At 41.9% G+C, this 64,853-nt stretch overlaps 1 protein-coding gene across 3 annotated transcripts; it reads right to left on the bottom strand.

Annotated features, from left to right (window-relative positions):
• Positions 1-12,952: 12,952 nt before the first annotated feature.
• On the bottom strand, positions 12,953-48,410 carry LOC116392198 (cyclin-K-like). 3 transcript variants are annotated; one of them, XM_031863410.1, is made up of 5 exons: positions 48,269-48,410; positions 38,770-38,863; positions 32,710-32,811; positions 27,428-27,614; positions 15,490-15,539 (listed from the first exon to the last, which is right to left on the bottom strand). In XM_031863410.1, exons 1-4 carry the CDS (start codon positions 48,406-48,408, stop codon positions 27,471-27,473), a joined length of 480 nt encoding a protein of 159 aa, XP_031719270.1. In that variant the 5' UTR covers positions 48,409-48,410; the 3' UTR covers positions 15,490-15,539; positions 27,428-27,470. The 3 variants fall into 3 exon arrangements, with proteins under 3 accessions (XP_031719269.1, XP_031719271.1, XP_031719270.1); XM_031863409.1 differs by lacking the exon at positions 27,428-27,614 and having other exon boundaries at positions 12,953-15,539; XM_031863411.1 differs by lacking the exons at positions 27,428-27,614; positions 32,710-32,811 and having other exon boundaries at positions 12,953-15,539.
• Positions 48,411-64,853: the final 16,443 nt, after the last annotated feature.

The raw sequence follows: 64,853 nt of genomic DNA on the forward strand, positions 1-64,853 counted from the left end.
GTTGTTTTGAACCTCCCGTTGTTTTGAATTCAACACCATGTTTTCTTCTGATGTGCATAAATCCTCATATACAGACTAACTAAAGCTACCTGGAGAATTGAAACCAGTATCTATCTGCATGTTTCAGCCACTTTTGTTCGTCCTTTTGCTCTTGTACCCTTTGAAACCGTACAGTATGGTAATGGTAGGCCCTGGACCAAAGGCCTGTAAAGGCTGAGAAGGAATGGACTGAGTTTAGACTTGTAGACACTTCTGATCAACGTAAAGATTAGGCTGGATAGTCATCATCCACCATAAAATCACACGACAAGCAACAATAGAAACATAAATCTGCAGTTCTACACAGGTTGTTTGTCTGACTCTGCTGGTGCTGCAGCACCTGTTAGTGGTTATACCTGTGTTTGATGGAGCAGCCAAGGACCATTAACTTGACATGATGACTATATAGAGTGGTACCTGCTTCACCTTCGGGTCAGATGACATTCTTTATTTATCAGATAAAGCAGCCTCAGTCAGCTCGTCGATTAAATCACACGACCTTACTTCCTCTGACCCTGCTTGTCACACAGTAAGGCCACAGTGTGACCAGCCGCTTACCGGTGTCACCACCTCCCACTGACCCGGGCTCATCCTCTAACCAGCTCACGCTGGTGGAGATGCCGTGCATGAAAATATTTCCTAAAAGATGTGACAAATAAAAGAACATCATTTTATTACTGTTCAACCTGGTGAGTTATTATTTCAAGAAGAGCTTCTGGTTGTCTTATCTTGGCACAAACTTGTTGGGACAGATTGCCTGGCTCTATCAACACCCCTAAAGTTCCTCGATTAACACTTTATCTTATCTTGTTAGTTTAAGGCTAGTTTCCAGTCTTTATGCTAAGCTAAGCTAATCTCTTGTGGGTTTCAGCCTTATAATTAAAAGGTACAGTGCAAAGCATTATGGGGGCTCTTTTAGCAGAAATGGAATACAATATTCATAACTATGTTTTTATTGATGCATAATCACCTGAAACTAAGAATTGTTGTGTTTTTATTAGCTTAGAATGAACCCGTCCTATCTACAAAGGGTGCAGGTCCTCTTCAAGGTGGTGGTGCTACCGTGTTGCACCACCATGTTTCTACAGTAGCCCAGAACGGACAAACCAAACACTGGCACTGAAAAGGATTTCTCATGTTTTTACATACCTGAAAGCCACCGTAGCTCCGCAACATATTTGTAAAACTGCGGTAATGTAAGCCGTTGAGTGCTAAACTGTGGTACCGCCAACTCCACAACTGGCGACAGTCTGTGTATGTACTGTATGTATGCACTATGTTATTTTTGCATTTTTTAACAGCATATTTTTTGTATTGTTGAAGACAAATTTCCTTCGGGACAATAAAGTCTATCTTATCTTATCTAACGTAGTGTTATTATGGTTAGGATGGCCTCTGATGGGGGTAAATGGCGTTACCACGGTTTTGCACTCTGCTGCTCTTGTCTTGGTAAGGGAGTAGTGAGCAGAGGGTTAATCAGTTGATTGCAATCTGCAACCACACCGCTAAATGCCGCCAAATCTTACATACTGTTTCAAGGGACAAGGTGGTAAACAAATAATAGTTTATTTATTTTCAAAACCATTAGCATGCATTTCATCATTGGCCGTTACTCTGCCTTTCTTTATGTAATGTCTGTTCTCCTGATTAGCTCCACTTGTACAACCTAGAAACTGGTGCTTTGTTTAAGGGCACCTTGATGGAAGCTTTTAGAGGAGCTGGGATGAGAGGGATCAGCGTTTCTCATCCCAGACCTGTATTTTCTATCTATCTATATAAGTCAAGCTCGCAGTCAGAAGTCAGGCTAACCTCTAGGCTGGTGCTGCTCACATCCCCATCTCAAGGAGATACCCCCTTAAATGGCTAATAAGCACAATTCAAGAGCAGTAACATTACATAACTAAATAAGGTGTGGAAAGAATTGCACCGTGACAAGGCTTTGTTCATGGAAATTATCTGCAGTTGGATAATAGTACTTTTATTCATTTTAATGATAGAGCTTTGCCTTCTTATAAGCAGATTTTCACTGGGCCTTAGATAAGTTAATTGAAATATAGTGCTGTGGTGATAGGGGAGCTCAGAGTTGAAAAATAACCGTTGTTAGACTTTTGTCAATTTGTGCAGGTTTACAACTAAGTCTTGTGAGGGGTGAAAATCTGCAATGTGTCTTTTATTTTCTATTACTGTAAGTTCTCGGATAAGAAACGGTCACGGTGAATGACTTGTGACAGATGCTTTAATGGAATACTCTAAATATGCTTCTTCCTATTGGCCTCTGTGAGTCAAAGTAACTAAACCGAAACCTGCATTATGAAATCTAACTTTAGTTTTAAAATCCACGTGTTCAAGCTGATAAACACTTTTAATAGATTGAATCAACTGAGCCAAATGTCTTGATCAAGACATAAATGCCCCTGATATGTATATATATATATATATATATATATATATATATATATATACATATATATAGATAGATAGATTATTCACTACTTTTTAACAAGTTCCTGATAGTCAAATTTTTGAGATTTAGATGAACTTTTCTTTTTTAATGTCACCTTCAGATGGAGCCATCAGAGTTTAACTTTGATGAAAGCCTTCTGTGGAATTGTCAGCTGGAGCCGGAGCTCCTGCCGAGTTTACACAGGGTGGCTGAGATTGGACTTCAGAGCACTGAGGAAAAAAAGATGAGCGACACAGATGGTTTCATCTGATCTGTGTGGTTTTTAAATTTCTTCTCCAGCACAGTTGCTCTCTGTGTCTTTTCAGGTCCGAAAGCCAGCAGCCGGTGCAGCACAATGGACGTAATCAAAGAAAGTCTCGATTGAAAACATTTTTCCTCCACTGGGCTTCCTGCATATACTGTCATATGCTGCCGCACTACATGAAAGGCAGCCAATCACCCACTACATCGGTGTAAATGCCGCAGTGGAAAGTTTGAGAAATATCTCTTTATAAACACCCACAAGACATTTAATCATGCAAATTGCTCAAATCAACAACTGTGACAGTAAAGTGGGCAATACAGATAAAGAAAGGTTGTCAGAAAAAGACTGAATATTATTCGAAAAAGCAGCTGTGACAACAACAGCTGCAGCAATGTCACAACTCAAACGATAGTGGTGTGACTGGTGTGCCAAAAAAAAGAGGAAATAAATCCCAATTGATAAAAGACGTTCACGAAATGCTATGCTTAAATTCACATAAACATCATAAGCCTTTATCTGAAGCTATAATTCAGAGTGACTTCGGTACGAGTTAAAGGAGTGAATTAGTTTGAAATGTCTCCATCTCTAACATCCCCAGCAGCAAAGAATAAGAAGGGTCAAAGGTCACAGTCACACTGATAATAGAGGTAACAAAGTATTACTGTGATCATGAATAATCACTCTAGTTTGTTGTGCCGCTTCCAAATTCACACACACGCACACACACACAGCTTCAATCCTTTGAAGTGTAATGTATGGAAATTACTGTCGGCACGATAGCATGCAGCAGCCTCCCAGTCCACACGCTTATCTCGGACTGTGTTTTGTTTATCTGCCTCCTCACCGTCGCTCTCCATTTATCAGCTGCTCTGGCATTCCCGTTAAAGCATCGCCGTGGCTTGTCTCTTGGACAGTGATGGACACAGGTGGTCAGAGAAAGTGTCCACATGGCTGAGACCAGAGCACTGTCCTGGGGCTCTGGTAGTGGCCTTGAAGGCTTATCATCTCTCCACAGAAGTGCTCTTTCATGCTTTTGATCTCGTGTAAATTAGTTTCTGTGGCTTTTCTGTTAAAGCAATTCTCCTCCCCGCACCTGTCCCCAAAAAAATCCCAATGGTGATGTGTATGATCGGAAACTTATGGGAGTGTCATTTCTGCTACCCTCCTGTCTGTGGCTGTGAACTTGATTAGCAATCTGAAGGAGGGTATTTCATGAGATAAAAAACCAGCAGGACCACTTTTAAGGAAACAACAGTGGAGGGAAATAAAATGAACTCGTTACCTGACCTCACAACACTGAAACAGAGCTGCCATCAAGATGTCACAACCAACCACTATTTTAGATTTGAAAATGAATTCATTTAAAATATATAATTTGAATTATAAATAACTGTATTATAAACCTATTTGACAAAAACAGTGTCATCCAGAGCTCACAGTACAATGCTATCATAATATAAAAACAATATAAAGTAAAGCTACAGCTTTATACAAAAAGGCTGAGCTATAAATGTGTCTTTAAGAGCCATACATGATTCAAAATGGTTCGCTGTTTCATAAAGCACTTGTCTTCTTTGTCCACTCTTCCTACCAGGAATAAGTGGCCTCTCTAGTAAAGTGGCAGCACAAAAAATGCTCTACTTTATTGCACCGTGGGTGGCAGTTTGAATCTTTTAAGAAATCAGTGAAGTAGTTTTATCCTGTAGAGTCCAAGGAACTTTTAGTGCGAACCAACATGAATTAATGTTGTTTTCCAAACATCTTCAGCAACGTCTTCAGCATCTTGGATGCTCTCTAGATTTCACAAGTTGTGAAATTGAAAAAAGCATCGAACACACTTTTTACTTTATTTATGTGGTAATTGTCACTGAATTATGTTACATAGTCTTCAAATTGTGTAAAATAATAATCAAGTTTTGTTAGGTTTTTATTAGTGAATTTGTACCTCTACACTAATGCAATATTAAAACAAGTCATCTATTGGTTATCTGTAGTAGCAATACTTAAATAAGGTATCAAGACAGTAATGGCCACACTACCGGTACCAAGTCCCTGAGTTAGGGACAAAACATGATTGGTGACTCATGTTGGATTACATTCTGGGCACACAAACATTTATGCATACGCTCTTTGCTTTTCAATCACCTCATTAGTTCAGAGCATCCACACAATAAACATTTGCTATTCTCCACAAAGTGCGGTCTTGCGTTTTAAAAAGCAGGTAAGCAATTAACAGAAAATAGTGACGTACCTGTGGTTTTGACAGGATTTGTTTTGAAACTGGGATGCTTTTGCTATACTGTCCATATTGAGTTTAGTGAAAAAGAAGAAATCCCAAAAACTTTGACAGACTGAAACGATTCCCTCAAAGCGATTTGTAATTCAGTCAGTGATGAGAAGAGATAATTAAATCCATTACTGTCTGTGGCTGTAATGAAAAGCAGATTTCTTTTTTTAAAGATCCCTATGCATTGTGTGCCTCATTGTGTTTTATTGCACGGTTAAACAAAGGCTCTGTGTGATCCTCGGGAGTGACTTTAATTTCTCGATGATGAGTCCTTGCTGACGTGAAACAGAGGCTGGATATTTCACTGCTCTGCTTCTGTGCTTCCTCCCTCCAGGCTAAAAATGTTATATCCTATTTATTACGTGGCTTGTCATATCATATGAACTGCCAGACTAGAGGATCACTTCTAAATAATATGAATCCTTTTGCAAAACTTCCGTCACAGTATCAATAAACTTCAGCCAAAGTCGGCCGACCGGAGCTGCTCTCCCAACAAGAAGTGATTAGGAAGAGGGAAAAAGGGGATTTACTATAGGGATCGGGTATGATGTATAGCAGGAGGGATAATGCTTATTGGTTGTGGCCACTGTGAGTTAAGGGCCCATACCCCTCTGCTGAGGAGTGTCACATGGAATTTGTTTCCATTTGTGCAAGGCAGCGAATCAGTCAATTTCATCTCTGGCTCCCTTTTCTCTTCTATGCATCCCAATGAGGTTAACACAATATCAAAATACGGCAGAGAGCTGATGGGAAAAAGAACGAGCGCAATGCCCATCCGAGCGGCTGCCTGCACCGCCTGTCCCCGTTTCCTACATCCTCAGACGAGCTGCACCGCCTGTCCCCGTTTCCTACATCCTCAGACGAGCTGCATCGATTGCGACCGCTAAAGTTTTTGGTAAAAGCAGAAACGCATCTACAGTACGACCCATTAGCAGTCCACACACACACACGCACACACACACACATACAGAGCAAAACAGATGCATTTAATATGCTTGTCTGAAAGGTCAAGTGTTCAAAGGAAATTGCCCCGTCCAACTTATTGGAGAATGTAATGAGATGGAATTGTTTGTGCACCCGCTAAACACTTGTCGCAATTGATGCTTTCTCCCAGCTTATTCTAATATGTAACCGGAAATGAGAAATCACTTCAGGTGCCTTTAATATGCTTCCAGTCACCACCGTCTTTGATTTTGGGCGTCACAGACATGTTGCAGGTGTGCTGATAATTCCCATACAGCATGCCGGAGCTTAGCTTCGCCCGTTGCTATGCCACCCCGTGTGGTAACCAGGGAGCTTGTTAGCGAGCCCAGCTACAGGAGGTGGACAATAGGAGGAACTTGTTCAATATTACACAATACAATACAATGGGTCTGCAATATCCAGTCTTTGTGAGGCTTATAATGTGTCATAGAGGTGTTGCATCAGCTCTACGGTGCAGCTATTTCTCAGGTAAGCGTGGGATTTCATTGTATCAAGTTACATTACGTTGTACAGAAACTGAAAAAAATAAATAAAAAAATGAACCATTGTTACAGTGGTGGAATGTTACTACATTTACTTAAGTACTGCGTTTGACTACTTTTACTCGAGTAAAGGATTTTAATACTTCTTCCACCACTGCTTTTTTATTTTTTTATTTCCAAATGTTTAGTAAGCCCACATACTGGCAACTGTACTCTGACCATGTGACGGTTTAAGTGTGTAGTACAAATGACTCTCTGCGAGTGCAAGTGAGTGGTGTGTGTGTGTGTGTGTTTAGAGTAAAGGTTAGTGGTGGGTAGTTGGGCATACCAAACATCTAACTATACCACTAGAAACCACCACTCACACCCCATCTCCTCCTTACACTTCTAGTTTTTAAACCTTAAAGGGGAAGGGCAATCATTTTACACATAATAGTCGGCCTTGAAGATTACTAGTGCATATGTTAGAGACGTTGTATAAAGCCCTTTGTGGCTTCAGAAGGTGATGCGTGAAGTCTGATACATTGCCTCATGTGCTGTCACTTGTGTAGTTGAGTGTAGTTACAATTTTAAGTCAAGCTTAAAGACCCATCTTTTATTTTTCGCTGTTCTGTCTGACTTTAATCAAGTTTCTTCTTAACTTATTTCTAACATCCTCTTACTGGTTTCCAATCTGTTTTTTAATCTTCTTATTTCCTTGTTACTTTTCTTTTATTGTTTTATTGTATTACATTATGCATTATTGCCCTTTATGCAGCTTTTTACGTATTTAATTGTGTATTCCTGTATACACAGGCAGATCCTATCTCATCTGCCTCTACCGGAAAGCACTCTGGGTAAAACTCCTTTTGTTTTTAAATGTGCGATATAAATAAACTGACTAGTTAGACAGAAGCAAGCTCCCCAGACCTCTGTAGCCCGCTCCTAATCGCTGTTTGAGACAAGCAGCTTGAGGCTACATTAGCTGCTACTAGCATGGCCTACCCGGATCTCCCAACGGACCTGTCTGCCGTTGCATTGCATTGTGGGTAATGTAGACACCAGGTTTCAACAAGAAAGAAGTTATATCTGAGGCTGTGGTTTGTGCTGTTGTATCAGATTGCATAGTATTGTACATTTGTTCCTGTTATTGGGTCCAATCATTACTTTGAAGAATCAAGCCATCTGCATTGGTTACACCTCAAGCTGCTGGGGAGTTCGAAATCACAGTTTGTATTCACCGTAGACCTTTGTCTGTCACATAAAACAGCTAATCCACACGCAATGTTCTGATGTCATATACTGTAATTGGTATCGCTGACGTCTGTGTTACTGAAATGTCTGTTACACAGATATTAGAAAGACAAAGCAAATTAGGGAAGAGCAGAAGAGCAGAAGAGTAGCAGAGCGACGCATTACATCACAGTGACACAGAGGATTTGTTCCAGGAGACTTCACCCAATCCAATCAAGTGGGCTTTTCTGGATGAGTTCTCAAGCGATCCTTGCATCTCTCAGGAAAAAGCACTCAAGTTCACCTGTCCTGCAGTAATGAGGAAATGAGCTTTTCTTCTTTGTAACAAGCAGGATATTCTGTACTTTTCGCTGCCCACACAGACAGACAACAGCAGCACCGAAGGGTTTTAGGTGAGAGGTCATCTTGTTATGTCATCTTGTCATCTCACTATTCGTTGTGAGAGATTTCTTTTTAATAAGTTGGCTGTGCATGTACGGCGCCCTTTGCAGAGATCCCTCAACTCCAGCACACTAAATCACACAAAGTTTAAATTCCAGATGCGGACACTTCACACTGCAGATACTTCACAAGATATTATCCCGACGGACGGACGGACGGGGACAAACAAACATGTGAGTGACTCATTTGAAGCTTTGTGTGTCTGTTTCTGTGTAACTGTTAATTACAAAACCTGATCCAGACAAGCCTGAAGGTCAGATATTGTGTGTGTGTGTGTGTGTGTGTGTGTGTGTGTGTGTGTGTACAACAACATGTCTTCCTGATTATAGAGTAATTTGCAAGGAGTGGACACAGCAACACAATCATAATCAACCATGCAGGCTGGTACAGTAACCTACCAATGCTATTCCTGACAGTCCTAATGCTTGGCAGTATGGTCATTTTTAAGGCTGTAAATAGCATTGAACTGTATCGTACAGATGGTCATTTTATGCTGTCCACTCTGCAGGAATATATCACTAATTGTAACGTATTTCTTTCTGCCAAACATCTCCCATATATGAGAAAAGAGATGTGTAGCTTGTTGGTAAGGTGAGAGAAAATAAATAATTATTTAATCAATGGAAGCTATAGCAATGTGTTTTTCTGACTCTTGGGAGAGTGAGGCATTGACCTTTAATTGCAGCCCTCAGTGCATTCAAAACCTTTTTTTTTTTGGCCTAAACACGCCAGAGCAGAAAACGCCTCTATGTGTCATTCTAGAAGGCATTGAGGAACAACGTCTGGTGCTTGATGGCTCTTGTCTCCATAATTCTTCCGTCTGTGATAACTTGTACTACAGCAACAGACAATCATGCACACCACCTTGCCGTAACTGTGTATTTGTTAGCGGCAGGAGGCAGTCCTCATGTTGTTTTGGTTCCATCCTGCACACTTTGCTCCACACTGTGACGAGCAACACATCGAATAACACATCTAACTTGCAGCGGTCTCATTCTTCTGCTAATATTATGAGCTGTGAAAATAAAAAAATAAAAAAAACAAGGTGTAAATATTCAACACTTTGGAGACATATGGTCGGGATCTGTAGTCAATGGAAACTGCTTTTTGTAAAGGTAACCAGCAGATGCAGTGTTCTGCTCAGAGACTCTGGTACCGTTTTATTTTGATCAGCCGTGTAGGTGTTACTGACAGAGCACTTCTGCTGACTCTCTGACTCTCTGAATTTCCTGCAGAAGGATTTCACTTGTTATAAAACTGCCTTGGCACTCACAACTCATGGCCATATATGATATTCTGCTATATCAGTTACGGTAAGTATCCCCTCGAGATTGATTGTTTGAATACATTTTCCCTTTAGCTTCTCCCGAAGGCTATACATTTTCAAAAAACACATTTTCTCCTTATGCAACAAACAGTGTTCAGTTTTACTGCAACAAAAAGTTTTGCAAGTTTCAAAGAATGCTATCCTGAGCTAGACTGATTTAGGATGGGATAACACTGGTGAGTCCAGCTATAATATACAGTATGTGAAAATATGGTGGTGCTTAGGACAAACATCTACCAAATAATATTATTCATGCACATAATACTGCTAAATAATCTAATATGAACACAGCCGCAAATTGAATAACGCCTAACAATCGAAAAATGAAATAACTGAATGTATTTAGACCTGGATCATCAAATGAAATGCTGTTCCATTATTCAGCGTTGTACTGATAGTGGTAATAGATTATCAGTTAAAGATTTCAATATGTCAATCGTCCCTTCATTGTCTAATGGCTATATTACATTAAAGGCACAATGTGTGGGATTTTGCTGCATCTAGCGGTGTGATTGCAGATTGCAATCAACCGAATACTCCTCCACTGACTCCTCCCTTTCCAGGACTGCGGTATCGTGAGCCGCAGAGCGCATATCTGTGGTAGCTAAGCAGCAACCTGGTGCTGTGAAATGAAGCAAACGCCTAAGTGCCAAAAACTGCAAAAACTTTATACAACTCACCCATTTAAGTTATATTAAGGCTTAAAAGTATGCATAATTAAGGGTGGGGCCACTTTGACTGACAGGTTGGTGCCCTCTTGCCACTAGCTGCATGCTCTGCTTGGTCATCCAAGTGCCGGCCATTTTTGGGTGAGCAAAGAGGTAGGCTGTGTCGTCACTGTCAAGATGGCGGCAGCCCGAGGCAACCGATTTGAGATTCACGACTCTTTAGAAACCTATGGGTGACGTCACAGAGACTACCAGCATATTTCATATTCTAATGCAGTAACGCCGTCAACCTCGCTAGAAGGCCATCCTTACCATAATAACGCGACTAAAGCAGCAAGGGAAGTCAGACGGCGGCTGGCAGTAACACAGTTTTACACTCTGTGGCCCACGTTACCACAGATTGACAAGCGTGTTGTCAAACTGATGACTTCAGGTAACGTAAAAAAACAAAAGGCTCTCACTAGAGCCAGTGTTTGGTTTGTCCATACGAGGCTACTGTAGAAACACAGCAGACTCCTTACTGAGGACATGCTCCCTATGTAGATATGAAGTGCTCAACTTTTCTTAGTTTCAGGTGATTATACACTGACGAAAACACAGTTCTGAACATTATATCACATATCTGATAATAGATCCCCCAGATGCTACACACTGGCCCTTTGAGTGCCTTTTCTATGTTGTAGCCCATTTATATGTTCTTCAAATCGTAAACATCACATTATTGCTGAAGCATCCTTTTTTCGTTGATTCATTCCTTTCAGGCAGCCATTGATTAATAACAATTGTATTCTGAAGGACATTCTTATATTGGAGCACACTAGTCCGGCTCTTCACAGTGAAACTGTAGCGGCACAAGTAGGGCTAGATAAATAAGTGTAGCATATTAGGGCTAAACTGCTTCCTTAAACATACTACTTAGTCATAATAACATGCACACTAAGAGGCCTGCTGCCTATGGCCAAGAAACCATCCACATTAGAAGAAAGTAGCCTGTTTCGTTCAGCAATTTGTAGACCAAGAGTTTACCCAATGCCCCAAAACAAAGGTGGGCTGGGATTTTGGTAAGATGGTCATAGTTGCAACCGGAGGCCACGTTACATCCTCGGAGGCAGAAAAGCCATTTGGATTACACACTACAGAAATGGCTGAAAAAATATCAAGAAAATTCTCCTGAGCGTCCCACACGTTCAAATTGAAATCGATTTATCACAATTTGAACCACAAGGTCTAAAAGCCACCACAAGTCTCATCAAGAACCGCATATATTATTCTAGTGCCATTCATGTGTGCAGGGAGTCAGCCAGAGAGAGACGCTAATACCCATGCATTATGGGTACCAAAGGCAAGAAGCAGCAGGGCTTTTCTAAAACTCTTCTTTTTAGAAATCAGCTTTCAGTGGTATAAAAAGGCTGAAATGTTTGAATACACTATCCATTATAAAATGCATCTTTTGGCAATTGTTTGTGTGTGTGAACATGACTTAATATAAAAGGATGTTTTATATAGAAGGATCTATAGATAGACTTGTTTTTTTTTATGTGTGAATTCTTCAACATGCAGCTCTTCAACATTGCTGTAGGCTACACACTCTCTGGCAGCCCGACTAGATCTCCTCCAACTTCGGCCAACAACCACTGGGTTCAGCTGATTACACTGTTGTTGTAATGACTTCAAATAGTATGGATTAGATATGACTGATTTAGTGATTAGGTGTAAATAAGCAGCATGTTAACAGAAATAATTAGTAATGAAGTGAATGTTGGCTAGCTAGTATAACTCCAGCAGGTACATATTTTTTTCTATGAAGGTAAATATGTAGTATATATTAACTTAAATCATATCCATATTACATTTGCATTGACTTGTATTATTGCTTAAAAACTGCACCAAACAGTATTTCATATTGACAACAGTTCAAATATCACACGACTAAAGGAGCAAGGGAAGTCAGACGGCGGCTGGAGGTAACACAGTTTTACACACTGCGGCTCACGTTACCACAATTTCACAAGCGTGTTGTAAAACTGTGGACTTCCGGTACATAAAAAAAAGCAAAAGGCTCTCACTAGAGCCAGTGTTTGGTTTGTCCATACGAGGCTACTGTAGAAACACAGCATACCAAATATTGAGGCCCTGCTCCCTATGTAAATATGAAGGGTGCCCAAATATTATGCAGTTTGCTGCAGCAGAATGTGATATTAGCTGTGGACAGACACAAATGTGCATACTCACTCATGGAGGCATGCAGTGACACGCGTGAGCGATCGCATTGTTCTCCTAGCAAAGAAATATCACCAACTTCACTCTTCCCCTTAATCCTAGTGAGGTTATTAGCCCATTGTAGCTCGTTGTCTTTGGTTCTCCAGCCCAATAACTCTCATCTACCTCATTTCCAGCAGCTGACACACAGAGTTAGCAACTAGCTGGGGAACATAGTGGAGCATTTAGCAACTAAAGAGCAAGACATTTCCCACAGTGGTTGGTGGAGTCCTAAACAAAGCTTAAGTGAGAGTGAACATTGGACTTACATTCATCTTGTGGACAGAAACACAACTCCAAATGAATGTTTTTTGCTCTGTGTCTGCTGGATGTGTATAGGCAACTGTTTGCTAACATGTTAGCCATATCAACTTTAAGGTGACATTTTTAATGTTGTGTTTTTAGCTTGTTCTGCTGCCCCCAAGTGGCCATAAAAGAAATAAATGACTGCAGCTTTAAACAAAGTATGAGACATGTACAAATGCGTTGACAATAGAAATACAACAACTATAACATGGGTTGTTTGTGAAGTTTAATGTTAAACTGCATGACTTGATTTTTTTCACACATCAGATACATTGTTAATATTTACATCAAACAAATAAAAAAAAACATCTTTTCATTATCTCAGCAAAAAAAAAACAGCTCATTACCCTAATACTTATTCAGGTATTATCCTTTGACAAATATACAATAAATGTCAAAAAGAAATGTGCTGTAGGTCTTTATATATGCTTATGTTTAAAAAAATAAAAACTAAATGTTACAGTCTTACAAAACAAGGGTGAAAACAAACATGGCAATTATCATCAGGACACTAGAAGTAATGACATGTGACTGAAAACATAAGGATTCAACAGTGAAAATGAATACATGTAAATGCTATTGTCAGCATCCTTTTTAGCAAGTAGTAGCACTTACACATAATAATAATGATAATAATAATTATGAAAAGGAAGGATTTCATGAATAGTAAATGTGTCACAAAAAGACAAAGTAGTGTTTTCAGTGTTTTATCACACAGCAGGTACAGCAATATCAAACTCCTTCAGCGGGTTGAACCAGAGACCACTGCTTAAACTAAATGCTAGCACACATATCGAGCCATCGCAAGACAACAAGGTGAGCACGGGAGAAAGTCTCACAAGTTTTACTCTATCCCATTAACCACCATTAAGAGTAAACACTAAATAACCTTCAACACCTCAAGGATTTTTTTTTTTTTCACATTGAGCACAAACACAAAGTATTTTCTTTCCATTATTTTTTTTTTCCAAACCTACATTTGACATGGCAAAAAAAAGAAGTGAACTTTCAGTTTATGCAAATTTGCTGTGTCTAGAGGGCTGGTGTGTAGGAGGCAGTATCCAGAAATTGGCTCATCAAGCACATTAGCTTATATATGGTTCGAAATGAACAGTCACAGTGTAACATGGACTCTGAAAATAAGTGCAGTGCTATCGTATATAACTAAGCATTCTATAAAAAAATACAGTAGCAAGCTTTTCTCTTCAGTGTTTCTTCGACTGATTTGAAACTCTTCAGGCTATATTAGTACAAATCATATTCAAAAAGATATTTGTTTTAACGTGTGGGCTGTCCTTGGAAAAAGTTTTCCCTTTAGGTACGAGTAGACCTATGTTAACTGTTTTCTTTTCTTTCCCCAGGACAACCCAAGTATGTGATTGTCTTCGCCTATTGCACCTGCATTAAGAACAACTCCTGTCGGTTGATAACTCTTCACAAACAGGAAGGGCCGACAACGCAAAGGACCTCAAACCAACCTCCGTGAGGAACTCAGGTCGTCACATACAGATATGGAAAAATACAGCATATGGCAAACGAATGATGTAAACTGGGAAAGTGTAGCACGTTGCCAATCAACTATATTTATTTCCCATCGAACAAGGTAGTTTTCATGTAAACGCTGGCGTGAGAGCAAACGGACAAAAAATGAATGAAACTATATGTCTTTGGCAACTACTGTTATCTGATAATAATAATAATAATAATAATAATACCTTGGATGGATGGATAATAATACATGGAGAAATAGAAGAAAGTAGATACTGTTTGATCTCAAGCCCTTTTTTTCTTCATAGCTAATGAGGATAACATTCGCTTCCAAAAGTCCGAAATATCCAGTCAAAATCCATAACAGCAAAGCCATTATGAAAAGTAATGGAGGATTCAGTTGAGACTGCCAATTCACATCTTCACGTAACAACCCTGTCATTAATTGTCATTAAAGGGGTCCATGTCATTATAGATTGATAATTAGCTTTACAAATCAAATGGAATTTGTTTGTTTTTTTCACCAGAACACACTCGATCACACATACAGTACATGACTTTCAAAGAAGCAAGCATATGATTGACAGACAAACAGAAAACAAACAAAAGAAGCACGTTGCTATAAAAGGTCACTACCACTGTGGGAAATGTAAAAAAATAAAAATAAATAAGAAAGACAAAAAAAAAAAAATGCATTCTGAGTGATACAATGTTCTGTACACTGTTTAGACGATTAGCAAAAAAGCAAAATATCCAAAAGGTGAGGAAGCAATCAGAAACAAACAGGATGAGTGGGCACTCGAGAGGGGAGAAGGGTGGTGGGAGAGGGCAGTTGGTGGTTTAGCTAACATCACACAGGTGAGTGGGTTCCTACAGACAGCCTCAGTGGAGCAAGCGGTGCACAATACACTGGGGGATTCAGAGCTAGAAATTATTTTCACGCGTTTTAAGCTTTCAGAACACACAGAAGCGAGGTGGGAGTGGATGCACATCCGTTCAGTGGAGCTTCGTTCCCCATGAAGCGTTTGCGGCACTATCACGCCGCCTCTTGCAGACCCGGGAGTTGCACGTGTTGTGTCACACGGATTGCTCCTTGGGGAACGTGAACGGGGCTCCGGGGCCGGGGGCGGGGAAGCTCGTGTTGGAGTACGTGGGCTCGTTGGGTGGGTGCTGCGCGTAGGGGTGCTGAGGCAAGAAAGTAGTGGGTGGGAAGGTCGGAGCGGGCTGAGACTCGGGGAAGGGTTCCATGTTGCAGACTCGCTGGTAGCTCATGTATTCAGCCGGGTTCAACAGCTCTTCTGGACGCATCCCTGAGTCCTGCGAGGAGGAGACAAAAGAAGAGGAGAGAAGACAACACTGCAGGGTCACAGGGGGTTTCCTTTATCTGAAGAAAAGTTGACTGAACCTCGCAGTGGAGCGTCATCACACCAGTACATTGCAGTGCACAGCAGAACAGTGAGGGGCGAATTCACCAGAGGATTGTGCGACCACTGAACCTGTGCCGAGAAACCGTGTATTTCTCAAAGCACCCGCAAAAGGGTGAAATGTCCCCGCTGCTCCTGTGCTACTTTCACATATTTAAATGAGGTAATATGCAGACATTTAGTGCAAAAATTGGCCCCTTTCAATGCAAATGAGCCTCATTGCAAAGACAGTCCAATTCACAAAGATCAGCACTAATAGCCACACGGAGCTACAGAGAAATTAGTAGCTTCTTGAGAGGGTTGGTGGTAACTGAAGTGCATAAAAGGTGTCCACTCACACTAAGATATTGTGGAATGCAGGGAAGAGATGCAATGACAGTTGTGTCGTGAAAAATAAATGAATGTACATGTAATTTTTTTAAATACATGAGGGCAAAAACTGAGATTTAATTGTTCTAATTGTTGTTTAGTTACGCTGCAGTGCCTCGTGAGTTAAATGAGCCCGACTCCCACCCGAGCCTGGTATTAAAAAAAAAAAAAGGCCCGGATCGTCTCGGCTGTCGGGTCTTCTGGCTCAGGCTGACTCTCCCCCTCACAACCGACGCATTGACCTCAAGCACATTTACAATTTGCCACATGGGTAATTACAATTAGACGCAAAACAAAGGGAAATTGCACTCACTTGCAAAACTCTATGGGAGTGTTTGCACAGTAATATCATTTGTGCAATAACTTGTGAATAGGGCTTTGAGATGGGGCAGATAGGGGTTGCAAATGACACACAATTCATGGTGCTATCAGCGGCTGCAATCCATTCTTTGTGAATTCGCCCCTTAACCAGTGAGGATAACAAATGGTTTACTCATCAGACATTAGAAACACAATTTGTATTATAGTATAAAAGTCAAATTTCAGTAATATTGTTCTGTAGGGGGCTGGATTAACTATTATCTACTGTATTCATGCTTTTTTATACTGTTTTGAGTTCCTCAACTAATATTGTTTTGTCTGTCCTCCTGCTATTATCTGTGTTGACTTGTCAGGTTGTAAAAAAATGCTGTATTTCTATAACACATTTTTACTTTTATATTCACAGTAAAGGGAAATTGTAGGAGCAGCAGTTCTTTACAATACCAGATGTGGCATTTAATATGCCATATGTGCATTACTGGCCACTAACACTAACACAGGCCCTATTTCCATGAATCAGAAAGGTGCAAACTCAGACGGTGGTGCAAACTGCTTTAGGCCAGCTGGGTTTCTGCTATTGTGGCTCCACAGCGGTGAAAGGGGTTGGATACAAATACAGAAAATAGTGGAGGTGTTTAGTTTGGGTTCTGGGTCATTATCATGCATCAAATCAGCCCTTTCATCTCGATTTGCATCTGGATGTTTCAACAGATGTTGTAAAAAAATTGCTTTAATCAGTTGCCTGTATTTGTCCAACTGACCTGATTTAAATTATCACATTCAGTTTGGTTACACTTGCATGCCTACAGTGATGTCAGCACTGTCAGTAGATGGAGTAAAACTGTGTCTAATTAAAGGGGCACCCCAGCAATTTAGCATTTACTTTGGTGGACTCACACGAGACAGATTTTTAAAAAAGATGGAAACTACTGAGGCGATGACTTTGAGTCCCTAATAAGTAAATACTGGATCCTACAATTCCCATAATGCAACTCAAAAGCATCTCTTAATTGATGCTCCCTGTCTGGCAAATAACCCCCACGTCTTCTCATGCTACCTCATGCTCACTCCAGAGCCACAGACGACATTACACAGCTGTTTTTACAGGCTGAGTAGAACTCCCCCCGTTAAAAGTAAAATAGCTGTTTTACTAGCTTTCAGCTGTTTACATGATTTGATAAAGTAATGCTTCCCTGTAATTATCATTACTTGATTGAATATCAAACATCCAGACAGGATTGTGAGACGCTCTTGAACAGCAGACTTTGCTAAATGTACTTGTTTTCTTTCCTGCCAATATACAATTTAACCATAAGGACTGGAGCCAGCATTCTGCTGCACATCATGTTCTTTGACGCATCCATTGTCTGAATGTTAGTGTATTAGAAGTCAAAACAGAATGCTTCCAATTGCTACTTGGAGGTTTATAAAGGCTTAAAGAGCATTAATGGGGCATCCTTGAGCATGTCAGCCATCACGCTGATGTCCTTGTGTAAACCTGGAATTTGGTTCCCAAGCTGTGACTTGGAGTTCTGAGTTAGAGTCAATAACTCTGTAGAAAAGTGCAGAGGTTCATGTATTTATTTTGTATCATTCAGTGCTGGCTGCTCAAGTTTTTAATCAAGGTACTGGCACCGGATGAGGAATGCAAAACTGTGTTTGGCTTTGTGAGTGCACATAGATTAAATGCACTGAAAGAAAAGGCAATCATACGTCCCACTGTTTGAGGACATGTACTGCTTGGATTAATAAATACTTCCTGACACAGATGCCTTCACTCAGTTAAAATTGTTTTGGGTGGACGGAGAGTCAAGTTCCAAACACCACAATTGTATTTTGCTATTAAATTTGTGCTGACTCCGCTCTCCAGAAAACTACCTGCTCGTTCCAATTATATTTATATTTTGTATTTTATATAAATCACAACCCTAGCAGGATATGAAATCACCACCAAATCTTGATCTGCACAAATATGAATATTGTGCCTTAAGACAAAACTGTTTTATGTGTTGATTTCAGTTATTGTTGCTCTTTTTTGTAGGGTCTACCAAACAATGTTTTGGGTCAACTTTGATCAGAATCGAATCTCCCACAAGTTAAAGTCACTGCAAGAGAATAAACTTGCGTGGTGCATTAAACAAAATAAGAACAATATGTTGTTTTGACATTGCTAGTGTGTACCCTGGTGGCCACAAGGACCTAAGCAGCTTTAAACAGCAATTATTTTTAAGGAATTCCTTGAATGTGTTTGTGTTGTCTTCAAAGGAAAAGGATAAATACATGATAATGAAATGATAATGAAATGACATGCAAAACAAAAACAATAGATGAGAGTGAAAATGCAACTTACGAATATTCCTCAAGCATCTCTACATCTACGAAAACGATGATCCCAACTCTGAAAGCGTTTTGGCGGGGCAACAAAACCACAAACAGACTTAAATCTGCCTACAAAATCTGCCTATTCAAAATGTGAATATTAACCGTACACAATGAAATCGTCACAACACAAATATGAATCATGATTTAATGGGTAAAACTTGTGGAATAAAACGAGGGATTTTAAAAAGCAGGCCATAAAAAAAACAAAGCTTGTAACTTATGAGCAAAGCTCAAATGATTTCGTCTCAACTGAAATGCTGCCTTCATTTAATACACTGGCCCTCAATATTAACGACACGTACTCTAAGCGATACGTCTGAAACAATACGCTCTAATTTGAAAAGACATATAGTGAGGGATGAATGGCGAGGTAAGCACAGTGGATGTCTGGAAGACAACAGGGTGAGCGAACGGCGATCGTGTGTGAAGGTGAATTGGTGTTTTCACAGCAGAAGACATGCAAGTAAACTCCTCCTGACACACATGCTGGAGACAAAAGCGTCTGCAAAGCTTATTTGCTTCAGGTCGGTATCAGGGACCTTCAAGCAGCTGAAGAAAACTTTTTTACTTTGTCAGGTTATTCATTTCTTTGCTTGCTGAGAAGACCTTGGTGGTTTCAAGCAAAATTAAAACCAACAGTTGAGGAGCAGGTTCCTTTTTTTCCAACTTACTGGTTTGTCTCAATACATTTGTGATTCAGTCCTGAAACTTAAGCAAACTGCTTTGGATAAAAGTCTGACGAACATGTTAGGGATAAAGTGCCATTGTGAAGAAAAATACAGTCAACTAAACTGCTCTCAGACCAGTGAAAACTATGAATCAAGTCTGGGTGTTTGATTGTTTAAAGCAATAGTTTGACAATTTTGGACTAACTGGCTTTCTTGCCGAGAGTTTCTGTTTGTCATGTATGAAGCTGGAGCCAGCAGCCGGTGGGCTTAGCTTAGCTTAGCACAAAGACTGGAAACAGAGGGAAACAGCTAGCCTGGCTCTTAGCAGTAAACTAATCTGCCAACCAGGACCTTTGAATCTCAGGGTTTAATACATTATGTCTCCTTTGTTTAATCGTTACAAAAAACAAAGAGGAAAAATAGGTTTTCTGTGCATAGCTTTTTTATTCTAAATTATCTTTAAATGCAATGGTAGGAAGATTTTGTATATTTTTCAACCGTGTAAGTGAGGTGATTTTCCTGTTTCTGGTCTTATGCTAAGCTAAGCTAAGAGGCTGCTGCTAGCTGTAGCCGTATATTTACAGGACAGATAAGAGAGGGGTGTCGCTTTTATCATCTAACTCTTGGGAAGAAAGCAAATAAGTGTATTTCCCAAAATGTTAAAAAAAAGTGCATGGGGCACCACGGTTATAAAAGTTTGTTTTTGTTTTTGTTCCAGAGCGGTTGACATCTTGGAGAGACATAATTTCTACTACAGAAAAATGAATATTGTAGTTAGCAACAGACAGATATATCCAACAAACAAACTGACTTTCTACGGAAAGTTTGTTTTGTTATTTGTTCACTTCATGATAATGAATATATTATGCTCGTAAGACAAGCACCTGCTCTAGCCTATATGTATCAAATTGACGTGGCTAAAACTGCGGGTCGCTGGGGGTATTTATTATAAGTTGGTTTCCTTTCATCAATGAAGTAAAGTGGATAATGTCAAATGCATTTCCAGGAGGCACCACGGTGCACTCTGAGCTGCAGAGAATCACATATTTCTATACCTGCTGCGAGCAAAACTTTCTGCTACACTGACAGCACACCCACACTCAGCTTTACATTGATGTGATTGCGGTTCATCAAGTACTTTTCCACAATAAAGAAGACTCACAAACAACAGCCTGCTGTCAGACTGAAAACCATGTGGGCATTGCTTTTAGCCATTGTTGTTTATTCCGCCACTGAGGGCATCGGAGTTAAAGCCTACACAAAGAGGCTTTACATTTCTACAACCACATACTTGGCCTAAATTACGGTCTGTAACTTTTAAAAAAGTTCAGCCTGTTTGTGTTTTGCATTCTTTGGCTTATGACACAAAATCTGCTTTTATTCATTTCATTCCAATCAGATGCCCCCATACGCTTGGTGTTTGACCCTAACTTTGGGTAATCAATACATTTTCTTTATGACTGCATACTATGTCGCCTTAGGGTGATCTAGAGCAGAATAAGCTGAATATGTCTACTTCTGTGTCTTAAGCCTTTCCAAAAGTTTCAACATCAAACTCTGAGCAGCGGGCCAAGCATTTCGATGATTTAGAGTAATGGCCTATCTGCAGACTTCTGCGGCACGCAAAGTGAAAAACCAAAAGCCCTGAAGAGCAGCGAGTGATCGAGCCCTCTGTTCAGAGAAAAACCTTAAGCAGTGTCTCAGCAGACACAGTGACTCGTGGCCGCTGCCGGGTTCAAACACCGAAAAACTGAATGTAAACCCAAGCGACTACGGAAGTTGATTGAGAACATCGACTGGTAACTCGACAGCTCTCATGCTAATTATTTCCTGTTGTTTAACACTAGACAGAAGCAGATGCAACATCTGCTTCTGTCTAGTGTTAAACAACATCTGGAGCTTTCCCCTTAGTTTACAGGATGTTATGAGTTGACATTGTGTCCTGGAGCCTGGTGTTTGACGTCACCTCTTCTTTACAAATTGTCATAATTCATTTTAAGTCCACTTCTTTTGTCCACCTTGTACTTTATTTGATGGACCTGGATAATGTAACATTCATTACATTACCATTCTGTAAAAAGAAAAACATGCATTTTTAAAGAGCAACATGTGTTGTTGGCGGATGATAGATCGACTCTGTTTTGTTATGTGAAGTTCTCCCCCTTCCATTAGTATATCATAAAAGAAACCATCATTGCATTTCCTCTTTTAAATCTACACCGAGTGTATGTTTTTAGCTGAAAGTTGCTTTTTGTTGAGAACATGTTCTGTGGTATCTGAATATCACTATTGTCACTATACCTTTCAGCTTGATGACTACATTCAAAATTCTTGTAGCTGAGTGACTGTGTTTCGATCTTTGCACTTAGGAAGCTGTTGTAAAGGAAAAATCCACTTGCTTCCCTTCAAAGACTGCTGCACAGTATCTATGACAATTGATCACCATTGATCCAGAGTTTCTTATGCGTTATGTGCAATCCTATTTCCATCCAGTGATATTGTGAATCTATTTCCATTCATTTCCATTGGGGAGCAGAGCATAATGTTATGCAAATGAATGAATACCTCAGTCTGCCTGCCTTTGCGGCTTTTCCTCACATGCTCTTGTGTGTCCGCTCAAAAAGGTCTTAAAAAACAATGAAAGAAGACAGCATCTTGTGTTCTTCCCAAGTCTGTTTCCACCTAATAAACAAAAACAGTAACAGGAAATGAAAAAGGTGCAAATATGAAAACAGAAAGGTCTACCCAAAATAGACAGATGACTTCCGTTTGATACCATTCTACTAGCTTGTCTGTCTTCAGTCATGCTGTTCATTCTGCCAAGGAATCAAACACTAGACAAGCTTCAGCACGTCCATTCAGCTTGCCCAGCTGCTTACACAGCGAGAACAGAGAGGACGGCAACTTTAAAAGCCTTCTGTGAAGATTCAACAATTATTCAAAGAGCAAAATGCAACAGAAGGCTGCAGGTGCTTTCACTTCGTGTGATCTGGAGAGGTTGTCTTATTGTTTTAACGCAACACCTGTGGCTAGCTATGCTGTTGAATGGTGAGTGGCAAAGGTGTTTATATATATATATATATATATATATATATATGTATATATATATATAAAAAATCTGGTCAAGATATGAGTCAAGGCCCAACATCGAAGAATCAGCAACCCATTACAGAGCTGGTTCCAGGTCAGTTTTGCCCCTGTTTCACTTTCTGTCAGGTCAGACTTCCTCTTCTCCAATGAAATAATAGCTTTGGGATTTATTTCCACCTTTGTATGAATGTGAAGCGAAAGAAGACAAGAAGAAGAACATTCTCAAATGCATAAATTTAACACTGGGGGTTAATCTAAATGAAATCTGGCTCACCTTGAAATCATTTTTAAGCAGCAGTATATGTTGAGCAGATAGCATAACCTTGGGCGAAGTACGGCCCAAATAAGTTTTCATATCTGATAATGTAATAACTCTGTCAAAGCAAACGGATGCGAGGGAAATGCAATCAGGCTGTGATTAACAGTGGGTAGATTTAAGTCACTGGCCAAAGGTGAACTTAAGAGCCTTTACTCTTGTCAAAAGAATATAATGAGGATTTTGTCACCCAGGATATGAACTAGTAGTTCAGTCTTTGCCTCAGCAAACACGGATTTTATTGAATGCTGTAACCTCATGACTGGAGCCAGCTAAGGCGAGGTTTAATGCCTTATCACAAACCGGGAATGTCAACAGGCAATCCCCCGGAGGACTGTTACAGTATACCATCAACCATAGAGCTGCTGACTGAACACATTGTGAAAGCCGCCATAAGAATTGAATCAATATTCATTCATTTGTCTCAGGACCGTAAACATGTTTGCAGATCCGATTTAACACATTCCTTGTGTCCTGTCTTGGGGCAAAACAAGTATTTTTACAGTATACATATATATAAGACATTTTACTTTTTTTTTACAATGCAGATTTACACGTGCAATGTCTTAGATAATGCCTTGCATGCTTGTTGAAAGACATTATCATTATTTTACTATTTTATCACTATTCAAAGCCAACAACGTTTAATATATCTTAAACAGGTTTAAAAACTGCCCGTAAACGTAAATAATATCTCTTGCTCTAATTCACTTTTACCTGTTTTAGTAATGTCCTAAAAACATTCTGATATTTTGAAAAAAGGCTCTGAAGACACAGTCTACTTTTACCCTTCTTTCACAAAAACTGAAGATATTGTAATGGGATTTTTTGAAGACCCAAAGCCAGAATAAATTATGATTTAGCGTGAATATTTTTGGGAGAGTTTGAGGAGCTTCCTTCCACATGCAGCTGCCAAAGATTTAATACCAAAGATAAGTCTGGGATGTTAATATGGACTGTATGCACATGGTTTTGTATTAAAGTTTTGTATGTATGCAAGAATAATTAAACCTGCTAATTTGCATGGCGGAGTTAAGGCTATCATTGCTGAAGTGCCATTTTTAAATATTCTTGTAAATCAATGTGCCATATCAACATTAACAACATTATACAATCCATATAGGCAAAAAAATGATAAAACTCCTTTAATAAGGGCATTGTAATTATAAATTAGGAGCTCTATTCAAGAAGGCTGCCATCCTTATGATAACATCCACTTTTGGGTTGAACTCATCACTAACTGCTAGTATGCCATTGGCTAAGATGCTGCGTGCCAACGGTAGAACACGGTAGCTTAACCAATAGCACGATGCTCTGTTTGTCTAATCAGTAGTCACACTCCTGAACAGTTCTATTAACTTCTATGGAAGCCTAAATAAATCTATAAAATTAATAACACAGTCCAGGCTCTAAAAAAGACAATATTCAGTATTTTACATGTTGATATCTTGGTGATTTTTTATTTAGATAAAGTTATTGTTGAAAATACATATTAAAATTCTGCAAGCTTATTCAGGCAAACCTGAGTTCACTAAATAGACAAACATGAGATTGTCTCCTTGCTTAACAATATACTCCATGGACTCTATTTCAGCTGTCAATGCTCCTCATGGTGTTCTATACTGCAACATACATTTGCCACTACTTTTCCTGTTTCCACCCAGCAGACTCTGACGTGCAGAAGCACATACTCTGCAATCACTGTACACCTGTCGACCGCAAATGTATATTATATCATGTTGTATACTGTATGTCATCAGATTGTCAGTTAAAGTATTTTTATACATATTTAATGAGCCTTGTTGGAGGCGGCCTGAGAACTACTGCAAGAATTCTATCGCCAAAGACTGCTGCTCTGTTAGTGTTGTGCACATGGCAAATACTTGAAATCTGAAGCTGTGCGGGGTGTATGGTTGCGGGGAGCAACCCTTTCTCATTGAAATTACATTCATGTAATACCAATTTGCTAAAGTGTTCCCATAGAATGGAATGTAAGTCTGTTTTCTTCTAACGTAATGAAAATATGTTATTAATTGATGTATTTTGTTTCCCCTGCAGTTTCTTTGCAAATAAGGATGATGCATTTTTAATGCGTATATAGCTACTAGCAGCACTTGGATATGGTTAGGGAAATTTCAACAGTGACTTGAAGCTTAAGACTTGACGGGTTTAATCTGTCAGCACTCAACCAAAAACACAATCTTTCCGCGTTAATTTAGCAAATTACTATTTGCTATGTAAAGATATAGTAGAGTGATTCAGTTGCTCTCCCTCTCTGTGTGATATGTTCCGAGCTTCTCTGTGCTTAGTTAACGTTGCTGGTCCGGCCGCGTGTACATGTGAGTCTCTCTTTGTGTGCCGCACTGGCCAGCTAATGGCCACCACTCTGCACTGCGCTTATACGGCTAGGTACCGCTGATAACGGCATCCCCACCCAAGACGTTGTCGCGAAGGCGGAACGCACGCCCTCTGGTTCCTCCTCAGGTAAACATTTCTGTCTTTGTCACCACTGTGACCATTGTTTAGTAAGCAGCTAGTTGCCATGTTCATGTTGGGCGGTGTGAGGAGGCAATCCCTCAATCTGCTCTGAATTCTGTATAGAGGCAGTGATAAAGTAGCTGTATTTAACACTCTGAACATTATTACTGCAGAAAAGACATAGTGGAGTAATGTCGGGCCGGACGCGCATGCTTTTAGGGTATGTTCATGCATGTAGTGTGGCCCACCGTTTAGCTCTCTGCCGTGCCGTCCCGTCCGACAGCGCTGTCACGGAAAAGTAGCACCCACCCTTACGTTCCCTCTCAGGTAAACACTGTTAGCTCTGTCAGCACAATCGCACTGTTAGCACTTTTAGCGGTGTGAGCTGCTGGCTCGCCTTAGCCATGTTGAGAGCTGTGAGAGGCAATTGAAATGCTCCAAATCTCGTATGTTGCACCTTTTTGAGGGACTTTGTATGCCTGCTATCCACATGGACCTCGCGACTACTCGGCAGACTACTACTGTGGTGTACAAAAAGGTATAGGAATATGTGTTTTTTCTTTTCTTTGTTTTTTAACTGGGAAAATAAATAAGTAATACGTAAGCATAATTTTCATGAGACAGAGTTGTGGGGAAAGTATGTTGCGGTCACTCCCCGATCACTTCTGTACCGAGCTTGCTGTGTACTCGCAGGGAGCGTTTGTTTAGGTGTCCAATAACGGACAGAGAAGCTTGTTGACAACAACAGATAAGAATTTTTAATTGAACTGACTGTTACATACAGTATGAGTCCATAGTGGTCCACTGAGGAATTGCTAATTCATCATTGTTTTCACAATGGTTCAAGCAATCATCACAAAGCAAATAATTAAAACTCAGGAGGATACAAACTGTCTCTTTGTCCGGAGAGAGCTGGACTCACTGGTCTATTGCCTCTGGTTTCTATTGGTGTAAGCGTCACCGAGTTGCTGGGTTGATAAGCATGTTTACTGACATCGCAAACCTCGTGATTTCTGGCTACAAAGTGTACTGTTGCCATCTGGAGCTGCAGTTTAAGATGACAAAGGGTAAGAATGTGTTCTTCTGTCTTTTCTATACACGGCGGTATATCACACTCAGATTTTTAAAAAGACAAACAACTCATTCCAGATAGGGATTTGACTTTTTAAGGCTTTGTGGGCAATAATGTATTGTACATCTACACCCTGGGAGGAAATTGTTTCGAAATGGGGAGAGAATAGCCAATTCAGTATTCCAATAACACGCATTTTGCGGTGCGCCTCAGCATGTCTCAACAATTGCTTCAAGAAGGCCTCCTGAATGGCCCGTAAAATCACCTGCCTTAGGTATTGCCATAGAAACCACTCCAAACAGTACCAGCATGACAGTTTTGGGTCTTATTACATCCCACTTTTCTGTATATCTATAATGATGAGTTCAAGTGGCGCAGGGGACTGTGTTAGTGTGTGATGGAAGGATTTCTCTCCTTCAGATGAGACATCAGTGCAGCGTCTTGTAGATGAGGGCTCTGCTTTGCCCCGCTTTTGCACCAATCAGGGTTGTCAAGTGTGGCATAATCACTTGAAAGACAATGAAATACATTTTGTTTGCGCCTGTTCAGGGGAAAAAAATATTTTACATGAGATACCTTCAATATTATGCAGCGTGATTGTTGTTAAGAATCAGCGTAACACAAATCATGAACATCCCGAACCACTGTCTACAAATGCGATTGCATGGAGAGCGCATGCCTCTAAGATGCTCATGCAAAAGACTCATGCAGCTAAATGGGCCGTATCATTGACATTAGTAGGGAATGTTAAATGCTTACAGACACTATCTCGGCAGAGTCATGCATGCAAAGACTGAAAGACAAGATGATGAAGTGTTTTAAATGGTATTTTCTGAAAATATTAAACCACATCTATGGCTCACAATAATGAGCAGGCTGGATTTAGGCATCATTGAGTCTGTGTTGTAGAGCCTGAAAATACCCCCGCCTCAATCAAACTCTGCAGAGCAGCGGCGAGGAAATCATAAGACGGTGGAGACTCAAGAGGAGGGGGAGACAAGGGAACCATGTGGAGCATATGAAGGGAGGACAGTGTGTGTGAGAAAGGGAATGGACGAGGGGAAGGGGTGCATCAGTCTGTGTACCTTGAGGCCAAAGTCTGAGGGGAAAGGCCTATAATGGCATGCGCTAGTGTGAGCTAGGCTGGATGGTTGCATACTCGACAAGGTCCCCAGGGCCAGTGTGAGCAGAGCTTCGTGGGTTGGGAGAAGAGGCCAAAGCTGCAGTATCCAGCTCCGCATACTGGACATCGCACTCCTTGTGGCCAGAGTTCTGGAGACAAGAGAGGCGAAAGGTGTGTGAAGAGTGAGGCAGCCAAAAACGAGAGAGAGAGAGAGAGAGAGAGAGGGAGAGAGAGAGAGAGTTTGTGAGCAGTGGTGTTAAGAGAGGAAAGCAAATGCGAAAGCATGGAATACATAAATAAAATGTCAGATTAAGACTTAATGTGACAAGTCGACAAACAGATGGAGACAGAAATTAATATAAGACCATAAATAAAAAGGTTAGAGATGAGGAAGGACTCAGAATTTGTTTACATGCACATAATGATAAGAGATCCAAAAACAAATCGTTTAATACAAGTGTTTGCATGTGCAACAGAAAGATGCTTGTCTTCAGTAACAATGTGTTTATTTCAGATGCGTTTTTATAATTCTGTTGCTCGTGTGCGCATTTCTCAGAAATAATGCAATGCTTGGAGTTGATGGGCATTAAAACCAGATTCAAACACAAACAATCACTGTAATCAAACAAAACCAAAAGCACACTGGGCGTGTGCTGCTATGCTTGGACTATGGTCAATGCATGCCCACACAATCTTTCAGAAAAATACTAGAACTGTGTAACTACAGTAATTTTGTGTTCTGATCACCGCATGAATTCACTGATTATGGCTTTAACCACAGTTATTGTGCAGCAAATGCAAGCACATTCTGGGAAATGCTGGAAAAAACTGGAATATCAGCGTGAATGTAAACACAGGAGAAGACCTTCACTTAACCAGCATCAGATACACAGATGATTGAGCAACTGATGGACTCAATAAGCAATTGTCCAAGTGGATGATTGAGTAAATGATCTTAATGGGGTAATCAATAAATGACAATGACAGCTTTCAGCGCTGTTTATCCAATTCCACAAATACCTCTCAGATGGTTGTCTTCTGCTCTAAAAAGGACACTCAAAGACACTGGGTCAATACAAATCTACAAATGATGATGAATTTAGACACTCACTGACAAGCATATGCATACAAAACGCATTGTAATGCATCATGTAAAACGGGAAATGTTAACAGGGGCTTGAAAGACAAAATGAAATAGACAACAAGGTACCAGGACAATATTGAAGCACACAAGGTTTTGATTTCAGGGCCAGAATTTTAGTTTAAAACATCAAAAACTTTACAACTGCCCATGCAATAGTGACAGCTCTTAGAGGGCTACGCCTATACTCATATAATCTGGAGTTATGAACTAACGGTGGTCTCCTGGCCGCAGGCAGGACGAGACAAAGGTGCGGATTACTTTCTTGTTTCTGCCACTTTGAATTTAATCCACTAAAGAAATCAAGGCATGCATGGAGCGTACAATCCCTGGTTGGTGTCACATTAAATCACAGATGTTTAACGTAAACATCATGTGGCCTCACGTAAACATCATATCGTAAACATCATGTGGCCTCACGTAAACATCATATCGTAAACATCATGTGGCCTCACGTAAACATCATATCGTAAACATCATGTAGCCTCACGTAAACATCATATCGTAAACATCATGTGGCCATCATGTGGCCTAAGCCACACGAGACCGTTATAAGATAGCTAAGGTGTTTTGACCAGCTCACAAGAGTTTCAGCAGATTGGTTGAATTTGTGGTTTGAATATGTGGCTACATCTTATACAATCCAGCTTTAAAAAGTAATCATTTATTCTGTGTTTATTCATTAGGAATAACATTATTCCATTATGTTAACGATGGATGCTCAAACGGTCACGGACTGACATCCTTTAATGAAAAGCAAGACAAAGGGGTTCTTTCAGCACAGAGCCGGACAAATGGGAGACAGACTGCACTGGCAACAAACTAGAATTGCAAATGAATGATGGCAAGAATCAAAAGATAATATTTTTGAGGGGAAAACACTCCAGAGTCTACTTTGCTCTGTTTTCTCTTCTATTCTGAGAGTAAAAAAACAACTGCATGAGAAAGTCAGTGATTGGATCAAATGGTAGTGTCTCTCCTTTTAGTCTGTCTGCTTGTTCCTGGTAATGAAATCAATGGAGCAAAAGAGAGCTATGTGAAGTGAATGCAAAGCAGAGACGTCAGCTGTCCTGTATCTACCTAAATATCATGGATTGCAACAGTGTTTTTTACTTCCACCTGAGAAGGAATTACAAAGAAACGACTGCAGCTTTTACAGAATTTAACATTAACAATTGGAATCTACTGTGCAATCTCTCCACCATTGCATATTTCCCCACCACTCACACTCTGCACTCGCGTCCTATTTAAATATCTGGAATATTTGTCATGACCAGAGTGCAATCAGGGGGAAAATTATAGCCACATCGCAATTCAAAATTGGCAGATAGTGTTTTGCTGCTAGAGAATCATCATTAGTAACACTCAGCAGTCAACGCATGTCTCTCACAAATAGTGTTGTGAAAACCTCACTGATACCCTGTTCATCTTAAGAGCAGCCCTGAACTTCAATTTAAGTGGAATGTTATCAGAGATAAGAAATAAATCTAAGAAAAAAAAAACGTTTTCTCTGCATCAAAGGATTATCAGAACTCAACATCCGTTTCCTTTGAGTATTGAATTGAAGATGATAGTTTAGTTATTCAAGGACATTAAACTATCAATTCATCAGGGGGAAAAACCTTGATGGTAATTGAGTTATCCCTGCAAAATTTGGTTTGAGACAAGATGAGTGATTTAAAAAGCACACTATAAATGCACAGTCGGAATATCAAAAAGCTTTGCTGACAGGGAAACACAGCGCATGTAGTCGACCAACTTTAACTTGGGTGATGTTTAGGAGGACATTTAGCTGGAGTTGTTTGTACCAGTTTCTTGAAGAAAATAAACCTTTATTGAAATCAGCATACAGTTATTTAACAGACCATGCAGTATTTCAGAAAAAGATGAAACACACCATTCACTGCAATGTCAATCATACACTGTAACAAACGCCATTTAATTCAACTTAAAAACCTGAACGGCCAGGCTGCCTTGTAAGTTCAATTGACTAAACAGTTGGTTCGCTCCTCCGATCGCTAGTTCATATGTAAAACTGACATAACTTAAGATAATAACTTTGATAAACTTAAAAGGAGAAGGATTTTGAAAGTCTATATTTTCTTATCGTCAAAATATCCCATTAAAAGACCAAAACCAGCACTGTGTTGGTACGTCTCTCAATACTCTCAGACTTACAGTGTATGTGGATCTCAGCTCCAAGCTGATTGGTTCCTACTGAAGACGTACACTAAATATTTAATGTAGGTCACAAATATATAGTTTAAAAGCCATAGACTGTATTTAAGAAGTGGACACAGCGATGGCACGCATTGGTTTGTGGACTATGATTTTGAAACCTTGACTCTGGCAAAGCCTGCTTTATATTTTATTCTAAATGGGACAATAATTTACTAAATGAACATCATGCTCTATTGAAGAAAACCTAATAAATCAAGTGAGAAGTAGGGTCCTTTTCTCATAGACTTCTATACAACCAGACGTATTTTTGCAACCAGAGGAATCGCCCCCTGCTGGTCAGTAGACAGAATGCAGGTTTTAGGCACTTCTGTATTGGCACTTTTCAGAATCAGAGGTTGCCGCCTGTTAAAAAAACTAAAGTTTATAAGCTTAAGCTGTTGAAAGAGAATTAAATAGAGGGAATTTTGTTCGGGACTATTTTCAGCAGTGGATGAATACATGTGGGTGGTGTTTGTGCTTAATTAAATGAACGTTCCTGACCATCTTTACTGCTATTTCCGCATCACCTTACATTCTCTTGAACAATAGGACAATCAAGGCAAATTTATATTGTCCACCATAATAACATCTCCTGCAACCCCCCTGTGGATCCCGACTCAGTTTTTGGGAATGACTGTAGTGAGTATTCATGGCAGCAGGACGGTGATAGCTTTTGGACAACAATGAGAGGAACACAAACAAAACTGTGCTTGGTCAGTTTTATTTGTCTTTTCATGATATACAGTATGTTGACAATAGAGAAAAAAAAACAGTCTTGGACTCGTGGTTGTAACTGAAATGGTTTTAAATGTTTGATTTAGAAATTCTAAGTTGATTTGACTATAAACTGACAAATGTATCTAATTACACCGACTGGCTAATGAAAGATGAGCGGATGTCATTAAACTGATCTAGAGATTTTACAGTGTATTCTGGGGTGCAAGGTGTTGATTCCAAAGGGCTGTAACCAGGTTAACACCCACGTTATTGTCATTAGTTTCTGCACACTATCTTCTTGGAAGTTGCACTTTCCCGTCTACAACAATAGCAGGTGTTTGTTTTAACAGGAAACATGACACTTCTTGCCTACGTGATGCAGGTTTGATAGTTTGATGTACGTTGACTGTACGATGCTGCTACAGCAAGCTGGAAGGATGTTTTTTTTCACAACACGCACGCGTTTGCACATTGTCCAAAAGTCTAAAAGAGTTTTATTTTCTTTAACTCAAAGCTGAGTCTCAGGCCATAGCAAAAAAAAACACTCAAGCATCTGTGCCACTGAGGGAGGCTCACCACAGTTAGCAGAGGCATCTGATACAACCTGACAAATACTTCACAGTCAACAGTTAACACTCACGGGGCCATGAGATACTGTAGAGCATCTCACTGCAATTTATCGGCGTGCGGTTGCCATGCAAACACAGGAGTAATTACGAGGGATTAGAGGAGGTGGATTGGGAGGTGAGGCGGAAGGGCAGAGCAGGCGATGAGTGTTGGGGTCAGAACATGAAATAGTCCAAAGAGAGAGAGAGAGAGAGAGAGAGAGAGAGAGAGAGAGAGAGAAAGGATGTCGACTGGCCCAGGTTTAGATAGAAGGTGAGTGCTGATATAAATGATGACATGAGCTTAGTCAAAGCACCCACTGGGTTTACTGGTCAGCAACACCAGACAAGCAGCTACGTGAGAGATCCTCAGTGGCATTCAGGAAGCATCACAGCACTGCATTTCATTTGCAAATCAATTTCTCAAAACACCGCCGAGCATAATGGCACAGAGAGCACGCCCTTTCACCAGTAATTACCACTGGCCCGCGGGGCGGCGGCTGTGGGTGACCCCTTCATGGAGAAGCTCCTTTGAAACCCGCCCGTGGCATCGCTACTCACCGGCTTATCAGTGAAGGGGGTCGACTCGGAGGGCGCCATGTCGTAATAAGGAGGCTGAAGAGGAAGCTTCTGCATTTCCTCGTCCTTGTCGAGATGAACAACCTATGGGAAACACCGAGAGCTCAGCAAGACTCACAACGAGGTCCCACAAAGCAGGCGGGTCAACCAGTTAATGCTGGGCCTGCTCCACAATCCTCAGCCAGGTTGGACTTGCTACAGGGAGGGGAAGTCCTGCCCTGTCCGTCTGAACGGTTCCATGAATTACACATGTGATGTTTGTCAATTTAAAAGATGATTTTGCACATCAACAAAGTCACAGTTTGGCATAGCACCATTTAGTTTTGTGTGGAACAACAACAAGGCCGTTACCTTGGCGTGGTAGCTGGCTAGGTAACAGTAATATCTATGCACATAAATAACTTTACTTTGCCTGATGTGTTTTAAACAGCGACTCTTTTTGTCAGCCGGGAAGCAAAAGAATGAGCAAGGCCCCCCCTTGTTGGTGTGTACATCCTGGTATGAAACATGCAGGCATCGTCGCTTAGTAGGACTTTTGGGTGTGAAAAATCATCTTTTAAAATGACAAACATCAGATGTGTAATTATTGGCAAATTCAAACGGGATCAAATAATGATTTGTCTCTCAACATTGACTACCCTACATATTTATTCCCAAATAAGGTCCCATGGTGGAAGAGGCGGGACTTTGCCTCTCTATTAGCCCATCGCTGAAAACAACCACCTTTGCTGCACACACTTTACTTCAGAGCCACAACACTCCAGCAGCAGAATATTATGTTCAAAGTTTTTTATTTCATTTGCTTGCATTTTTTTTCCCACCGGTAATGAACAGAAACGAGACGGGAAATCTGACAAGGAACACAAGTTGACAGCAGTTTGAACTTAAGTCGCTCCTCTGAACTCTACATGAGCATCAAAAGTTATTTTTGCCAAATTAATCGCTTCGATATCACACAAAAGGTATGATGCAAACTTCTGAAATAGTGGGGCAGAAATGTGAGGCTGCAGGAGCTGGCTGTGCTGCACCGCCGCTCAGGGAAAGAACCGCAGGGAATTGAATCCACACATGAAGGTGACATGCGATCACAAAACGGATTCGCTGCAGATTCATTACAGCTTGGCAAACAAAGGTTGTTAATATATGGACAAAGCTCCTTGAAACCACCTTTTCGCATTAGTATGTGTTAATATATGTGAAATAATATCTTGCTTTCTTTTTTACAGGGAAACCAAAATATGAAAATGTGAACTGTTTCTTTAACTGCAATCACAAACTGGACGGTCTTGATGTGAAACCCCAGTTTACTTTGCAGGTTTCCTTTAAAGGTTTGATGCCTCTGAACTAAAATGTTGGAATTGGGATTCATCCACCAGCAAAGACGCCTTTGAATGGAGCTTTTCTGCAACTGTGCCTTGGCTTTGTCATATTCCAGAGGAATATCTGCACAGTGTTTGAGGATTTTAAAACTGGACTGCAGATAATTTTACATTTAAAAAGACTCTTTCATCCGTCAAATGTGCGTTGTGTGCTCTCTGTACAAAACTAAGCGATGTGCTTATGAAAGATACATAGGCTCCCATTTCACTCAAAATGCTTTCAAATTGTGGGACATTACGGAAGACAGGAGGTCTAAACGTTTCTTGTGACTTCAAAGCAAAAATGACACCCAAAGTCAACTTTATACTACATCAGATTTGCAGAGGATAATTTTTAAAGATGGTAATATTATACATGATAAGATCATGTTGATATATTATGGACTATTTGAATTTCATAATGAAGGGGTCATTGCATATTGTTGTCAATAAATGTCTATTCATCTAGCAGCTAAAGACACTATTTCTACATTAGTATTAGAAGAGAGCAGAGCTGTATATACTGTGTACATCTACTGTGAAGCATAGAAACCATATATAAGGTTCTCGCTCTGAAAATCAAGGTGCATCTGTGAGGTTTTCTGACACATAATGGAAGCAACGCATGAAGTGGGGGGGGGGGGGGCAAAGTGCTCCTCTATAGTTTTCCTTCAACAGGTCGTCGGCTTAAAAATTTCCGCACAGCGTGCTTCTAATTGATCCGTCATAATCACAATACACAATGCAAAGCTGACAGGAAGGTGCCTTAAAAGAACAACAGGTACTAGAGACCTTTCACGCCATGATGGAATTTATTAATTTTTAAGTGGCAACACTAAAAAAAAACCTTCATTAAACATTTGTCAGCGCTGCGGCAGTGAACAATCGAAGGAAATGAAAGTGAATGAGACAAATCAAAGTTTTCCAGAACAATGAAGTTATCAACGCGATGAATGTGAGATTCATATAATAGGTGTTGAACAATGCGTTTCTCCTCCACACCTCTGCGCTGTGGAACTTGACGGATCAAAAGGCTGCCTCATGCTGTTTGATCCCCACTTTTCCAACATTCAGAAATAGCAAGAATTTCAGTCAATACGCACCAGGTCAAGCTTTTCCATTAATATCACTGTACATCAAACAGCAAAGGATTTAATGGCTGAGTGGTCGAACGGGGAGCCGAGCGCCAGAACTCATATGCAATTAGCCGGGGGTAAAAGTTTCGAGGCATAAAGACATCGGCCTCCTGGATGCCTGTTGTCTGCTTGGCTCTCGGAGTCCACCTCGCAGCAACGCACAGCGAGTGTTGTGATGGAGCGAGCGCAGATGTTGATACTTTGGCTGCGCCGCCAGTTCTCTGCTCTGTGCATTGGGCAATGATAAAACCACAATGCTGCCAATTTCTCCAGGCCAGCCTGGTCACCTAGCAACCCATCCTGAAATAAAGCTGTGATATCCAACTTTTGTCAGAGTCCAATTTCAAGAATAGGATATACTGCATTACCCATTACCTGTCTGTGTCTGCAAGGCCCTTTATTGGTAATCCAAACTCCCCCCCCCCCCCCCCCCTAAAAAAAGGTTTTCATTGCTGTCCGGGGTGTTTTGGACTGAGGGCTGAGCAATAACACTCATATCAGAGTACAGAAAGGGAAGAATATTGAGTCTTTTTTTGGTAAATTGAATAAGTTTATAAATCAGGTATAGCTATTCCTTTATCTTAAACAACTAAGTTATTTCTTATACCCACATTATGATAATGATTTCTTATGAAAGATACAGCTACTCTCTTGCATGATGGATCAAAGCCGGTCTGGTATAGCAGCTCAAGGACATCGCAGACAATAAATACAACAGTGCTATTATACCAAATTACCCGGCGGCTCTACGGTTGCTGATTATCTCAGTGCTTTTTTAAAAGAAGCAGCTCACCGAGATGATTGACAGGTTTCGGGGCAGGAACTCGTCCAGCTGAAGGGACGAAGGCGAAGGCAATTTCTGGTCTATGATTTAAGGACGTCGCTCAGCTTTTCCCCTCAACAACATTGTATTTTTGGCTCGTTTTGAAACTGTTCCGTCATTGAAACAGGTGTCGAATGAATGTTGAAGGTGCAGCCGTTGCTGTGACACGACCTGCTGTGCAGAATGAGCCACATACAGTGAGAAACCTGAAATACTGAGCCTCGGTTCATATTTTGTTCTGCACATGCCCGCTTGTATAACGGTGATGCTTATTGTGAATGCATCAGTGATCATTGTGCATTCATGCGCGCGGTACCCATCGTGTCGTGAACCTGCTGTTATACCTCTTTCTTTTTGCTTACTTTTATTTTTGCGGATGCAAGCTTGCTGAGCGTACAGCTTCCTTTAAAGCAACTACAGCCATAAAATTTAACACATTAAATCCTGTAAAGTGTCTATTACAGCCTCATCTGTCCACTAATCACCAAGTATTCCTCTGCAGTAGCTGTGCAGGGAGGTGAGCACGTTACTTTCCCCTCTCTTCATTACCTTGTCTGCCCAGATGTCCAGGTGTTTGACCTTGGAGCTATAAAGAGTCTCATAAAGTTGGATATAAAAGTTCGGCAGTCCTGATACACGGTGGTCAACGCGGCCGTAATAACTCTTCTTTTCCCCTTTATCTCCCCAATTTGGAATCGTCAATTATGTTGTACCACCGTCTTTGGCTAAAGGTCTGAGAAAGATCACTACGGCCTCTTCGGACCCATGCGTGATGTTCTCGTGTCATGTTTGTTTGTGATATGGACAAAACTACAGCAAGCCAGCTGGGAAGTTGGTACCAAACCTATAAAATAATTTATATGGTATTGATTCTGCGCTATTTAAATAGCCTGATGCAATATATAAAGATTGTGTTTTCATGCAAGCTTGACAAAAGAATATGGTTCCATAAAAACAGTTGATCACACAGACCTGGAGTCTGAGTTGGTACGACCATCGAAGTGATGTTCCAAATTTTCGAGAGAAGGGCTTGGTAATATGTTTTTGACCCAATTCAAGAGGCGTGCATCAGCTTAAGCTGCACTTCAGTCACTGTGGTGGCGCACGCAGGTAGACGGGTGCAAAAGCAATGCTCCTACTTTAAACTCAGAATAGCCAGAAAAGCATGCTGGCTTGCATTCTGCAAAAATGCGACCGGATGCAGTAGCACATCCTGGTATTTTTGACATACTGCATTTGACACACTATGTATTGGGAGATAATACAACTCTTTTATGACAAAAATAAATAGTATGGTAGTATGAACTGAGTCCCATGCTACGTATTAATTGTGTAGATTATACAAATGTAATATTTATTAGCATTCCTTTTTGCAGTTTGGAAGAAATCAACACACTTTAGTGTTTAACACTAACAGGAAATGATTTACTACACCCGCCATGCAAAGGCAATCAAACTGTGACTTTACAATGATTTAATTTAAATTATTCTAAATATTCATAGGTGTTCCCAGAGTTGTTTCAACACCTTCCACAAATAATTAGAATGTTTACAAGCAGTGAGCACACTCCTAAATATCAGTATTTTTAGTACAGATGGTGTCTGCTTCAGGTAAACTCATTTCTGTCACTATTCAGCTGTGAACACACTACAAACCAGAATGAATGTGTAGTATCAGGACTTTTGGACAAGGCGACAGTGATGCTTGCTTCATGTAACCCTCCAGGACGGAACTCTAGCAATTGCTTTATTATCTGCGTGTCTGTGCATCAAAGCACTGCAGAGGATTGAACACGGGTCTCTGCAGTGGTGGAGTGTTTTGCCTCGGATCAGTGTTCTGAGAAAACAGTTAATATGAGTAGATTCTCCTCACTAATCCACCCGATGTTGACATTTCAGTTTGTCTCTGACTAATAATAAAATTGCTCATTCATATCCAATATACATATCTCGGAGATTAAAAATAAAAACTAAACAAACACTGCGGTGAAATGAAGCTGTTTATCAGACTTGAGTGGTACTTAATGAGCTATACCACTCATCTAATAAGGGCCAAATACAATAGAATGAAATAACAATATATAGCGTGAAGTGATCATGTCTCATATCAGACATATGCTGCATATACTCAATAGGAACCACAGGGGCCGACTGAAATAATGTCACCTGCACACGTTCAATGCAGAACAAAGGTCAGTATTTATGTGTCAAAGATGACCCACTTACCATTACTCTAGTTATCAACAGGGAAATTAATTACTGTTAGTTTGGAAATTAGATTACATGTAACTGGCTTCACTCAGAGAAGGGGGCCTTCTCATATTTAGATATTGGAGCACTCTTAGCTAATTTAACTGCAACCGGATTGTCGAAGGAATTCTGTGACAAGCGCCAGCTTTGTGAGATGAGAAATAGTTTACAACATATGAAAAAAAGCATTTCCCTGGATTCCCCAAAATACCTTTCGAACACCAATCATGACGTGATATAGAGTAAAACTCTGCTATAAATATTATGACAAAAAAGTTATGAACATAATTGTGCATGTTTTAACTTGGTCTTTGTGCACTTATTAATATATATTTATTTTTTAATTGGCAACGTTTCACTCAAAAAAATGTGGCTGAGATTTGAGAGAGAAAAAAGTTCTCAAACTTTGTGTCAGATCAGCCAGAGAGAACACAAGTAAGAGGAGAGGGGGAGGAAGAGGAGGAGGAAGTCTTACCTGGATGTCATCGGATGTCAAGTGTCCCTTCATGTCGCTGTTCTTCTTTTTGGGCGGAGGCGGGGCTGGCTTGTGGGCGGGTGGGAGGTCGGTCCTGTTGAAAGAGCGAAAAGATAACATGACACTCAGCACATTCGGGGATCGCCACTCCTTCCGTCCCTCACCGTCCACAGCACTCTATAATGAGAAGTCCTGCCTGCACTTGCCTTTTTCCACTCTCTCCTCGGATTTTGATAGATCTCGTGTTGGCGGCTTTGTTGCGGCGGCAGCAGCCTTTCCCCCCTGCCCTTTCAAAGGCTCTCGCTGGAGAGACACTGTGCTAATGAGAGTGGGCTGTAATTGGACACTGAGGTGAGGAGATGGGGATGGAGGGAGTATAGGGGGGCAGGGAGAAGGGCATGTGAGAGTCAAGTCCTCAGGGTGGATCGAGCCTCATCTACGGCGCCGCTCGGACAAACACCCTGCCCGCTGTGCAGAGACTGTTTGTTTGACACGTCGTCCCCCGTTGCTGCAACTCAGCGAGCTCAGCAGGCGGCTCCTGCTCCCCACCTTCCCCTGGATCCCTGGCACTGATGCCCCCCCCCCCCCGAGGCACTCACCCCACCCTTTCTGCTGACACACCTGGGGAAGAACAAAGCCTCGACAACTGAACACCTGAACTCGTTTACATGCAGCCATTAACAGGGCAGTTAACAACTCTTTTCCTTCAAATCGACAATGAAGTTCCCACCAGAGACAGAAGTCACCCCGACACTTGATAATGAAAAGGAAAACTTAATCGTGAGCAGGACGGACAGCTATAATTGAAACGCTTGATGTTGAAAACTGTTTGAAGTGCATCCCGATAATTATTTCAGACAAGGAAGCGGAGGGGTTGTTGCTATGGATATTGCTACAAAGAGAAACCCCCTCCCTCAAACACGCTGGCAGTCAGATGTCATCTGTCCCACTCTGACACGATATCAGGGGTGATCAAAGATAATGAAGTGGAGCACAGACACTGAGCTGTGTACCTGCACGCATTATCTCCGGCTCCTCCCGCCTCCCATTCGCACTGGTTCACGTCCTTATTGAATAACATGACCTTTCCGCAAGGCCAAGCTGGCGTTTTAATGTGCAGAAAATTTGTGCATGAGTGCACCCCTTAACTCTTTCTTTCACGCTCATTATTTCCAGTCCGTATCACCTTGTCTCCAGACAGGGCTGCCGTGCCACTGCCAGATTCATGTGGCACCCTCTTCAGCCCCGGCACCCCCCCTCCTTGTCTACAGAAGCCTCTTCCTTCGCCGAGCCTTTCCTGAGGAGAGAGGCATCCATTTTTCCCTGAGACAGATAATTACGAGTCTTGTGGAACAGCGGCGTGCTCATTATAAAGTATTGTAATCCGTTGCTTGTGACTGACTGGATTCTGATACAGGTGAGAGCGATAAAGAAAAAAAAAAAGCTGTGACAGCCGACAAGACCATCTGCTTTCAAGAAATGTACGAAGGGAAATGCAATTGTCAACCTCTGCCTGCCCTGTGTGTACTCTGAGTCACCGAATCGTGAAATTTCTTCAATCAGCTGAAACAAAAAGCCGATGTGTAGGCCTACCTCGTGCACCGACCTAATTGCCATTTTATCAAAAAAGAAATGCGGTATTATCCGAGATTTCATACAGTGTTTTAAGACGAATCAGTTGCACATCTTCATGCTGGAATTACTCATCGTGCCGTGTTTATGTCAGGTGCAGCATTTGCATTCAGATCCCGCGGCATTTTTCAACTTCCATTTGATCCCGTGGGACTCCCCCCCCCACTGTTGATTGCATGTCATTGCACATTATGCGACGGAGCCTGTTCAAATAGGCGGTTTGTTTGGGGTCCCGTATGCAGAGTGGCTTTATTAAACCTGACCAAACATGAAGGAACTCCCTCGTCTCATGACGGCCACCCAGCAACAGCCACTTCCTCCCGGTCATACCTCCCTTTCTTGATTCAATTGGGCTACATTCGGAATCTGGTTACGCACAAACAGCGGCCTCGGGAGATCGTCAGTGTACATACCGTCACTTGACACACTGGCACCAAAACAGAGCGAAAAGCGCCATCGGTGTTTAATGAAGTGGCGTCTGTGCCGAGCGCACAAACATACAGTACGGCCAAGCCCTGCCAAGACAAACACACTATGTGTGCGTTCAGCTACTCAAGCTGTGTTCCGATTCCTCCAATATTACAGACTACTCATCTTTATAAGACACTGTTTCTGATAGCATGAAGGACATTAATGTATTTTCCTGTCCGTCACTGGCAGGAAGTAACAAGAGAAGAACAACGATTGAAAAAAAGGGAACCCTAAATGCTTAAAGATTGAATACTTGGTGTTTTGTTTTCGGAGATGATCCTGTAACTGGATCCACAAATTGTGTTAATTTATTTCTTTCATTTAAATATGACATGCTGACATCTTTGAGTGTATCAAAAGAATAATTGTAGTTTATTCCAACTAACTAACTCTGATTTTCTTTTTTTTTAGCAGCTCAGTTTTGATACTGATGACCTCATCAATGTAACTGCTGAGATCTGCTAACAAAGTAGCGTCACTACAAGTACAATGTGTCAGGTGACCAGACTTCAATTTAACGATTCAGCCGGATTATCAAAACCCCTTTATTAGGAGGTCGTGCTGGAAGTGGAATCACCCATAATATTGCAATATCTGAATGTGAGCCAGGAAGTTGGTCTATTAACTGTGATCAATGTGTACAACGGACAGCTCCTCTTCTTTTTTCAAACCTTGTGTGATTGTCTGTCTGCTTGTGTTTCTTGCCCCATCTTATTTTTCAGTTATGTCACCACATTGTCAGATCTCAGCAGAAAACTATGTGAGAATTCTAACAGATAAGGATGGATAAAACTATGAAAAACGGACCGAAGGCAGTTCGTCTCAGAGATTTAATATTGGATTTGTTGTCTGTCAAGATGTACCTAAAACTATCTGAACATTGTCCTAATTCTTTCTTTTTTTTACAACTGTGAGAAGCTCCTGCATTTCCTGTGCAGTGCATTGTGGGAAAAGAAATCTCCATTGACAGAGTACTAAACAATTCCGTAGTACGCATATACACATACACTGTACATCAGTGGTGGGCCGTCTAAACAGAATCACAAAATTATAGCTATTTTATAATTAAATTATTTTTCACAAATACACTACATGTATTCTAATTATTTTTCCCATTATCTTATTTTCTCATTGCACAGCTCCTGTCTTCCTCTGTTGCTCTGCTTCCAGTGCAGCTTGTTTTAAGTAGAGCTTTTATCCAATCAGATCTCACCTCTGAGTCTCTAGGTAAGATGAGAGGCCCGAGGCCCTCTAGGTAGCCTTTGCAGATTAAAGTAAATGGAGCCGATATTGTTGATTGGCATAGTCATCAAGCAATCAGATTTGACATGTTGGGCGTATTCTTTGACGTGCCAGAGCTACCGAGGTAGTCTACAAGTACGTCAGCATTAACGTGCGGCTGGCTCACCAACAACGTGCGACGTGATTGGCCAGTGGGCTAGCGTGACTGTTGTGACGCTGAAGCTAGCTAGCAGAAGTTAGTATTAGTAGTAACAGTTCAAGTTGAAAGATATGTAAGACTTTATGACATTGACATGACATTTTTAGCGTTTTGCTTGGTGTAGATTCTTTTTTTTTTAACCTAGCTTTTTTTTTTAACACTCAATGGCTGAAAGAGGATAAATGCCTTTCTGGAGAAGGACATTTCAGGAAAAAATGGACATCGTAAGAAAGGGTCGGCCAACCCCACCGCTAGCAGCCCTGACCCAGCCAGGAAAAGGATTTGTACGAACGGTATTCCTGGCTGACAGCGTCGAAGAAGCGTTGCACATGTTATGTGGAAGTGTCTCAAACTTGCATACTTTCTAACAGCCATCAAGGGGCAACTCCTTTGGTTGCAAAAATAAGTCTGATTGTATAGAAGTCAATGAGAAAACAACCCTACTTCTCACTTGATTTATTACCTCAGTAAACATTGTAAACATGAGTTTATGGTCTCCTTCACTAGTTTCTTTAATTGCAAGTCTTCTTTAGTCGTTGTGATTGACAGGTTGCTACCACGTCGTTGTATGGTCTGGGAGTTGTCAATGTTTTCCTCTTAAAACGTTAACTGTTTCACGGAGTGTTTCCAGTTCATGAAAGTTAATTGTAACAATTTTGGTTTCCCAAATATATCTACTTCAGCGGTCGGTTGTACTTCACCCTCTCGAGTCACTTCTGGTTGCAAAAAAAACAAGATGGCGACTGCCAAAATCCAAGATGGACCATAGTCCACAAACCAATGCATGAGGTCACAGTGACTACTTCTTACATACGGTCTATGGCTACAATTTGAGAATCTAGTTATAAAGAATAAACTCAAATGCACGTGTCAAACCAAATGGAGCTGGATTGAAATGGTGCAATTTTTATATAGATTCACAGTGTCATCTGAGGAGTCACTCAGAGAATGTTTGCTTCGCAGGTGAATGCATTTTTCTTCACTCCGGCTAAGTAATTAAAGGACTCCTTTCCCATCCAAAGCTTGCTTTGAAGCTAAATAAGATATATATATATATATATACACAATCTTGCGAATGGTGTTGATTAATACTGTATATGCAGCCTGTCAACATTGCTGAGCATATAACTGTGGAGATGTAACCTTTTGTTTGTCCCCCCCTAGGCATTGCACTAATTCTGCAGTGTGCACTGTACCACATGTTTGCTCAATCCGTCATTAGTCAGATGCAGCACGGTGATGCACATCTCAGCTTGACCACCTCGTGTGCATCTCAGCTGTGCGATTACACGCAGGCTTCCTCTGAGCTGAGCGCGACGCAGGCAGCATGTGGGCGTTGGCTTTGTGAGACACAGACACTAATGAGAGCTGACAAGCACCGCGAGCCTGTGGGGAGCGCAGTAAGCACCGGGGCAGGGAACCATAAGCTACATTCAAGTTTGCACTGTTCCCTACTCAGACATCCACCTTGAAGACCTCGCTCCTCCTCGCTTTGTTGGCCACAAAAGGCTCAGGGCAGCTTAAGGGGAGATTTAAAGGGGGATAGCGTGGAGAAAACATAACTAATCCTTAAACTGAGAAGAGTAATCTGTGAGGGAAGATTTACAGCAAAGAAAATTACTTTCACGATGCACTCGCTAAAAAAAAGTGACCTTTCTGTTTGGAGCCTCTGCAGCATCGAGGCGGTTTCTGAGCCGCAGATAATCGGGAGTCGAGACGTTCCGCGGTGCGACAGTGAGAAGAAACACTGTTGCTGTCCGCTGCATGTGAAAGAAAGTGAAGTGTCGCATCCCCAGAAGCGCTTGGATTAAAAAGACGCCGTATGACCACAGCCGGGCTCATGGAAAACAATGTGAAGTGTTCGAGCTGATCCTCTGTGCTCTCATTGATTTCTGTTGATCACAATCTTATTTGGCAATTTAAATGCTAATGATACTTTTAATTGCAAGACGGGATAAATGTGATTTGATCTTTAGGAGGCAATTACTTTCATGCTTTGTCTCGCTCCGATCTTCTCAAAAGGCGGACAACAATTACCCCGCCGAACTCGGCTTTTTCCTTTTTTTCCTTTTCTCACAAGAGAAGAAAGAATGAAACAAAATGACTTCTGTTTTCGTTCTTTGACAAGTTTATCAAAAATGATTTCTGTTGCTGGAGGAAGGGGTTTTGTTTTTTTAGAACATTTAACTTTACAATCACACACACACACACACACGGCCAGTTTCCAAACCTTTCCCAACACCTCAGGCATCGATGCTAGATTACATACACTGCTATACAAAAGCACATGAAAATCAAGGGGATTGTTCTAGACAGTTGCACTGCATGTATAACATTCTGTACAGACAAAAAAACCAAGCTCTATTTTTACTCACAAACAACAGTGAATGATTCAAATTCACACCCGGTACATCACGTCCACGGTGAGTGACTCACAAAGACAAGAAAGACAATCCTACTTTGGTTACAGCTTAAAGCTAGAAGGTGTCCAACAATGAGTTACCATTTATCACATTTTAAAAAGGTCTCCACACACAGCAATGGTGACCGGTTTATAAATCAAAGGGTACACAAGTAGAAGTAATACCGCTACCAATCGCTTCACCCAGTGTCGTCAAATTGAGCTAATAATCTATTTGTATGACTTCAACGATCCCATGTCTTCACTTCGACTTCACTGGAGAGTCTATCAGTAATGTCAAGTGTCCAAAAATCACAATGGCGCTACATTTCAGTCCTTGGGAGACCATTTCCAGCCCCCGAAGGTGGAAGAATTTGCACCTACGTTGAGAAAACAGAGTTGATGTTGTTTGGTGACAATGATGGCCCGCTCATTAATGCATCGCCACCTTTTAACATTCTGCATGTGATTCTTTTCAGTTATTGTAGTAAATGTGGGCCGGGGAGGTTGGTATCCAACTGATTCATGCTGGCGATGAATTTGCAACTGTGCCAACACCAGCTGCACGTCAGGAAACACTCGTGAGTGAATTCATTTTTGCCAGGGGGGGGTACGGGGGACGCGCGCCACGATTGGCAGCGCTTTTCCGGCATTTTGGAGGTCATACATCACGCTCGGGCAAAAGACAGAGCGATGAACATATTATTCCGAGAACATCGCTTTTGACAATGCCCCATCTATTTTGATAATCAGCCGACTATTGTGCCAGTGCAGCCTCTGAAGGGTCGGTGATTTATTAGGATTGACCAATTTCGAGTCACATCATGTGCTGCTTTGCGAGGGCAAACAGAGGCGTGACTGGCAGTGCAGTCAGGCATGTTATCAAATGGCCAGGCTTGATTAACGGGCTCATCAACATGCAGAATTAAACAGTCTAGCTAAATGCTTCCCCTTTTACCCTGACACTCTTATAAATCTATGAATCCCTCGCAGTGGTGCTCCACGTTTAAACAACACCCCCACACATTCGCCCGCAACTTATCTGCATTGGCATAATCACACATTTAAAGATTACAGTTTCTCCAGAAGACACTGAACATGTTTTGACGACATGCCACAAGAAGATGGACACAGATATTCATCTGGAGCTTTAAATCACATCTCGCTACATGCCGAGCTACGAGTATATGGGGGGGGCAAATGACAACAGTTACACAGCACTGACACGATTAGAACTCTTGTCATGCGTAGTTGACGACAATCATGCACACAAAAGGGAGGGGGGAGAGAGGGAGGAGGAGGGAGGTCGCACAATGTGGTCTGCTGACATTATCAGTGAGTTTCAGCTTATGTGAAACAAAGACACAATGAGCTTACAGATTTCCCTCTGAATGGCAATTTGATATGTACTCTTTCTTCAATCTCAAAAGTCAAAAAAAGGGTTCTGTTCTGTCCACTCTCCACCCGATCTGATAACGTCTGAGTGGAGCTGGATGTTTGATCGGAAGACGTAATTGAGTTGGATTCATCTTGGCACTGTTTTCATGGAGTTTAATTCTCACTCATACTTGTTTATTGAGCTAGATTTGTTTGTTGGTCACGCACCAAATGGAGACGTTTGAATTTCACTTCAATTGTCTCCATTTGTCCGGCGTTGTCAAAAGAAACGTGGACATTTCTTTTCAGGCGTCAAGTTCGGTGCAAATGTCTGGCGAGTGAATCGTGTCGATGGACCGCTCTCAGCGCTCACAGCGGTGTGCTCAAGTAAGTCACTTGCAGGCCACCATTGCATGCGGGCAACAGAATAGAGGATCCGGGAGGACAGGGTTCAGCGGGGGACAGACTGGGGTCAGGTGCCTCTACTTTCCTTGTGGGGGACTCTGGCTTCTCTGGAGCCTGTGTCACACAACTATCAGCCACAGCAGCAACAGCAATGCTGAGGGAGGGGAGTGGGAAACAGAGAGCAGTTAAACTTTAGCATCAAGAATGAGAGAGAAAGATAGATTAGCAGGGAGGGAGGAGGAGACAGAAAGCAATGGGAGAGGTAAGAGTCTGTGTGCTTTATTTGTCTTGAAAAGCATCGGTGAGAGGCAGAGGCGGCGCGGGGTCCCCGGCTGTGCTCTGCTGCCGAGACGGGCGGCGGGAGGAGTTCGCTGGGGCCAAAAAAACCTGCAGCGCTCCTGCTTTGAATATCAAATCAATTACGAGATTCTGGAGGGAGAGGGCGCTCTAAAATAAACACTATAATCTCATCATGTGAGTTGATTGAAGGTTCATGTGCACCCTCAGCCAGATTCTGCACACCCCCGACCTCAGTTGTTTTGGTAATATTCCCAGGGAGGAACATAGCCAGCCCCTGCACACAACAACCTCCTCATTCCCATGAGGATGTGGTTTGCATCTTGCATACCCAGTATTGCCAATGGCATCCTGGAAGCCGTGGCAACCAGGTGTTTAAGATAAAGCCAAATTAGCAATTCCTCCTTTGTTGAAAACAGAGTTCTTACAATTCTTCCCCAACAGATGGCAGAGACTTATATCACCTTTGGAAGAACACATTAAGATATTTTGGATTCACAAAGCTCTGTTGCTTGTTGTTGTCCCCCCCCTCCCCTCCTACACACTGTGTACGGGCAGCAGCTGGCAATGTTCAAAATTGTCACGGCCCCTGGTCTGCAGGCAGAACAAAATGACCTGGTTGGCTGGAGGAGGGGCGGCAGGAGTAACTACAGCAGGACAGATACAGGGTCCTTAAATCTATCTCCAACAGCATCTCCGAGTGGCTTAATTGATGCAATGGAAGAACTTCTATTCATTCTAAATTAAATTTACATGACATTGCCTTTGCAAGGTTCAGACTATAAAATACCTCAGATTTGATATAACTAAATCAATATGGGAATCAAGATTTGTTATTCCTGCATGCTGAACTGCAAGAGATTTTAGGCCTGCATGTCTCCAAACGCTTATCATCAAATCTTCGATCCGCCAGTAACAGTTCCTAATAAAAGCAATTTGCATAATTCCACAATTGTTTCCCCGAACAGCATTTAGAGACAGCACGACCCTATGGACCTACTGCGTGCTCGAGAATCTCCCGGAAAATCTCACTTCACTTCCTGATGATATCGGAAACAAACAAATCCGACAGAGGTGAAGCTTTCCTTAAGGAGAGACAGCATCAAATGCTCCTGCAATCAGTCCTGATTAAAACAATGGTGTTTTAATGGGAAATGGGCTTCACTTCAGCCCACATTGCAATCAAGCAACTACTTAATAAGTGCCGCTTCAGTAACAATCATCGAATGTATCTCCGCAATAGTAAACAAAAATGAACTTGCTTTTTAAAGTCAGTTAGTCATAAAGTGAGCTGCAGTATGGGGAAGGAGATTTTCGACGTGTTTGGAGTTCTGTCTCTGAACTCTCCGGGAAAAAAAGGTGTTTTGTCTTTTTCAAAGTGTTTTCTCTCTTGTGAGCCGACCGTATAGTGCACACCTAATCTTACCACCTGTCCAGCTCCCTGCAATACTCTCTGGCAGGGGCTCGGTACTCACAGGTCATTATCTGTCTCAGTGCGGGTCTTCTGCTGCCGCCGATGGACCATGAAAACAGTAACAGCCACGCCGACGATGAGTCCGATGGCAACGACACCTCCAAGGATCCCGATAACGCCACCCGGGGGACCCTGCGCCATTGGCTTCTCTGCAGACAGGAGGAGAAATAACAGTGTCAAGACAGGTGCTCCCTGGGTAATTGATGCTGCTGGGTTGAACTTCGGTAAGAAAAAAAGAGAAAAAAAAAAAGCAGTGAGCACAAAGAAACACAAATCTTACATCTCCATGACACGTCTATGGCAAGAAAAGGCCTTGCAATAAATCACAAAGAATTCTGGACATACTTTCAGCAATTGGTAAAAAAAACAACATTAAACATGAAATCAAAGACATTGCCATTCGACACGGTATTTGTCAGGCTTGAGGCTTTCTGTCATAAAACACACTATTTTGGGAGACATAGTTGAGGATGAGGCCATTGTCCAGCTCACCCTGGCACTGCATGAATACCACACAGTTGTGGTCACTAGGCATCTGCGGCTGCATTTCTAATGTGCACTCTGTCAAATGTTCAGAAGGAGCCCAAATTGGCTTGGATTTGACAGCGAACCCGAATGCACTCTTAAGAGCACGGAGAAGCTATTATATTTTAAAAGTCCTTGCCAGCAGGGGGTAATGAATGCAAAATACATTTCAAGCATTGCAGAGAAAGACAGACTGTGTGCGGTTTGCAAAGTAAAAACAATTTACCTAATTCTGTTGAGAGCAAAACATGGGACAGTTAGTCTACAACTGTCAGCTGGAATGACAAGTCGGCAAGACCCAGTGAACATTTCAGATTGTTGATGTTGCCCTCTCTGCTCCGCGCTCAATATTCCAGTCAGCACTCTGTTGATAAAGCCAAGGCTATTAACTTTAAAATAGAAAAAGGCACAGTAAATAGCAGTGGAAAGATAAAATTCAAGACTTTGTTGTAAGCCATTTCTTTTAAGAGCTGCACCGGGCTGTGATCATCTGCGGCCAGCGTATAATTGTCTCGGCTCGATACATTGCGAGAAATGGGCATGCTTTGAAATCGCTGCAACGTCTTCGCTTAAGGGCCTGCTGGTTTTACACTTTTACATTTGATATCGACAAGGAATCGTCCTGTACCAGATCAGAATACATCAAACTGTAATTCGTCTGTTTTCACGTAGATGAAAAGATGAATTACCGCAGGTCCCATGTGAACCTCTTCTACCGTGTCCCAACTGATGTCAGGTATTACTGAAATAGGACAGTCGTCTCCTTTCATAATGGAGCTTTTTTCTTTGTCTTGTTCTAAAGGCAAACAGCCCTGGCATCTGTTTTCGTCGACAGTTCGAGCTGTCCTTTTTAAGACAGGCCAGGTACCAATCAATGGCTGTGAGCCCGTTGTGACGGGACGCTGCAGATTCTCCCCGTCTCCCACTTTGAAAAGGGAAGGCTATCTCTCGCCCTCATGATGTCTCCATTATTATCTGGCCGTCCCTCCAGGTAGTGACTGGACAAGGCCCCGCTCCCCAGGGGCCTCTTCTCAACAGCCCCTTCCTGCTCGCTTGATTCACTGCCCGTAATGACGGATACACAGAGGACTACTTCACACGCGGCCACACAATGGCAGGCGCACCTTGTACCCGACACCGGCTGCCTCAAAGTAAGCGTCCTCATATCGTGTCCATCAGGTTGTCATGTCTCGCTGAAGTTCCTGCTGTCGCTTAGATTTTTCCGTTGTCTGGTCTAGGTCACTTCGTGTCAAATCCACACGGCAAATTAAGGTAAATTGGTTTTCCTCGAAACCCACATGCACTTCTTTCTTGTGATGCATTTAAATACAAAACACAGGCTGCGGAGCAGCTTTGAAGAGCGGGCGTGAGTATGATCTTGCCGTAGCATGGCAACAGATAAGCCGGAACTCCTACTGTTGTCTCATCGCGCCACATAGTGAAAGCCAGTGGGCTGAATTTCATGGCCCTAATGCAAATGCCAGACACAATAGTCTGTTGTATAACACTAACACGCAGAGGAGTGGACTGGATCAGAATGCAATTTCCCTGTTGTGGAGCCTTAGGCACTCTGCACACACAGGATTTAGACTGTCACCTCCTTCATAAAGGTAGGGTGAGCCATCTGGCTCGCGGTCTGAGTGCTTTGTGTGATTCTTATACAGCTGCAGAATCATCATCAAAAATTAAAGCCTTTCATTTTTTTAGCACACCAGTTTTACATTAAAGCATCCCAATCGCAAGCAACATTCGCACGTGTGCATTGTTTTGGCAAAACGTTTCAGCAAAATGTTACAGCCGCTAGTGTAAAAAGTGCACAGATTATGCAGAAGGCAAACCAGAGCCGTAAACGGACCCTTGTCTCTATGTCACTCCTCCACAGTCCAAACATAGGCACTTCCGCTCAATGGTTGAAAAAAACAACAAGATGGCAACGGCAAAAATCAAATATGGCGGAGGCTGAAACGCCGAACTACGTGCTTCAAACCACAGTCCACAAACCAATGGGTGACGCCACGACGACTACGTCCTTATACAGTCTGTGAGTCAAACCCATCTGCAGTATGTCCAGCGAACAACACACAGTCAAAATCAATTAGTCCAAGTAGGATAGTGCAACTGTACCAGCTAACTGGATCCTCAATGACTTTTCAAGGACATGACTTGCTGAGAATTTGGAAACTTGCTGGATGACTACAAAGTCCAACTCTATTAAATAAAAATATTCCGGTTCTTAACATCACATCTTAACCCCGAGTTATTTTTTTAAATAAACATTAAAAAAAAAACCAGTTCTTTAGAGTAAACCTGGGTTCCTGCCAAAGCCACTCAAGGACAGGAGCAATAAAAAAATGTGAAGACAAGAGTGAGAATTTGGAGTTCAGCTGTCCAGGTGCAACAAGAGTAAAAAGAAAAAATAAGCGATCTGGAGAACAAGACAGTTGAATGAGTCACTGACAAATACTCGTGATTAGAGCCACAGCCTCTGCACTGTGGCTCTAATCGTTCGCAGAGACTCAGCATTCACTTAGTATTCGCTGATGCCTGATGACTTCGTCCCGTAAAAGCTACCGTTTGGAAATCCGCCCTCGTTGCACACAGCAGGCGGTGCTGCATAAAGAGGGCTTTCCTTTGTCCTTGTTGTAGAATAAACAGTGGATTGGCAACAGCAATGGGCATGGGGACTGAGATACTGTACATGCCATGTCTCTGCCTCCTGCTTTCACAACCTCCACCAGTGCCAGTACCCACACCATCATTATCAACACCTTCAAGCAGGAACACAGAGGAAAAATGAACACTGTGCTGTTTGCAGGTCGGAGGAAGATTAAGTCTCTCAACTCACTGCTAGGTGCAAAACATGTCTTTTTAAAACCATAAACCACAATTTCCATATCATGAAACACCTCGGCTATCTGTAGTAATTTGATCTTCTTTCTGAGCACATACCTGCACCTTACTGTTGTACTGCTCAACCTGCTACCAGTTTGGGTAGCTATGGTTGCCCTATTTTAGCGTGTTGTCATGCTTCTTTCATGTTAAGTAATCTTCTCAGAAAGATGGTGAAAGAATAACTCACACAGGGAGCAAAAAAATGCGTCCTCTCAAATGAATTCTGTCGGATATAATCCATATCATTCATGGTGAGAGCAGTTATATTAAATTCTAGAATAATGATGAATAACAGCAGCAACCAAGGACTTTTATACCATGCATTAATCCAGAATTATATCAATTTAAAATGATCTTTAAAACCAGTTGGGCTTTGCCTTTAACTCTAAAAACAATAAACCACAAATGTTAAATGAAATACCAGATGTGCAGTGATTTCACATGTGGTAAAGCTGAATGTTGGATGGAGTTGGCTCTGCTCTTTTCCAGGAAAAATCTCCTGTTCCACCACGAACAAAGAAGGGCACTCTGAGAGGGCAGATCTCCGCCTAGGCCAATACATTCCAAAATGTAACGGGTTCTTCCTTGGCCCATGCTACACCATTCAACCAAGTTTTATGAAAATGAGACCAGCGGTTTTTCGGCAATCCTGCTGACAGACAGACACAATCAAACCAACAAACCGGACCAAAAACATTGCACCAGAGGCCAACGCAACGATGCTTTTTTCTGTTGGCGAAAGCAGCAACTGCAGTTTATTTTTAATATTAACTGTATTGTGGACATTTTCTGTGCTTGTACTTTGCTGTAGTGTTTCAGTTTCATACTTACTTCTACAACACTACATTCCAGAGAGAATAATGCAAAACGTTTGATTTTGATGTTTTGGAACATGTTGCTGTTAATAGGCTACTACCACAAGGGGGCACGGAAACAAGAAAACAACCTGATGACAAACATCCCTCAAAAAAATCCTTCAAAAGTAAAGAGAGCATTGTCGCAAAACATGAGCTCTTATCATAAAGACGTCACCCAAACCAAAACAACTTAGAGAAAACCTGTAATGTATAAAACCCTTTTCACCTTGTGATTTTTCACCAGTGGAAAACCGGCATGAAATCGGACCAAACTCTATTGAGTAAAGGCTGTTGTTCAAATATGTCTTGTGGCCGCCACTGAAAGATTGCTATTGATTTTCAATAAGTGTAATGCACCCATCCATGCGGCGGCTCCCTCTGTGCCGTCGCTCCACCGCCGTGGCACATTTGAGCCGACTGGACTTGACCTTGGTGCTTCTGTGGCTGCAGGTCCCTCTGAGGTGGCGGCAATCTTCAGTCTTGTCACACACCCCCCCCGAGATCACTGAACTGCACCAGATGTATGAGCTTTTGTTTTTCTCTGCTGCACATCCAAACACAGAGTACAGGCCTGCACACAGTCCTCCGTCGGCTTTGATGGGCTTTGTGGCATTACGTTTATGTCAGCTGGTAGCCGGAAGAGCATCATATTTCCCTGGCAATCCATCAAGAAGGGCATCATTGGCTGAGTGTAACTTCTACCCAGCAGGTTCTTCTGTTTGCCGCAGAGTTCAGACGTTCAGCCTGCCCGAGGTCTCGTGGGATTCGGGGGACATGGTGAATAAGTGCTTTGCATGTGATTATTACATATTCGTCCCTCAGGCAGAGCCTGCAGATTTCTATGCATGCTCCCAACAGGGGGGTGGTAGCTACTTAGAGAAAGATCTGGCAATATTTTTATGGAGCAAAAAAAAGGCAGTTGATCAGCTGAAGCTGTGGCCTGAAAATTGATTACTTCCTCACTGCTGCTCGTTGGCCCTCTGTTTTTTGATTAAATGTGACCCACATGCAGAGTGACATGGCAATGGAGCGCCTGCGCCGCCCAAATGTTTGAAAAAAGGTTTAATCTCAAGCGCCAGCTGCACCCGATAGCCAAAACATGTGGGCTCTCGTGTTACCCGTCTCCCATACAACATGTTAGTCACACATACCGGAGCAGGGAGAGTTCAGGTGAGAGGCCAAAGGGCGAGCATTCTCCAGCTGGAGCGGGCTGTGCCCACTCCGAATCCAATCCGTCACAGAATGCAGGATTTAAATGGAAGCAGCTTTTTCTCTTTTTTTCTGTTTTACAGCAGATCGCTGCCATGTACCTGCTGAGGTCTGGTGTGGTTCATCAAACACTGGCATTGGGAAGACTATTCACAGCTTAATGTCTTTAAATGTACAGTCACCCCTGGCAATATGACAGTACAAAAAAGAAGAAGGAAGTGCAGGCTATTGAGAGCCTGAAAATGATAAGGCATCACACACACTAATGGCGTTAAGAGGACATTTGTGTGGTGGCACTTTGTATAAAAATGTTCCAGTCGCAGGTCTGATCATATTCCAAGAATGGATGCAGCTCCTGCCGCCCTCCCTCTCTGTCTCCCATCAGACATTGTAATTGCCATCTCCTCCACAGGGGCTGTAATACTTTCCAGCAATACTGGGGAGGTTTCAAGTGGACAGATTGAGAGTCTGGCTACAAACCCACGCCAGCTCCACCCTACCGATGCCAGTCTGAGATGACCACCTGCTCCAAAGACCACAGTGGCTGCTTTTTTGTCGTCGTTGTTCTAGCTCGGCCTGCACGAGTAACCGGCCGAGCAGCAGAGTGAAACAGTCAAGGTGTCTGGTTGCTTTTTATTTCTCTATTCATGAGTAGTACAGCTACCTTATGTGGAAGTAAATGCCCAGGCTGTTTGTAATTTATCTAGAGGAGATTTTTTTTCTACCCTTTTTTTTTCTTCCCCCACATTGGGTAAACGCTGCGGGCCCCAATAAAGAGAAAGAAATGTGGTGTAATGGAGTTCATAAATCTGTATTTCATGCTGCCAACTCCAAGCGGCACATGCTGTTTTGTCCCCCCCTCCCAAGTTGGAAATCTCGTTAAAGTCCAATGTTTCCAGAACCGTCTCCTCTGGGAGCCGGGGGTTCCTGATGTCATCCTCTTCTCCGTCCCATTTCGCCTAGATTCACAGTGATGGTCCGTCCTCTGCACCCCCCTCTCAGACACCGATGCATCAAACCGGAGATAGGGGGGCCGCGAGGCAGCGGGAGGAGGGGGGTCGTGATGGTCTGCGGCAGGCTGTTCTGTCTCGCTCCGCAGAGGGCGGCACTTCATTAAACGCAAATTGTGAACACATGGGACGTGTTTATTAAGATGAAACCAGGCCCATTATGAACTTAACTGTCTCTGGCCCTGCTGGGCCCCCATGAGAAACACCTGAGGCCAATGTATGACACAACGCCGTAACGGCAGTTTTGATTTTTGTTTTATCAGATTTGTCATTTGGTTTAATTTACTTTTATTTTCTCAGACAGCCACTTGCATTTTAAGGGCCAGACTAATGGATGGATTCCGCTGGCTGAATAAAAGCCTGCTGAGCCATTCTGTTCCACTTTACAGCCTCTCCCTGTTCTGTGTAAACATTTTGTGACTCAATGCCACGTTTAAGCAATCTGGGGAAGTAATCAAGAGCCTTCAATAATAACAATGAAGAAAAACACTTTGCATGTTTCCGCGCTTCAACAGGCGACTCTCAACGTCAGCGACGGCGAGCCGGAGAGTCTCCGAGTGACCACGCAGGCATCGGCTGGAAGGGCGTGGCACGCCCTGCTGGGTCCGGCGGAGGGAAGATGAAGCGGGCAACAAGCGGCGCCAGAGCCCCTGTCAATGGATGCGAGATTGCGGGCTGCCAAGCCAGTCCTGACGCTGTCATGAGGTATTACCTCCTGTGACAGCCTAAATAACAACAGGTCTAATTAAAGGATGATTGGAATGGGTGGGCCACTGCCTCCTAATGGGGGAATAAGCTGCAGCATCGCTCCAGGAAGTGAATTGCGCTCATTTATTAACTTCAGGAAGCCGGTAGCTGCTGTCAAAGTGTAATAGCTTGCTTTAAGAGCTAGGCTACATAACTTTCCATCCGTTCTGCCCACTGGCTCGTTCACTCCGGCACTTTAATTAGAAAACATATATACAGCAGATTGCCCAAATAGGAGGCTGCTTTTCTATTTTATGACGGGGTAGATTTGAAGTGTACAGTAACTCTGCTGCCGGTTTCCTCTGCCGTGTGTCACCATTAATCTGAAAACTGGCTTCGGCCCTGTGTATAAAAACAAATAGCTGGCCATGCAGCGTCGGTGATAGGGCTCCCTGTCTGCTCACTCTCTCGCTCTCGAGCCCTTTCATGCCCCAGCTGAACTCCTCTATGTGTTGAATGTTAATTTATTGCCTGCTCCCAGCTCTAAACTGGAGGGACTGCGGTGCTTATACAGATCTGCAACCCTCGCCTCCACCTTGCCCCCCCCCTCTATACATTCTTCTCCGTGTAAGCAAAATTATTTCTCAGTGTCTCTACCCGGCAAGTGCCACGAGGTCACGGCTGTAATTTCCTTTGCCTGGTTAAAAGCTGACAGAGTAACGGACCCAGTCAGTCTGGATGTGTTCGAGAGCAGCTTTTCAATTTAGCAACACTCGGGGGCTGGCGAGTCGGCAGATCCCATCTGGAGGCCGACCCCCTTTTGCTGCCCCCGCTGCTAAGCAAGTGTGTCATCTCGAGGAGCGTACACACTCAAATGTAGAAATAACCTCTGCGTGGTTGAGTGCTAGATCTGAAATAGAATATATATATTTATATTCCTGGACTGGCCCGCTTGTGTTCTCTCTGGGAAAATTACCATTGTTTTCTGCATGCACACCCGCAGCATAAGAAATCACTCTTCAATATTAATTTGCAAAGCGCCTCTCCCCTGTCTGACATTTGGACTACGAATATATTTCTCCTCCACAGTCTTTGTCCCAAGGTATCCGTCATCAGCTGTGCTGTTTACCTTTTTATACTTTATTGTGTGCTTTTGTGCAATGCTTTTTTTACAGAGCTTTTTGATTTACCCAACCTATCTCAGAATCGGTTATCGGTACGACGCCGGATAATCCTCTGGGGGCAGAAGAGCTGTATTTCTGGGGTTCCGGTCTACCCAGCGGAAATCCTGGAGATGACTTCCTTTTCGGTGCACTGCTGATTATTTACACTCCGATTACCAACTTCAGATCCGAGACTGGAGTTGGCGTTGAGAGAAGCCGTTCACGTGCGGCTTGTTTGACACGGAGCCAGTTTACAAGTTCATTTTGAACCCATAAAAAGCGAAATCGGCGTCAGACAATAGCCGGTGGGTCCGGACAAAGCATTATGGCCAATGCTTTCCGCCTGTTTTGCTCGCCAAACACGCTGTTTACCTGCATTCAACCAAAGCCTGCTTTAAGTAGTAGTGTTTTTAGACTGAATCCCCCCTAAAATGTTCTTCAGCCCCCCCAAATAATTTGGCATTATTGGATTAAAAAAAATATATATATATATTTTTTTTTTGGTTATGTCATTAAATTAATCTATTGTTTCTCACATGGACAAGTTATTTATGACTCTAACATGCTACATCTGTGCGTGCGTTCTGGTTTGTATGTTTTCTCCCCCTTCAAATTACAATCCAACAGCCTACCATCATACTTAACGATATAAAGTTGACACTGTCAGGTCCATTCTCCATCCATTGTGTGCGGTCCCTTTAAGAGTTAGGATTTGGGAGTGACGCGGATATGAAAGCTAGTTTATCCGTCTTTCCTTTACAAGCAGGAAAATTATTTCTCTCTCTTTATTTGAGAAAAGTTCATATTTGTGTTGTCAAATTTCACTATGACCCTCAAATTCTGTCTCTTGTGTTATCATATACTGAATGCAAGTAAAACTACAGAGCAAAATCACACTCTTTCTGATTGAACCAATCTATGAACTGTCTGAAACAATGGATATCCACGGCCCCAAATGGGCCCCAAAAAAAAATTGCCGCGCACTACGGGCGCAAACATGCCGCTCCCCTTGGGGCTAAGCCCCCCCCCTTTCTTTCAATCCTACAAACGCCCCTGATTACAAATCACCTAAATGTTGTGATTGATGAGGCGGCTGTGGCTCAGGAGATGGAGTGGTCGTCCAACAATCAGAGGGTTGGAGGTTCGATCCCTGGCCCCCTCACTACATGTTGAAGTGTCCTAAGGCAAAATATTGAACCCCAATTTTCTCCCGATGTGAAGCAACAGCTGGTTAGCAGTCGGAGAACATCTCTGCTGCGTTTGGTATTTTTAGATTGATCATATAACTACTTAGCGCGGATAATGAATGTCGCCAAAGGTGAGATTAATTTTCATTACAGCCTTCTATAATTTAATGTCAATACGACCTTCATGTTGTCATCTTAAAGCTGTTAACTGCTGTTATTATTATTATCTGTGCAATTCCATCTGCAGTGCTGTGTACGCCATATGTAATGCAACATTAGCACTTCCAGAGAAAGCAACCCGAGAGATGATCCAACACTCAAAAAAGAGGTCACTAAATAGCATCCATAATTAACCCTTGGACTGATTATTGCCAAGCAACAACAAAACATGTCCTAGGGACATGATCTTTTCCGACTTTTTAGGAAAGTAAGAGAAGACAGACAAAGCTCCTTGGAAAAAAGACTCAAGAGATGACCATCTCAGAGATAACCATCTCGTCTGTCCCCATCAGTTTAGAGCAGAGACAAAAGTAAACAATCATGTCCTCCAACATGGCAAGACCTGTCTGCTGATGCTTTTCCATGTTCGGTTTGGAAGGTAGAACATCTTTAACAATATATGAAAATCTTTGGCCATAAATGCATAAAAGTAAAGCATTATGTAACTGTGAACCATTCATGTTTTTCTGAAATGATGTCCTTCCCCCAGCTGAACGGCTGTGTCTCGTCTCCAATTTAAGAACAAAAATAGCATCTTCACAAAAACTAATAATGGCTCTGGAAACTGCACAAGTGAAATGATTCATAGGCCGGCTGCTATCTAACATATTAATTATGTTGTAGAGGAATAACCCTTACTTCACCCCATGTATATATAAATATATATGAATTTATAATTTAAAATGATCTGTTGTCTCTTCAGAAGCTCATTTCAATTCAGATTCAAGAATAGTGCAGAAAGTCTCTCAGAGGACATGGTGCACTAGCATATTCTGTAGAGTTAACAGTTGGAGTGGCTGTAGCGATTATATGTAGGTTGGTGGTTTAACTGCTGCTTAGCTAGCCATTGAACAAGAAAAGTTACTCGGAGTCGTACTATGACGGCATGGCAATGTCGTCCACGACACAACTATACCATATATGCTATTTTCAGAATGCCTCTCGAACACTATGTCAAACGGCGCAGTTATATTCCTTTCAGAAGTCTTTTAGAGACTTTATAAAACCAACGAATAACGTCTTCTGTGGTTATAGCCACGTGTCCGTGTTGAAAGGAGTTGTTGCTGTTGTCGTTAGCCGTGAGCTAGTCTACCGAGGGCTATCCCAGCTGTGTTGCTGACTGCGCATGTGCGTAATAGTGCCGATCTCAGAGGCCACGCACAGTGGATGCACGTGATAGTTACCCCATCCTGGTACCATGTAGATCTGTGCTGTTTGGGCCGCAACCGAAATAGTAAATAGAATGTCGTGAATGCAAATAAATAATATATAGATTGTCCCAGTCGCATGTGAATAGTAATGGCTGAAAACAAAATAAAATAAAAGATAAATAAATGTATTTGCCATTCTAAAATGGAATTGGACAGGATGTGACATAAGAAGAAAAGGAGCTTCATGGCACTGAAAAAATAATTCAACGACAATGACACAGGATTTTACAATTAACATCTGACTAAAATGACCCATTATGTAAGTCACTTTGTTGTGATTCCAAACTACAAATCGATTACAAGACAAAAATACTGAATCAGACGACTGATGCTCTAAGGTAAGAACATCTCAACATGTGTTGTCCGCCAATAAAATCAACATGTTCCTGACTCCCACCAGGCTGGTAGATGACATCACATGTTGGAGTATCCTGTTTGCATTTGCAGGGGAGACGTCTTCATGCTCATAAACTGTGCACTTATCAGAATAACTGCTAAGGAAAACATGCCACTTCACCTGCTGCAAAAATAGAAACCTCCTATTTAATTTCATATAGACCTGTACATGGAAAAAAAGCAATCAGTGTCAAATGCAGCGACTATAACAGCTGTAAGTGAGCCACAACAATTCCACTGGTAGGCACACTCTCCCTGCTGCTCGACTGGAATGCAGATACCGCATACTGGCACTAATGTGCAGTCCACTGTGGTTTATGGAAAGCCAGGTTGCTAGAAGAACTCCACAATTGACTGTTTCCACAGTGCTTGAGATTTCAGGCAAACACTTCAGTGAAAAACATGATGCGGCAATTGGGTGGATGAAATGCTTTCGACCTGTATTCCTTGCTCCCACAGACTAGGGAGGAAAAGAGAATAACACAGTATGGGTGCATACTGAATGTCCCAGGTGGAAATAAACCCCTTAAAATTCACACGGGGGATTCTCTGGATCTCAACAATCCCCACCTCCACCGCTAAGTATATATATGTGTCGCTGAGCTGTTATTGTCTCAAAAAATCGAATCCTCACACAAAGCTGAAATCTGTTTTTCTGATTTGAGAAAAAGGAACATAAGGCTCGAGCCGAGTGGGTTCGAGTAATTTAGGACTGTGCTGACCCAGCATAGAATGACCGCCGGGACATACGACCCACCACCCCAAACCGCAATTGTAAGGCTATTACAGTCAGTGTGGAGGAGAGCTATTTGAGATTTCTGCCATGAAGGTCAGCCAAAGAAATGCTTGAGCAATCTCAACAGAGGATTTAAGCCTGTGTATTCACACTGGTATTGAGATGGTATTTAAAAGAAAGATGAGTCCACGATGTCGAGTGTTGAAGAATATTTTCTTCTACTTCACTCTGATTTACATTATGCACTGGTATGCGATGAGTATTTTCCACTGACAAGACGGATTTTTCAAGAGCGGTGGGCGAATACATACCTGACCTGCCCTCTGAAGTCTAGTCTAGTCTCACTCACATAGAATAACTCAGATCTGCTTCAGACCACGTAACAGGGGTGACTATTGTGATTCTGCACACATACCATCACCCCCTCACCCCGGCCGAGTGCAGCGCCGCTCCGAGCACACGATGCTCAGACAGACACCGGAGTTTCAAAGGCGTTTCATCGAGCTGCTGAAGCTACTTACTTCCACCACTAAATACTGCCAGGGAATCTCAAGACTCTGTCACTGGAAATTATCTGTGGTGGGAAATCTGTGAGGGGAAGGTGCACGTGGGGAAGAAGGAGAGAGAAAAACGACCCTCCAAAGAAATTATAGCTGTGCAAGTCCCTGGAAGCAAAATCAGTGCAGTCGAAGAAAAATGCTGGTTTTTTTTTCTACATCAGATGGATTTGTCCTTGTTTTGATACCAGTACAAAAAATAGGCCCAAACATGCACATACAGAGTTAAAAAAAAAATCTCTTCGGTTGTACGGGACACTGAAACACCACCAGGTTTAAACATTTACACACTTGCCTTCTTTGGTCTCAGTTTGTTACTTTTGGAAACTGCTCAGTTGTGGCCAAAGAAAAAGAAAGAGAAGAAAAAAATGTCAAGACGGCTCAGCAAAACATTCTTTATTATTCTCCGAGAGCCAAGCAAACACACACAGCGCTTCCCAGAATCCAAAGCAAATACAGCTAACCTTAACCCTACCTTGACAGCAGCGACACAGTTCAGTTAAGTCCATCAAGACTGAATGAAGATGATCCCTCACAGCACAGCTTCGTATTTCATTTCATGGAAAGAAAAACAGTCTTTTTTCTTTTTCTATCCTACTGCTTGGGGAGATTGAAAAAAATGTGCCATGTGAGATGTTGCTGTATGTATCGTGACTGTCTGGAATCTAAATTCATGCCGTGTTTCAAGTCACACCAATGGCCACAGTGCGTGACAGCTGCAAACAATGGTGAGTCCAACTTGAAAACGTAAATGCAATGAAACACCTCAGAGACTGAAGACAAAGGCTGAACCCAAAGCTGACACGGAGTGAAGAAGCCCTGCTCTGTGCGCTGGCTTGTACACGTCTCACAGCTTGTTATGCCCGGACATTGCATTTGATTGCGGCGTTGCCACCAACCACCACGCTACAGTGAGAGAAGATGATAAACACAAAGTGCAAAGTTGGTCTTTGGCTGGTAAATCGTGTGGGAATCGAGGGTGAGCTGCTCTGGAGACAAGTCGCTAAATGGTCTCGTCCACAAAATGCTACCATGTGGAGGTTCGCGGCGCCATTTGCAACCACATGTTTCTTTGTTCAGTTTTAGTGGAGCAGCAACAGTGTAATTTCAAGGAGAGCGAGACCCCAGTGGGCAACTTGTTTCGAACACAAGATGCACAGATGATCCATTCAGTCTAGATGAGTATTTGCTTTGTGAAATTGAGTTTTTTCTCTCAATTTTACTATGGATTCCTTGATTGCCTTTTCACCAGGTTTAACAGGCAGATAGTGTATGTCGTATTGACCTGGTGGAAGCAGGGCTGAGATGCAACAATGCCTCTATTACATCAAAACAATTCCAAACCAATCAAAATCACGTAGCGCCACACAAAACAGCCATGAGGCGTTACTCATGGCCGACTGGCTGTTATATGTGAGTGTGTGGTATTTGCAATAGCTGTGGTTTGAGTTGTTGATCTTGTTGTTGTGGACAGTTGACAATTAATGTTAGTCGGTGTTAGACATTTGAAAAGACTTTAGCTCAATCAAATCACAAAAATATATTTAATCAAGGGGTCTGATTGCATATCGTTGCCTCTTATCATTTGTGCCAATTTGACCACGACAGTATTTTTGGAGTCTGCGTTTTCCTCTCAAAAACAGCTAATGTAGCAACAGTACAGCACTTGCATTGAGCTCAAGCTGACCTCAAAACTCACCATGAATGGGTTCTTTCTGTTAATTATGTCCCGCCTCCCCTCTATTTCTTCTTATCTCACTTTGGTAATGAAGTACAGTGAAACAATATCGGGATAATCACTTGAGTTAACCCTATACTCACGAGGATGGGTCTCTACCGCTAAATAGTGCTGAAGCGATGACGTATTTCACAAGTTTATGATATACACACATTTTGTTCAGCAAGATAATCTTCACAAATAGACACCACTTTTATAATTAGCCATGCAGTTACAATACTAAGTCTTGGTAAATTATGCTAAAATAATCAAAAAAATAAAATATTACAATATTAAAAGACTTTCTCAAAACAATGATCTGTTTACTCTAGTGACATCACAGTGGACTGTTTCTTAATTAATTAATTAGGTTGTAAACCATTGAAAGCTTCTATTCACATCCATTGTATTGGGTTAGTAGCAGTAATCCCCAAAAGATTTCTGCACAAACAAAACCAACATTATCTTCTTGAAAAGATGCCAGTAGCAGTAAATGAGATGTTTTTTTGTGTTTCGGGTGAACTGACCCTTTCAAAATCCCTACTACAACAACAATGTTTTACGACTCAAAGGACCATTGACTTTCAGAGTGTACCTCGCTGATTAATCTTAACAGAGGGACCGATAGAGAAGCTTCAGTATGTTCCAGTTAGGCTCACCGCTCACTGTCTACTGACCTCTTTCAAACCACTTGATTGCTCCTGTTGGATTATCTGGCGGATGTGCGACCGCATGTGCACGACTGTGTGAACCTGTGTGCGCAATGTGCATGCAAGTGTGTGTTTTAATTAAAGTTTGAGGAGGACTAGGAAAAGTTGAATTTAGCAAAGGCAGGCTGAAAAATGGTCTCGTTTTTCTTGTCTTCATTTCTGTGTCGCTTCTTATCTCCCTTTAAGCTCGGCCACTGCACAGGTTATCTCCAAATTACCAACAGAACTCATTTATTCTTCAATTGAATTAGGTCCTAGAGAGAAGGCCCGCACAACCATCTCTCTTTTATAAAACACCCCACCAACAGTGGCTAGCCACAGCTCCAATGATTAGACCGCAGCGTGACCTGGATCAAACACCTCAATCAGACACAGCATGTGCTCTCGTTCGCTCTCTTTGTCTTTCTCACAATCCTCTCCCCTCTCAGTCGTTCTCTTCCACCGTTCCTTGATAACAGCGACAAAAAAGGAAGCAACGGATAGCAAAACAAGCATTTTATTTCAACATCAAAGTTTGAGTTCATACCTGCAATGTTTTAACAGGGATTAAATAATCTGTAATTAAAATCAACAAAATGTAATATTCCAGCAGCTCTGCAGTTAATTATTAGAGTCTAAAGATGTTCGCATAAATTATACCTATTTTTCTTCCAAATCAACCTCTTGGTTAAACAAAATAACATGCAACCAATCCAACCTGTGACTTCAACCTGAACATGAGACTTAATATAGAGGTTGAAAATAATTGCATTAAAGGTGCTAAATTCTAAATTCAGAGCATTTCTATTGCCTCCACACGGCTCTCAACATGGTGACCGCTGAGCTGGTGGCTCGCAGCTAACAGTGCTAACGTCGCTAACTGTGTAAACAATGACAGCTGTGCTGACGGGGCTAACAGTGTTTAAGTCAATGGACCCTTGAGAATGGGCGCCACACGTACACAACGACAAATAGTTAATAGCAAATAGTTGTTTGCTGCTATATTAATGCTCCGAATACATAAGCATATGTATAGAGAACCTTAAAAGGTGAACATTATGGAAGATAAATCCCTGTTATTACTCTAAAACCTTGACAGCACATTGTACATTGCCCATCATACAGCAACAAATTAAAGATGGATGAGTGTTGCTCCTACATAACTTCTCCGACCTTTCATTCAACATTCCAACTATACCCTGCTCCCATTTTCAGTTTGGGATAAAAGCGATCAACCCGGCGCATCCCTTTAGATTTAACTTCATACCGCTTATCAAATGAACTGTTTTCTGTCTGCACGTTTACACACAGTGAATGAGTCAACACAGCTGCAGCTGATTTATGCTAATTGCGACAAAGCTAGAGCAAACTTCTCCAAAAGTACTTTCATGTGATAGTTGCCTCACAAGTAAAGGAAACATTGAGGATATAGTGACTGTAGTTTAAGTTGTGATCCCTGTGTGGCTGCATTTCCAGTTGTCGGTGCAGAAAAGGAGTCCAAATGAAAGCAGAGAAACAGTAAAAGACATGT

The sequence above is a fragment of the Anarrhichthys ocellatus genome, unplaced genomic scaffold (assembly GCF_004355925.1).
Source record: "Anarrhichthys ocellatus isolate YVR2014 unplaced genomic scaffold, GSC_Weel_1.0 scaffold29, whole genome shotgun sequence".
Taxonomy (NCBI): domain Eukaryota; kingdom Metazoa; phylum Chordata; class Actinopteri; order Perciformes; family Anarhichadidae; genus Anarrhichthys; species Anarrhichthys ocellatus.

Coding starts and splice junctions, on each gene's coding strand:
- LOC116392198 (XM_031863409.1), bottom strand. CDS start 48,408: ATGGCGCAGGGTCCCCCGGGTGGCGTTATCGGGATCCTTGGAGGTGTC. Junction 38,864..48,268: donor ACTGAGACAGATAATGACCT/GTGAGTACCGAG, acceptor CTCTTTCAACAG/GACCGACCTCCCACCCGCCC. Junction 15,540..32,709: donor CCCCCTTCACTGATAAGCCG/GTGAGTAGCGAT, acceptor TCCTCCTCGCAG/GACTCAGGGATGCGTCCAGA.